The sequence below is a fragment of the Elaeis guineensis genome, chromosome 8 (assembly GCF_000442705.2).
Source record: "Elaeis guineensis isolate ETL-2024a chromosome 8, EG11, whole genome shotgun sequence".
In the NCBI taxonomy this organism is placed as follows: domain Eukaryota; kingdom Viridiplantae; phylum Streptophyta; class Magnoliopsida; order Arecales; family Arecaceae; genus Elaeis; species Elaeis guineensis.
Window position 1 is genome coordinate 19,607,612 of NC_026000.2, and position 60,948 is coordinate 19,668,559.

Below are 60,948 nucleotides of genomic sequence, written 5' to 3' on the forward strand. Positions count from 1 at the left end.
GAATTTCAAGCACAACAATGTTTTGAAGAGCAATGTATGTAACAGTTAGTGGAACTAAGAGAGGTGTAGAAGGTTTTCCAAACTCAGTACTGGACAATATCAAGCAGTGCCGAACACTTAAAGATAATTGTGACTTCCAGTAACCAAGAGGCCAACTTGCCCTATAATCCCGTGAATGTACGGAAAAAAGATTTAAAGAAAGCATTCCTGTAAAATTTGCCGTCTCAACAAAATAATAATAATAAAAAAAGAAACATTTCTGGATTGAGCATCTAACCCTAACCTACAAAAGGAACTCGGAAAAAAGGATTGTTCCCTACAATAATCCTTATATGCGTATTAATCAGAACACTAAAGGACGTTTCTAATAGCGAAATATAACTACCAGCAACAATTCGCAGCTAATTACGGACAATAATTCAAGAATCCGAGGTCGAAGACAAATTATACCAGGGAAAAAACACACAAATGTCATAGCTCCAAACAATCAGGAAAACACAAGAACGAACAGGAAGCCAGAGCTTTAAGTCACAGTGGCGTTTTAAACCTACGAAAACCCTACGACCAATTCACGAAACACTTAATCTTCGAGTCAAAAAAATCAAAAACCAGAAAGCTCCAATTTTTTATTCCCAACAAAACCCTAAATCCTAAACTCTCAATTCAGTAATTTCACCAAGGAAATAAGAAACCCCAAAGAAATTTAGAAAATCGTCCAGAAAGAACCGTATTTGCTCAAAATCCTAGAAACCCCAAAGCGGGGAAGAAAGCGACTACCTTTGCTATCAGGGCAACCAGGGGCGTCTGGTTCCATAGTCCATAGCCATGGCGGAGGGTGACCACCATCGGCGAGGAGGTTGTAGGCCAAGGACTGGCCGTAGGAATCGATCTGTTGCCTGAGCTGGCCCTCGATCCAGTTCTTCTTCTCGAAGATCTGCATGAAGAGGTGCTCCATTGTCGACATTCCACCCTAATCCGGATCGATCTACGGCGACGGAGGTAGATCTGGAACCCTCGCGCTACGAAACCCTAAGGACGTGAATCTAGGTTTTTCTCTTCGCTCTCCAGAGAGAGAGAGAGAGAGAGAGAGAGAGAGAGGGAGAGAGATCGGCTAACGGTTGGGGGAAAACATTTGAAAGTTTTAAACCGTTGGGGCCGAGACTACGGTACGGTGTACCGTCAGACGCCGTCACAAGGTCTATGTGCCAACCCGCGGAAGGGGTATCGGGCAGCAAGATTAGACCGGGCCAAGCACCGGTCCAACCGGAGCGGTTCAGATAAACTGGACGGAGTCGCATCTTGATGGGCAAGTGGTGCCCTTCCCGTTTGCTAATTTCTATGGCTTAAGGTCGATTGGGGACAAGTCTGCGCAGTTTAATTATATTGGATGATAATTGAAGTAGATCAAATATTTTGGTAATTCAATGCATTGGATGCCATCCATGTCTAAGGTCTCTTTGATTGATGCAGCAAGATTGGACTGAATTTCATATTGACTTTGTGAATTGGATTATCTATTTAAACATGGCTCATATTAACCTAATACCTTCTCTAATTTTATTGGAAGAAAATAAAGATCTCCATGAATTTTTTTTTCTTCTAAGAGAACAACATACATACAATTTGAAATTTAGATAAAAAGTTGAATAGGCCGTAGAAAATGAAGCTTGAGCTAATTAACAAGCTTGATGTCTACAAGAATATCCAACAAGCCCTTAAATTGATGAGCTGAGTGATAATCCAATAAAATTTTACACGTATAATTTATATAAATATGTATCATCTATCGATAAAAATTATGTACCCATTAATATATACACTTTTTATGTTCAAATTTTGAATGTTGACATATTAATATATCAACTAATGGATTTGAATACAGAATATCAAAATAGAAAACCAAAAAAAATCATTGTCATATTGTCTCCTCTTCGATAAAACTAATTAATTATTTAAAATTATAGCCATAGATATGGTACGTACTAATTGAAGCTAAAGCTTGTGCACATTTAAAAAAGGTTTTTATTTTTTGTTTTTTTATTGTTGGGGGTGGGGTGGGGGGTGAGATGTTGATGTTTATCCGGTTATAGTTCCAAATCTAAATCAGATGCAATAAAAAAAAAATCATACTCATTCCTGAAGAAAGAAGAATGTAGTGACGTGATTTAAATTGGAGATCATGTTGGAAGCCATAGTGCCTATAAAAAGGTCAATCAGAGTTTTATTAAATTTTTGCCTAATCTTGCTGGAAATTTATGCAGACACTATAATAAAATAGATTATTAACGATAAAATTTTTTTATCGCTAATAATCGATTTTTATCACTAATAATATTAGCAATGAAATTTTGATCGCTAATATTTCATCGTAAATAATCCCGTTGTTGATAATATTTTACGATGAAATTTTTTTTTTGATGTTAATAAAAGATGTTTGTGATGAATATTTTTCATCGTTAAAAAAAATTGATTAAAAAATTTAATCTAAAAAAAATATTTACGATAAAAAATTTTCGTCGCTATTATTTGCTAAAGTTTTAGTGACAAAAATTTCTATCGCAAAAAATTGTTTTTGCAACGAAAATAATTCGTCGCTATTAATTTAATAAAAAATTATTTAAAAAAATTAAATAATATTAGTAATGAAAAAAATTCATCGTAAATAAAATTATTTATAATGAATATTTTTTATCGCTGTTAATTATATATTTATTGATAAATTAAATTATGTTAGTAAAATATTTTTAGCGACGAATATTTCGTCGAAAATAATTCCGTCGCTAATAATTTAGTCATATTTTTTTAAAAAATTTATGAATATATATTTTAAATTTATATGTATAATATTTTTTATAAATTAAAAAAATAAAAATAAAAAATTTAAGTAATAAATTAATAAATAAATTTTATTATATTAAATTAAAATTACAAGATGTTTGAAATAAAAAAAAAAGTACATCAGTAAGCCGTCAAATATCGGTATTTGAAGAACGAGCTGGGGACGAGGAGCGCTCAACGGAGCTCGGATCGGTGATGGAGCTCGGATCGACCTGCTGCTGTCTCATCAGCTGTATCGTCTGCTCCATATGTGCCATCCACTCCATCATCTGGATCTGAACGTGCTGATAGTCATCGACACGTGCAGCCAACTCCTGAGCTCGCTGTCGATCCTCGACAGTCTGTCTCTGCACCTCCATTAGTCGAGCCTCGCATGCAGAATGAATGTCTGTCCTAGATGTGCGTGAGGATGAAGGAGCAGTGATCCCATATCCTAGACCCCTAACATAACAGAGTCTCGTATCGAGCACCCGATCACAGATCTCATCATCTGTGGATGCGGTCGAGCCCTCAGTGGTAGGCTGTGATCTAATCTCTGTCATACGATCCTGAAAATTAAAATTATAGTTATTTTAATTTTATAATAAAAATTAGATTGCGAATGAAAAATAATTGAAAAAACTTACAAAAAACTCCTGGCTCCCCGTCGTCCACTCCTCTGACCGTCGCTAGTGGATCCGCTGGTAGATATCGATCTTACAGGAAGCTCGCCACTCTCAGCATCTCTCTGTAATTTGAGAATTAATTAAAAAAATTTAAATAACTAGAGAATTATATGCTAATTAGAAATTAAAAATTACCTACCATGTGTTCCATATGACAAGCAAACGATCTCGAACCTCCACAATACGGTATGGTCTGTCTCGCCCGGTTCGCCGCATTCTGGACACATCATCTCTGTAAAATTACCAGTAAAATTAGTAGATAAAAAATTTAATTTAAGAATAAATGATTAAGTCATTAAATTATAAAAAAAAATTTAGATGTGTAACCTGATTTGCCGAATCCTCGTACTGTCGGCATATAGTAGTCCAATTATTTATGGTGATGCTGTCATAGGGCTGCTGCTGTGCTGCCTCCTCTCTATGATCCTGCACCACCTGATACCAATGCTGATGCATGTGATGGCGATAGTCCTTGAAATGCAATGATAACTGAATGTCGATGGCTCACCTCACACGATCCTTCTCAAAATCAGCGATATCAAATATACCCTGTCAATAATAAATATTAAAAAAATACTATATAAATTAAATATTCACAATATAATTTATTTTACCTGTAAGTGGATGTAGAGATCTCTCTCTGAGCCGGTAGAATATGACGCCAATCGAAGAGCGTCACGGGGGCATAACTGCGGCATATGATGCCCAGCTCAGTTTGCCATGGGTCACACCATCCCCTAATGGATCTGGTGTAGCTGATCGGTATCTTGATCTGAAGACGCTGTCCCAAATGCTCCATCTCCAACATTCCAGAGCGAGGTTCTTTGATGGATCTCGCCCTCGCCTCACCACCGATGAGGACTCACCTGAAACAACAATAAATAAATCATTAGTATGATCCAAATAAAAGAATCAAAATTCATTATATATAAAGTGTAATAGTTAATACCACTAGAACTCGCCTCACTGGGACCTGTCGGTGCAGGACCCTCTGACAGTGAAGCCGGTGTGGCAACAGAGATCGATGGAGGTGCCTCAACCTCTAAGGCATCTGCAGGGAGCTGTGAACGTGAACGTTGTCGTCTGTCTCCTGATGCCATATCTGCAGAAATTGAGATATAAATAAATATAATATTAAATAATAATAATAAAAATTAAATAATATTCTAATGAATATAATTATATTGCATGCTATTATTGGAAGATAAAATTAAATGAAGAAAATAGATCTACTCATTAATATTTGTTTCTTCCTCGATATGTAGATCCTCGTCCGAATTACAGTAATCGATATACGTATCATCTTCTATCTCTCATTATTTATAAACTGATCGTCGTCCTCCGACTCATTAAGATTAAATATAAAATCAGCTTCAACTTCGTTGGACGGAAGATCAGTCCTATTCAAAGATGCTGTTACAAGTTCTTCATCAATCAAAAGCTCGGTTAATGTTTGTTCTTCTTGCTGAAAAGCTTCCTCTTCATATAAATCCAAATTTTCATCCATCTCTAATCAAGTTGGTATGTCATATATGTCTCTAGGTATTATTTTTTGTACAACATGCTAATTACCTCGATACTTTAGATCCTTCAAATATATTACTTATTTTGCTTGAGTTGCTAATATATACGGCTCATTTTGGTACTATATTCGTACAAGATTTACACTGATAAATTGTGAATCGATATGAATACCGATCTTTTTATATTAATATCCCACCATTCACACTGAAATAAAAATACAGAATTACTGGACCCATACTTCAGTTCTATGATATCTATCAGTACACCATAATAATCAATCTCTTCTTCTCCTTCATATCCTATTGTAGCAATTCCACTATTATGGGTCCGTTGTTGCATTTCAAGCTCCTTTGTGTGAAATCTCATTTCTCCAATGATACAGGATGTGTAGTGATTAACCCTTCGATCGGGATCACATACTAAATCATGCAACTCATCGATCGCACCCACTTCTTTATTGAAATACTTATATTTCATCTACATCATAAGATAAAAAATTATGTTGATTTAAATAATATTATTTATAAGTAAATAAATAACGTATCACTAATGCAACTTATAAGATCACCAAACTATTTTGTAAATTTCCTCCTATATCGATCATCGACATCTGTATTATTTCTCTACATAGTATACTCTTGTACTCACTGCAAGAAATTATGATTTTTAATTTTATATCGACATAATTTTTTTTTAAAAAATTAAATAGTATGGTAAGATAATACTTACTCAATAAAATCTTCAATTTCTTCATAATTATTTAGAACGTAAAAATATGCTTTGGATAGCTCGTTCACGTCCATAAATTCATATCTCCTTGCACCAATAGGTCGAACCGTTTGTTTAAATATAGACAACATCGGTTCATTGTCACCCCATTTATGGTCTGCATTACGATCTGCACGATTGAATCTTATTTCGATATCATCAAGATACATCGAGCAGAACGTGACATACTCAGTAGCTACATATGTTTCTGTTATAGACCCTTCAGGCCTTGCTTTATTGCGTACATATTTTTTTAAAACGTACAAGAATTCGCAAATAAAAGTAAATTTAAATTTTAAAAATATATTTATATTTTATAATTGATATGATAAAGTACGTATAATTTTTTTACCTTTTAATAGGATACATCCATCGATAATGTACCGGTCTGGCCAAAAAAACTTTCTTTGGAAGATAAACAGCCAGATGCACCATAACATCAAAAAATAATGGTGAAATTTTTTTTTCTAACTTATAAAGAATGAGTACAATATCCTTCTCTAATCTCTCAAATAAGTTAATCTTCAATTTTCGATAATACAGTTCTCGAAAGAATACTTCCAGCTTAATCATTGCAGTTTGACCATCACCACCCAAATAACCACACATGATCACAGAAAGTAAACATTGCATCATCACATGGGAGTAATGACTTTTTATGTTAGAGATATTTCCATCGTTGTTCCCAATACACCGCGATACATTTGAAGCATATGCATAAAAAAACTTTATAGTTTTGAACCATCCATAGAAATTCTTCTTTTCTTTTCCAAACAGTGAATAACATGCGGGTGACATAAAAAATCTTTCACCTCAACAAACTAAATGCAACTCCAATCGGATTTCCATTTTCTGCAAATCAAGACGAGCTTTTATATCATTTTTTATTTTTTTTAAAATATTTAATACAGTACTGATGATATTATCACAAATATTCTTTTCAATATGTATTACATTCAGATTATGATGAAGTAGTAGCTGCTTCTAATACGATAGTTCGAAAAAGATGCTTCACTTCGTCTAATTTAGCTCAGCTTCAGTATGCTTCTATTTGTGAGTACCCGATATTTTTTCAAATTGGACGTTTCCAATGACTTCAAGTTGTTCTAAAATTTTTGCTCCACTTAACTCCTTAGGTGACGGACACCGATCGGACTTACCATCAAAATATTAATTATAATGGGTCCTCCAAGAATAATTAGCAGAAAAAAATCGTCGATGATCCATGAAACATATTTTCCATCCGTGCTTTAAATGTAAAGAGGATGCATCTCTATTGCATATTGGACATGCAAGATATCCTTTAGTGTTCCATCCAGATCAATTTTCATATATCGAAAAATTATTTATGATCCATAGAATCGAAGCATGCAACTTAAAATTACTTCAACTCACAGAATCATATATCTGTACCCTATTTTCTCATAACTCCTTCATATCATTAATTAAAGGTCATAGATATACATCAATTTCATTACCTGGTGCTTTCGGATCTGGAATCAACAGTGACATAAAAATAAATAGTTCTTTCATGCACTTCCAAGGTGACACATTATATACAATTAGCATCACAGGCCATATGCTATAAGAGGTACTCAGATTGTCAAAGAGATTAAATCCATCTGTGTTAGATCAAGCCGGATATTGTGCGGGTCACTCATAAAGTGCGGATGCTTTGCATCGAAGTCTTTCCACACTAAAGAGTCAGTCGAATGGCTGAGTATGTTCTCCTCCGGAACCCATTGCTCATAATGCCATCTCATTTCTTCAGCTGTCTTTATGGACGTATACAACCTTTAAAGTCTTGGAATCAATAGAAAATATCTCAAAATCTTTTGAGGTATCTTCTTTTCTTTTCTATTATCGATTTTGTACCTAGGCTCACCATATTTCGAATATTCAGTTGCTTGTTCGTTATCCTTATAAAATAATATGCAGTCATTTTTGCAGGCATGTATAGAAGTATAGTCAAGTCTCATTTTTTGCATGCATATTTTTACTTCAGAATATGATTTCGAAAGTCTCTCTCCATCGGACAGAGCTGCTTTAATCAATATTAAAATTTATTCAAATGACTTCTGACTCCAACAGTTCACGATTTTAATATGAAGCAATTTTATCAAAAATTTTAACTTAGAAAACTTTATACAATTTGGATAGAGTGGCTCTCGTGAATCCCTTACAAGCTTTGCAAATTGTTCAGAAGTCCCTTTTATCTCAAGTTGGATATTATGCTTATTATCAGAATTGCTTTCAGATACAACAGTATTCATACGTACATTTGAACAAGCACCTTGATATAAATCATCTAACAATTCTCCAATACCATTATGTTGGACAGGTCCGGCACCATTAGTACTATCATCTTCAGTATCGTCATTGTTGCACACCACTTCATTCGGATCACCCTCCCCATGCCATATCCAACAAATATACTTCTTATCCATACCATATTGTAGTAGATGCTCTTCAACAAGTGTTATGCGATGATATATCGAATTAACACATCTCTTGCATGGACACTTTATCCGACTAGCACTGTCAGCCTTATGCCGTGCAAAGTCAATGAAATCTCGAACTCTTTTTTGATATTCAGGCAAAAAAATACCTCTGGCATTCATCCAACTTTTGTTGATATTTATCTAACAACAAACACAAAATTATTAACAACCAAAATAAAATTTAGTGGTATTTTGGATCCTGATCTGAATTTTGGACTGAATCGCATTTTGAATTCCAGTTAAAATCTCGACCTGGATCCAGATCCGGATCACTTGATATAAAATGCATGATCCTATCCTTTTCAAATCATTACTATTAGGTGTGGTCCTATTCTTTTCAGAAAAGTAATAATCTCATTATTGTTATTAGTGGATATTTTATCTCATTTTCATAAAAATTTCGACAGCATCTCCCCATGGTTCTCCAAGTATACGATGTGGATATGGTGCCTACGCATCCTATCCACTATATATCCGAAGAATAATGGACAGATAACTACTGAATACCATATAATGAAATAAAATATCAACTATTAACAATAATAATATTATTATTTTTTTAAAAAATCTGAATACGGGACATTCAAGTTTCGATCTCGATGAAGATCGAAACTTGAACAGAAATTTACGGTTCAATATAATTTGAGTACCATCTTTGAACGTACATTCGAAGATAAATTTTTAATTTATCAAAAAAATTAACTTCATATTAAAATTTTTTCATTAAAAATTTCAATAATTTTTTTAAAAATAAAAATATTTTTTATTTATAATTTTAGCAGCATAAAATAATTTAATTATAACAAGTAACAGCAATGTACGTTGTGTTAGTGAAAAAATAATTAGTCAAATAATTAAATAATTTCAGTAATAACATTAAAAAATAATATGTAATAATTATAATAATTTCAGCATCATATTTTATCCTCATGAAGAACTGACCTGACCCGCCCCATCCCAACCCCACCTGCCCTAATCGGCCCGGTGCGGACCGGACCAAACTCGACCCGGCCCTACCCGCCCCGACTCCACTCGACCTGCCCTAGCCCGACTCGACCTGGCCCGATCCGCCCCATCCCGATCCGAAACGAAACCGACCCGGCTTGGACCTTACCATCCCCGACCCGCCCCATCCCGGCCTGACCAACCCCAGCCCAACCGAACCCAACCCGACTCCACCCGACCAGCCCCAGCCCGACCCAACCCTGACCTGACCCCTCCCCGCTCTGGCTCCACCGTCCCCGACCCAAACCCGACTCGACTCGGCTCCACCCGACCCATGCCAACTCGACCCGACCCAGCTCGACCTGCCCCATCCCAGCCCGAACCGGAATTGACCCGGCCCGGACCCTACCATCCTCGACCCGCCCCATCCTTGCCCGACCCGCCCCAGCCCGACCGACCCCATCCAGGCCCGACCCATCCCAACCTAGGCCCGACCCATTCGAACCCACGCGTGCCCGACCTGCAGGCCAAGCGTGCCCGGCCCACCATCCCTGGCACAGCCACACCCCAGCTCGCCATTGCCGGCTCCGGCTCTGGTTCCCCGACCCCTCCCTGGCCCATCGTCATCGGCCCAGCCCGCAGGCCCCGGCACAGCCGCGACCCGACCCCATCCCAGCTCACCATCGTCGGCTCTGGCTCCAGCTTGATGGCCCCAACCCTAGCCTCGAGCCCTCCCTGGCCCGTTGTCGCCGGCCCCGGCATGCCTCGACAGGCCCCGGCACGCAGGCCGCACGTGGCCGAGGCCCGCAGGCCGCATGTGGCTGTGGCCCGTTGTCCCGACCCAGGCTCGCCGTCCCCGACACGTTGGCCATGGCACGCCGGCCCGGTGCCGTTCCCCATCCCCGTCCCTGGCCCGAACCCATGCCCCCCCAAAAAAAAGGAGTTGACGTCACCGGCTCCGACCCCGACTCATCGTCGGCCCTACGTCGCCGTCCCCAGCCCGTCATCGCTGTCGCCGTCACGGCCCGCAGGCCCCACGTGGTTGCGGCCTGCCTGTTAGGATTTGACACCTCAAAATTCAATCTACATTGAGTCCACAGCGAGGTTCGCGGTGAAAAATGGAGTCCAACGAGACCAAGATCACCCGAAACGGAGCTCGGATGGAAAAGATACGAGCTTTTGAAGTCGGCATGAGATTCGAGGTGATGGAGAACCGCCGGCGACCAGCAGTGGGCAGCAGCGGCCGTAGGCGGCGGCGCGTGGGACGCACGACCCAGGCCCGCGCGGGATGCGCGACCCATGCGGGCTTGCGGCCCAGGCGGGCGCGCGGCCCAGCCGGGCGAGCGGCCCAGGCCCGCGCGCGGGAGCGGGCCGGCTTAGGCCCAGCGGCCTGCTGGCCCTTTACACCGGTCCACTGTGGATCGGCCGGTCCACTGTGGATCGGCCGGTCCACTGTGGATCGGGTGGTCCACGGCTGGGCCTGTGGACCGCATGGGCATTTCCCACACGTTTCGCGTGGTCTACGATACTATTTCATGGACCAGTCGCGATCGGAGGGCGTGGGTTGATCTGTTTCTTGATCCGATGGTTCAGACACTTGATTGGGTTGATTAAGGACTCCTAAACCTAATCTAATTAGGTTTAAACCTTTGTTTAACCCTTTAAAAGGGCCCTGTGACGAATAGTGAAGCGAGGGGGTTCGGTTTTTCGTGCCGTATGAGCCGTACGGAACCCAAGAGAAGATAGAGGCGGAAGCACTGAGAGAGAAGGAGTAGGAGGCTTCTGGACAGCGATCGTCAGGCACTTCAGGGGTTCAGGGGGTCTTCCAAGAGAAAGAGAGCTTTTGTGAGGAGAACTTCTAGTGAGAGAGAATTGGGTGTACAAGGATTGAGGGTGAGGTCTCCTCTTGTAATTTTTTTTTTTATAGTGAAGTTTGCATGCCCCGTGGAGGCGAGCCCTTTTGTGGCTGATCCACGTATTTTGATTATTTTTCTTTTATTTTGTTTCTTCTTTCTTCCTGCTGCATCACGTGGTACTGAAAAGATTTTGAGAGGTGGTATTCTGGCCAGACATCCACCCAACAAGTGGTATCAGAGCAAGATGGTACAAGGATGCAGATTGCAGTGGTGGTGAGCAAGACTGAAGATGGAGAAGACCGGAACAATCAAGATGGAGATCAACAAGTTCGATGGTAAGAGCAATTTCTCCTTGTGGCAGGCAAGGGTGAAGGATGTGCTCATCCAACAGGGGTTGATCGATGCTCTCTTGTGCGATGAGAAGCCGACCACTATGGAGGTGCGGGATTGGAAATGGCTACAGATGCAGGTGGTAAGTACCATCCGCATGTACCTGACGAATGAGGTGGTGATCCATGTGCTGAGCGAGACTTCCCCGACGGTGCTGTGGTCGAAGCTCGAGGAGTTGTACATGGCGAAGTCTCTCACCAACACTCTTTTCCTCTGGAGGCAGTTCTACCAATTGCGGATGATTGAGGGATGGAGCATGCAGGAGCATTTGAGTCACTTCCAGAAGATCCTCACCGACCTCCTCAGCGTTGGTGAGAATGTTGAGGAGAAGACCAGGGCGCTGGTTTTGCTGGCGTCGCTTCCTCCTTCGTACGAGTCCTTGGTGACTGCTCTTCTAGTGGGGAAAAGCACTATCAAGATGGACGAGATCACCGCGGTGATACTCCAGAACGAGGTTCTCAGGAGGGAGAACCCAGCTTCGAGCTCAGGTGGCGGTAGCTCAGCTTTGATGGCTTCTAGAGGAGCAGGAGGCGGTAGACGGAGCGATAGGAGATCGCAACGAGGGCGGTCTAAGTCCAGGAGGGACTTGAGCAAAACCAGGTGTTACCGGTGTGAGGAGTTGGGGCATCTAGCCAGAGATTGTCCTCAACTTAAAAATCGAACGGTGGCTGCCGTAGCGACGGCCAGCAGTGATTTAGATGGAGATATCTTGGAGATATCTGACGAGGTATCTACTTCTTTCCAGCAGTGGATATTAGATTCTGCATGCCCCTATCATGTATGTTGCAGAGAGTAGCAGTTTGACTCCCTGGAGAATAGTGAGGGCACTGTATATCTGCCGGATGGATCGAGCTGTGCGATCAGAGGCATTGGGACGGTCAGCTGGAGGACACATGACGGTGCAGTGAGAAGATTGGGGGAGGTCCGATACATATCCGATTTCAGACAGAATCTTATCTCACTTAGCAGACTGGATTCGAGAGGCTACAGGACGGTAGCTGGTGGAAGAATCTTGAGGGTGCTATGCGGCGATAGGATTGTGCTGGAGGAGAAGAAAGGGAGCAGAGGATATTATTACCTGTCAGGAAGCCCAGTGCGAGATGGAGCTTTGGGAGCCAGGTGGAGCCCAGAGCGAGGTGGAGCTCCAGGAGGCGGATCGGACACGAGACAGGAGACTCGAGAGGACGAGAGGCGACGTCGCAAGGTGAGATTCCTATTGCCGCAGGACGATACCCCGAGCAGGTCTCAGGTCAGGAGGAGCACAGCATATGACGGAGATGGGATCGAGCAGCTTGGCTCGACTCTCATGTTTGCCCATCCATGATCAGCAGGCGATTGTCCCAGGGCATGGGGGCGAGGAGATCCAGAAGCTCTCGGAGTTTGAAGGAGGCCGAATATCGAGTCGAGGTGGAGATTGTTAGGATTTGACACCTCAAGATTCAGTCCATATTGAGCCCACAGCGAGGTTCGTGGTGAAAAACGGAGTCCGACGAGATCAAGTCACCCAAAACGGAGCTCGGATGGAGGAGATACGAGCTTTTGAAGTCAGCACGAGATTCGAGGCGGTGGAGGACCGCCGGCGACCGGCAGCGGGCGACAGCGGTGCGGCCGCAGGCGGCGGCGCATGGGATGTGCGACCCAGGCCCGCGTGGGACGCGCGACCCACGCAGGCGGGCGGCCCAGGCGGGCGCGCGGCCTAGGCGGGCGCACGGCCCAGGCGCGCGTGCAGGCGCGAGCCGACCCAGGCCCAGCGGCCTGCTGGCCCTTTACATTGGTCCACCGTGGATCGGGCGGTCCACAACTGGGCCTGTGGACCGCGTGGGCATTTCTCACGCATTTCACGCAGTCCACGGTACTATTCCGTGGACCGGTCGCGATCGGAGGGCGTGGGTTGATCTATTTCTTGATCTGACGGTTCAGACACTTGATTGGGTTGATTAAGGACTCCTAAACCTAATCTAATTAGGTTTAAACCTCTGTTTAACCCTTTAAAAGGGCCCTGTGACGAATAGTGAAGCGAGGGGGTTCGGTTTTTCGCACCGTACGAGCCGTACGGAACCCAAGAGAAGAGAGAGGCGGAAGCGCTGAGAGAGAAGGAGCAGGAGGCTCCTGGACAGCAGTCGTCAGGCACTTCAGGGGTTCAGGGGGTCTTCCAAGAGAAAGAGAGCTTTTGTGAGGAAAACTTTTAGTGAGAGAGAATTGGGTATACAAGGGTTGAGGGTGAGGTCTCCTCTTATAAAATTTTTTTTTTCATAGTGAAGTTTGCATGCCCCATGGAGGCGAGCCCTTTTGTGGCTGATCCACGTATTTTGATTGTTTTTCTTTTGTTTTGTTTCTTTTTTGTTTCTGCTACATCGCGTGGTACTAAAAAGATCTTGAGAGGTGGTGTCCTGGCCAGACATCCACCTAACACCGCCATCCCGGCCTAGGCCCGCTGTCTCTGGCACGCCGGCCTCGGCACGTTCCCCATCCCCGTCCCCGGTCAAAATCCAGCCCCCCAAAAAATAAACAGAGATGAAGTCGACTCACCTCGACGGTGGCGGCGACGGCGGCGGCGGCGACGGTGGAGGAAACCGGAGGCACGCAGGAGCCAGGGGGAGGAAGCTCGCAGGAGGGGGAGGAAGCTAGACTATCGGGGGGAACAAGGAAGAAAAATGGGTTTCCGATGGGATTTAATGGGACACGGGGTATTAGCGACGTAATTTTTTATCGCTAATAATCAATTTTTATCGTAAATAATTCGAACAAAAAATATTTGCGATGAAAAATTAATTTCTGTCGCTAATAATTTTCGTTAAAAAAATTTTTAGCTGAAAAAATTCAGCCCCGAAAAAATATTATTGACGATGAAAATTTTTGAAATTTTTTTTCATCGCTAATAATTAATAAAAAATAATATTTTTATTTAAAAAAAAATCTCCTGACCAAGTCTTGTTCCTCGTATTATTTTCTTCCATTCATTTTTCATTCATCTCTTAGCCACAATAATGCAATAATATATGTATATATGTGTGTGTATATATATATATAGCTGATGTAGTAAATATATCAACTTTCCAGAATATTTTAGTAATGAAATAGATGAACTATAGTAAGAACAAAAACTTACAATAATTCTGCCGCTTCTCATCGACGTCATCTCGATGAAGGATGTGTGATGCAGTGCAAGCATCCACTCCTCAAGAGCCTATACCACCACCTATTATAGAGGACCTCTAATGATTCAACGACCTGATTCGATAGGTCCAAGCATTGATCAACATCGTCCAGCATTTACAACAAACCACAGAGCAATGACAACCCTCGCAACATACTCCTCAAACTGTGCCCTCTCCGTATAGCCAGCAAAACTGCTTCCAGAGAATCCTCCTGGAGGTGCGCGTCGTTTTACCCTGATCGATCGATAATCACCGTCCTATCAGGGTCCAAGCATGAAGAATAATGTCAATATTTTCCAGTCTCCTCCAATGGAGATTCGACCTTGGGCTACTGTCTGTGCCTCACAAAATCTCGTCGGGAGGAGGACCTCGAGCAAAAGATCCGAAAGATCGAACATCATTTGGGCGAGATTCAAATGGATAGCCAAAGGAATGATGATATCCTTAGCTTCAATTTCCAACCATCTTTCTCTTGATCTATCTTCCAAGAATTGATTTTGGATTGATTTAAGATGCCATAGATAGAGTCATATAAAGATTGAGGATCACAGATATCTTAATATTCTACATAATTTTTTTGTGCACATATTATTTTTTAAAAACTATCTAATATTTATTTTTATAAATATAAAAAAATTTACTATAATATATCTAAACATCCCTCAATAAAATTTTTTTTATCATAAATAATCTATAATTTATGAATTTTTAAATTTTTTTATTTTTTTAAATATTAGCGATGGAAATTTTTCATCATAAATAGTGATTATTTATGATGGAAATATATTTTTCATCGTAAATACATGTTATTTAAGATGAAAATAGAGTTTTCATCATAAATAATTTGTATTTTTAAATTTTTAAATTTTTTTATTTTTTCTCATTTATTAGCGAGAAAATTTTTTTATCATAAATAATAGAGTATTTATGATGAAAATTAAATTTTTATCGTCAATATTTCATTATTGACGATGATAAATTTTTATCATAAATAATTTATAATTTTTAAATTTTTTATTTTTTTCATATATTAGCGACGAAAATATTACGTCATAAATACTGGAGTATTTATGATAGAAAATTTATTTTCATCGCAAATATACAAGTATTTGTGATGTAACATTGTCGTCGTAAATAATCTATAATTTTTAAATTTTTAAAATTTTTTATTTTTTTACACATATTAGCGATAAAAAATTTTTATCATAAATAAAATATATTTGTGATGAAAATTTTATTTTCATCATCAACAATAATCATTTACGATATATTATTTTCGTTGTCAATAATCTGTAATTTTTAAAAAAATTTTATTTTCTTTCAAATATTAGCGACGAAAATTTTTCATCATAAATACTTATGTATTTGTGATAGAAAAAATTTTTTCGTCGAGAATATGCCTGTATTTGTGACGTAATATATTCGTCGCAAATAATCTATAATTTTTAAATTTTTAAATTTTTTATTTTTTTCACATATTAGCGATAATTTTTTTTTTGTAAATAATATTAATTTGTGACGAAAATTTAGTTTTCGTCGCCAATATGCTATTATTTACGACGTAATATTTTTGTCATAAATAATCTTTAATTATTAAATTTTTAAAATTTTTATTTTTTTTTCAAATATTAGTGACGAAAGGTTTTCATTGTTAATAACATGTATTTACGATGAAAATTTAATTTTCATTGTAAATACTTTCATTATTTACGATGAAACTAGTTTCATCGCTAATATTTAAAATTAAAAATTAAAATAAATATTTTATTATTTACGATGATTAATTTTATCATAAATAATTTATATTTACGATGAAATTTTATTTTCATCGCAAATATAAAGATATTTGCGATAAAAAATTAGTTCCATCGTAAATAAATAATTATTAACGATGAATTTTGATTTTCATCGTAAATATCATTATTTACGATAAAATATATTTTCATCACAAATAAATTTATCGTAAAATATGGCATTTCTTGTAGTGAGACTTGGGATCAAATCAAATCTAAGTCCCAAAGCATTTTTCATTAAGAAAAAGCAAGAAAGGCAGGTACAAACTTTGCCTTGTATTTCAAATGGTTAATTTAGATGGGGTCACGTTAGGACTAAAACCTATGGAAGAATGCCGCTAGTTAACGATAAAGAAGGGTCGTGCCAAAAAAAAGATAAAGATAGGAAAAAAAACAAGAAGAATGAATTCTATAAAAGTTAGTTGTTTAAAAGAAAATTAAATTATGGAAAATCTTGCCACTGAAAACTTGCACCGCTCTTTGAATGCAAAGTAAAATTCCCTTCATATAGATATAAAAAATTGAACGATGTCATCCATTATAGCAATATACTGTTCAGAAAAAAAATCACTAGAGCATGAGTTCTAAAATTTGAACCGTACCAATCGGTGGAACAGGTTATGTTAAAATTTGGTTCTTTTTGACTCCAATGGACTAGATTGAATATAGGACTGCTTCTTTTAGACCAGAAAGTTTGAAGAGAAATGGCATTGTAAGGGTGAGAGGATTTGCCAAGTCATAATTTAGGAAAACTGAGGACCCAAAACTGAAGTAGATAGTGGGCGACAAGATATACCTAATTATTAAGTAAGTAGGTATATTTAAATCCTTAAATCTGTCTTCACCCTAAAAAATCATGAAATGAAAGAAAATGCGACAAAGTATATTTAATATGAAAAGAATAACTTGAAACAATCACCATCACCCTTGCAATTGAATTTTCTGAGGCTGTGATTGGGGTTGTTTTTAGAAGCAATTCTCAAAAACTAGGTATAAATCAGATTTGCTTCCAAAAACAACCCCAACCACACCCTCAGAAAATTTAATAGCAAGGGTGATGGTTTCAAGCTATTATTTTCATATTAAATATGCTTAGTGGCATTTTGTTTCATTTCGCCATTTTCTAGGGTGAAGATAGATTTAAGGATGCCACTTTTTCTTATAAGAATATTTGTCTTCATGGGCTACCCATGCAATCTCTCTCTCTCTCTCTCTCTCTCTGAGAAAAACATCTGACCAATATATTATGGATGTTTACATTATTCATTTGTCATAACTACTGAATCCTAATGAAGTAGATGAATCTACTAAAAATGATCAAACCTTTCCAATTAAAAATTTGTTATAGAGGATAAATATCATCAAAAAATTATTTGAAATGAATAATTAAGTGTTAGATTTAAAAGTGGAGAGTTAATGCATCTTGGTGACATTTTTTTACAGTACACTGGCACACAAGCTTGCAAACACATATGCAAGCATGAATGAATTAGTGCACAATTAGTGATGCATATTGGATAGAGACTCAAAGAATTATAGATTATGCTTATCGTAATAAAAGAGCACCACTCCGGTAAGCGAAAAATCAAGTGTGCTTGTTTTTGATTTATGCAATTATGTAATTTGCAATTCTATTATGTATAGCATCTTTAAGCACAAAACAAAAAAGTCAAGGAGGTGAGGAATTTAGAACTAGCAATGCCTGATGACTAATTAACTGTATTTTGTTCCACCTCAATCCACCAGGCCATAAGTATTGACCCATGCCTATAAAAATATATGTATATAAAGATTTTGAAAGTTGTAGAGACAAATTTGTATAAAAGAATGGAAAAAAGAAGAGGAAATCCTAAACTTGGACTTAGAGGGGTTCACCATGGAGCATAGTTTGGAATCACTGCTTTTGGATGAATGGCATCAGCTTCTTTTAACCTTTTAACCTTTGTCTCTAATGTACACACACATTTTCTAAAGTTAGGGAGCAAAGAGCCAACTAAATTCAATTTAAGAGAAAAAGGAAGTAATAGAAGAGGCCTGAAGCCTTACAACAAGGTTTCCGAATCTCTAGTTTTCTCTTGAAAAGGATCAAATTGTGGTCGATTGATTCTTTGATCTTACTAACAAAGCTTGGTTTAAAATCCAACAACTCGATTCAACTCAAAAGTTAGCAAAGTCAAGAAACTCAAAGACACAATCAAATATCCAATGGGTCTTATACATCATGACTAATTAATTAATTATAAAGATCAAAAAAATATAATATTGTCATGTAAACTACTAATTTCGATAGCATGCATATGATACATATAGATTCTCATACATGGATATACATCTAAACAAAGAAGGGATAGAAGAGGTCCTAAGCCTTGAAATAAGAACAAGTAATGTCTGATGAATTCTTCAATCTTTCCAATAAACCAATTCAAAAATCGGACTCAACTCAAAAGTCACCTGAGTAAGCTAAAAGATTCGGAAGGTATTTGATTCGCAATCAGAATCGAAATTGGAATAAGAATTAGAAGGGATTGAAATCACAGTCGGAATGACCAAATCTTCCAAAGCATTTTGATTTGTAATCGAAATCAGAATAAAAATTTGATTTTTTAGAGAAGAATAGGGATTAAGTTTTAGATAGATTGAACTATTTCCATTCTATTCGGTCGGAATCGGAATCGGAATGAGACTTCTCCCAATCAAACGGTTGGAATGGGAGTCATCTATTCTCATTCCAATTCCAGACTCCAACTCTCCCTAACCAAACACCCTCTCAATTGATTACATTATGTATCTCATAAATTAAGGCTAGATAATAAACCAAAAAGATCAAAGTGATATATACAGTTATATAACTACTAATTTCAATAGCATGCACATAATGCATACCTATACTCGTACATAGATATACATTTAACGGCGAACTATCTTATAATTATTGATATATTTATAGCATTATTCATTATGTTTTAATTATTTAAAGTCCCACATAATATATATGTATATGTGTGTGTGTATATTTATATAACCCTTATATAATGTTAGATAAAGTGTGGAAGCTTTTCTTAACCCAACTTAGATTTAAATTAACTTGATAAAGCCCGTTATCAATTTACTGGAAACTACTTCATATAGTTTATAGAAGTATAGAGTAGACAAGAACCAAAACTCAAAGCAAGCACATGGATTCTTTTTCTTCTTGGAATCTTTTTCTTCTCATTCTTTTCTAGTATAATAGCATACTTCTCAACTATCTCTTCAAACTATAAATCAACTATGTCCAATAAGATGGGAGGAAAGTTATATATACATGTTGTGTGCCTATGTAAATCTTAGATTGCAAAGTGTTAATAGAATAAATGAATTAAGAAAGGGCATCTTCCTTGTTTTCAAAATAAGCAAAGCTTAAGTAAGATGCAAATCAATAATATCAAATAATGACGATGAACTATGTTTAACCAAATAATTATTATTCGGTTATGCTACCTTGTAATCTATAGGAAGATTTTTCTAGGCTGACGTACGCACCCTTTTTGAAAAGTTAGGGATTGAGTTTTTTTTTTTTCATTTTTTTTAAAAAGGGAGTGTGGTGTTTTTTTTTTTTTTTTTTTCTCGGGTGGGGTTGGGGTCGGGGAGGGGGGTATGTGTTGAATCTTAAGATTGTTTAAATCCTTCCTTACATCCGAAGAGCAACTATTCTCTCACCTTCCTCTTGCTTGTTTCGTTTTTTAAACAATACATTCCACCTTACTAGCTCTAAAATAATTAAGAAAAATAAAAAAATTTATTAAATTTTACGAGGAAAACAATTATCAGATCTACTTGAAAAATATTGATTAAAAGGATTTTAACCATCCATCAAATACTTCCTCCCCCTGAATAAATTACGTGCATTACACGTACTAGATACTAGTGTTATTCAACTAGTGTCAAAACAAACATTGTGCATGTGATCAGAACCTAGATAGGTGACATCTTCAATTACTTCAAAGGTTGAGGAGTACAAATTTGTTGCATCAAATTGCTTCTATTGTAGAATCGCTTTCACATGATCAATGGTACGCCAGTATGACAGATAACTTAGAGGATCAAAATTGGGGCTCAAAATGTTTTGCTTGAAGAGCTGGATGGATCCGTTGCGCTTGGATAGCGAGAGATGGCGTTTTGGTTGGGGGGAGGTGGGTGCGGAGAATCTTGATACCAAACATGATTTAGTGTACCATCATTAAATATTTGATTAAAAAATCATGGCTGTTGCATTATGAGTGAATCCAGTAAAAAGAGAACAAAAGTTTGTCAAGTGATATCGCACGTTGGGAACCCACAATAGATCTGCTAGAGGAATAGGTTGTTGAAGTTACAGCCTGAGCGTTGCTATATGTGTAAAGTAATAATATTTGATGAGAGAGAAGTTCTAAAGATCAGTTCATGCGCAATGTGTTTTTCTTCAACATGGCATTAGCCGTTCTCGTTTGAACACTTAAATTTTATTTTTTTGCCATGAAACTATGATAAGTAGTATATTTTTATATTTATTGAAGGTATTTTTGATAATTTATGGTGCTAACATTTTCTTAAAAACACTAATTTCATGAATTTATTGAATTTCTTAAAAAATAAGTGATTTTGAAAAAAAAAATGAAATTAGATATATTTATAAAAAAATAGATATTAATTTAATTGAGCAATTTAAGTACCAAAATGAAGAAAAATTTTTGAAGAATTTAATGCATATTTTTTTCAATTTTTCAGATGAAAATCGGAGCGAAAACGGAGCTAAAATACCTTAAAAAATAAAAAATATTACCTTCGGTGCATGGTGGACCGGTCGGTCGGTCCACAGAGCTAGGATGCGGTCCACAGAAATAGTTACGTGGTCCACAGGTGCGCCTCACAGCAAGAGAAAGATCCTGGGTGCGATCCAACGGCTGAGATTCAATCCGACCCAGATCCGATGGTTCAGACTCATTGCCGATTGTGTTAAGGACTCTTTTGTGCGATCCGACGGTCAGAACTTCATCAGAACCCAGATCTAACGGCTGACATTCGATCCAATTTTAATAAGGATTAAAACTATGATTTTGATCAGATCTGAGCTGTTCAAGCTCCATCTGACGGTCAGAAATATTTCTAAGGAGATTAATACGATTTCTAAGGGTTTTAGGACTCCTTTTCTTACCAAAAAATTATGAAAAATTCATCTATAAATATGAGGTCCGGGAATAAACTTTGAGAGCAGAAAAATTGAGTAGAAAGTATAGAAAAAAAATTTAAAAAAAAATAAAATAGCTTTAAGGACCCAAAGAAAAGAAGGAGAAAAACCGGTTCGTTCTACGGAGTACAACGGAAGACGGAGAAGTCATCAACCATCTTTCCGACGAGGCTTGGCTGATCAACTTCAGATCCTTATTACAGTTTTATTTTTATTTTATTTTATTATTTCTTTTAAATTCTTTGTACTTGAATTTCAATTTCAATTAATGCAAAATTTATTTTCCTGCACTTTAAATTCCTGTCTTTTATTTTTTGCACGTAGATGCTAGGATCTAATTAGTAGATCTTAGTACCAATTTATTTTTATATTTTTTAAATTTTTATTATTTATTTTTATTGCAAGTAGATACTAGGATCTAGTTAGTAGATCTTAGTACCCGATTTATTTTTCGTACTTTTAATTTTTGTTTTCCTACTTAAATTACTTTCTCCAAAATTTTATTTTTTTTGTAAAATCAAAGATTTCAAATCAAAATCCTGCTTTCTCTGTGGATTCGATCCGACTCACTACTTTTTATATATTTTTAATTTTTATTGAAGTCGAAATTTGATTGATAATCATGGTGTCCTAACGACAGCATCTTGATCTTATCAATTTTTGGCACCGTTGCCGGGGAAGGCAACAATTTTAATGTTTAATTTCTTTAATTTTCTTATAAATTTAACTTACTAACTTTTTTATTTTTTTATCTTTATGCAAAAAAAATTCAAAAAATTTAAAAAAAGAAATAGAAAGCTTTCAATTTTGCTTGGTGAGATCAATCCTAACCCTAGCTTTAACTATTTTTTTTAGTATTAATTATTATTATTTTTAATTAACCTAAAATTCATCCACATAAACTTAATAAAAATTGCATGACAAGAGTAGAAACTTAATTTTTAGGAGCATTCATTATTATAGATTTATTTTTGGTGATCGCTGAAGACAAGGTAAGCTTTCAAATTTTATTAGTTTCATGCATCTAATTTAGTTGCATAGAACCCCTTGTTTGAAATTGGTTATGCATATTCATCTCAAATCAATTTAAGAGCAACACCCATAACAAGATAAGGTAGAGATTTTATCACCTTTTCTTAGTCCAAAAACAACCAACCAGCATCCCGCATTAGCCCAAATCTAACTAAAATCAAGTAGACATTGGCCCCTAGGATCAATTGAGTTCAGTTTGAATATTTTGTTGAAGTCAAGTGCAAAGTAAGTTTGGACTCACTCCTGAAACTGGTGTCTAAGGTTAGAGGTTATAAAAGCTCAGCCTAAGTGGATTTGTGGTTATTTAATTGGTTCCGTTAGCTTACCTGGCCAATTCAATTGGTGTCTAAGGCAAGCAACGGGGGGACCCCCACGATCTCACCTCTTACCTGGCTAGTTGAAGGAAGTGAGAACAAACCCAATTTGTATCTAGACTAAGCCACTCTACATCAAACTGTTAGGTCTAAGAAACCCATAGGTGTCTAGGTTTAATTGTTTGCTAACTTGATTGCAATTAACACTTAACCACAACTAATTCTTCTCACCTTACGTATCTAGGTCTAGAGCTCTTTCTTTCTTTCCTCTCCTTTTTCTATTTTCCTGCAAAAAAAAAAAACTTGAATCATATATTAGGGTTTTCACTGGTATATGCAAGGTAGAAGATCTCTCTATCCTGACCTAGTTAAACCCAATCCTGAGATTGAACGGTTGATTCATATTAAATTCGAAAATCAGATGGCTAGAGATCCTAGAGAATCACCTAGGCAGATGAAGGAATATTTTATTCCTTCCACTTATAACCCATCGACTTGTATCCACTTTCCTGATATCCCTGCAAGCCACTATGAGATCAAGTCGATCACAATCCAGATGCTTCTGTCTTTCTATGGGAATACTAATGAAGATCCTTACAAGCATCTGGATGAGTTCGTAGAAATTTGTTCCACGGTGAAAATTCAAAATTTTACTGATGATGCACTTAGATTGACCTTATTCTCCTTCTCACTTAAAGACAAAGCCAAGTACTGGCTTGGCATAATAGGGAGACCAATCCAAACTTGGGCTGAAATGCAGCACGAGTTTCTTAAGAAATTTTATCCCATAGGTCGAACCAACACCATGAGGCGAGCCATCACTGGATTTGCTCAGCTTCCAGGAGAACAAATTCACGAATCATGGGAGAGACTTAAGGAACTTCTTAGAAAATGCCCACACCATGATCTATCTAAGTGGCAAATTGTTCAAGCTTTTTATGAGGGTTTAGGTGACCAATACAGACAGATGGTAGATGCATCTTGTGGGGGCGCATTCATGAGTAAAAGTGAGGATGAAGCCTACACTTTATTTGAAACTTTGAGTGAAAATTCAATCAATCATGCTTCATTATCCTCCTACGAAAGATCAATTCCTCATCAAAAGCGGACAGAAATTTTTGAGATCAAGCAAACAGACTCTAGTCCTAAGGCCGATCTGAACCTAATAGCCCAAAGATTAGATAAAGTCGACCTTCTTGCCCAGAAATTTGATCAGTTCCTAGCATTAGGTCAAAAATCTCCTATACAATACACACCACCATCTAATTATCAGGAGATTTATTCTATCTGTGCTAGTCCGGTCCATCATATGAGCGAATGTTTCACGGCTGTACAGTTTTCACCTTTCATTCAAGAACAAGTTCAAGCTGCTCAAGGTTACTCCAAATCTGTCAATGATCCATTCTCTAACACATATAATTCGGGCTGGAGGAACCACCCTAATTTTTTTTGGAGATCCCAACAGACTCAGGCTCAGACCCAAATTTTTTCTGTACAGAACTTTCAGAATGGGCTCCAATACCAAAATTATGCCTATAATAGTGGTCAGCCTAGTCAGTCTATCCAGCCATCCTATTACAATCAGCTGTCATACCCACCTCCTCAACAGACTAATCTAGCCGATGATAGATTTAGCCAACTTCAACAAATGATCATGATCCAACAGCAATCTCTCGCTAAGCTAGAAGCACAAATAGATCAATTAACTGAATCTACCATGAGGAGAAAACTAGGTCAATTGCCAAATGAACCAATACCGAATTTTGAAAATGACCCACCCATCCACCAACTACCTGGACCAAGTCATCAATCTAATGTCCCACCTAAGAATCTCCAATTTGAAAGTGACAATGCAATTTCTGAGCTTAAAAGTGATAGGATTCTTAATGACCTATACCAAGACCAGATGAGTGAGGCTAGTACTGATGCAAGCCAAAAAGAGAATTTAGAAGAGGAGATTAGTACTCAGACTAATCCAATAGAAGAATCTGAGCTTAGTACTGATGCTGATCTAAGTAAAGAAAAGAAGAGAGTGGATGAGTTACCCAAGATATATCCATCAAGAGTCTCATTTTCTTCAGCTTTAGAAGCTAGTTCTTCCACTTTAGAATTACTATCTCCTTCAGAATTAAAATTATCTTTGATCACACTTGAGAATACATGTTTAAAATCAAAAGATATCCTTTCAGTACCTATTTTTTCAAACTTAGTTCCTAACCCAAAAACTCAATTCATGAGCATTTTAGAAGAACAAATAGAAGAAATTCTCGATAAACAAGGGTCTGTGAATGGGTTTGTGAACTATCTTTCTAAAATTAAGAACGGAGATGTGAACTACTTTCTGAAGATTGACAATAAAATACTGAAATTTATCATAAGCCATCTTCATAATATTGGCAATCCAAAACCATGAAAATTTATCAATCCAATATTCGACACGGGATAGGTGAGAGAAATAGCATGGTCTGGCTGAAGACAGTAAACTTAGCACTTTCTAGGAGGCAATCCAGTTTTTTTTAATTTTTAAATTTTCAATTTTTGCTTTTGCCTTTGCTTTCTTTTGCATTTTGTTTAGGATAATCGAGTCTTGCTTTGTGTCTTTTGTAGAGATCTGAAAATAATCTTGACTAAGTTAAGGAGAGAATCAGTTTTAAAAAGACTTATGGATTAGGTGATATCTCTCTTTTTCTTTCTCTTTACATGCACTGTTCATATTTCCTACTCCATTGAGGACAATGTTGATTAAGTTGGAGGGAGAGAATAAAATTTTTTAAGTCCTCAAATAAGTATTTAGTATTTAAGCATCTGATTACACTTAAGAATCGAGTTAAACCAATCATTTTTTTAAAAAAAAATGATGTACAGATCAGAGAGTTTGTGAGATATTGAGGGATCAAATATTAAGAAAACTCAATAAAGAGTTAACTTTAGAATTTAAATAGTTTTCTTTGAGTATTTCTAAATTTTTCTATCAATATCAAAGAAGAGTTTACTTTCTATGGATTTGTGTAGAGTAACTATATGTTTCTTCATATATTTAAAATTTTTTTTTTTCAAGTACTTCATGCTGAATAACTGGGCCTCTTTGCCTAAGTAAGCATTGAGTTTCACGTCAAAAGGTATGAAGGATAAAGAAGTTTTGTTGTAAAGCTAGTTTAACTCGTAGCCTGTTTGATTCGAGCAAGTAGGTTCGAGGGGTATTTTATACCTAGTGCCCTAAAGTCATCTGGTTTGGGAGTCATTGACTGAAAACTCACTACATGGATCAAATAGAAAGTTTAAGGGATTAGACACTCAATAGCGGTATAACGTTAAAAAAAAATAATCAATAAATGAAGGACATAAGTAACAATATACTTGTCCATATGAAGGTTAATGATTTGGAGATAAAGGTAGGGATAATTTGGAAAAGTTCAGAAAAAGTTTAGTATTCTTAGTTTAACTCTCATATTGACTAATATTAATACCCCAATAACATACCTCATTTACACTCTACGGAACATCAGTGGCCTTTTTAAAAAATTATTTGGTGAAATTTGAGATTTTAAGTTTAAAGATACTTAATTCTAAATTCTTTCTTTACTCGAGGACGAGCAAAGTTCAAGTTGGAGAGTGTGATAAGTGGTATATTTTTACATTTATTGAAGATATTTTTGGTAATTTATGGTGCTAACATCTTCTTAAAAATACTAATTTCATGAATTTATTGAATTTTCTTAAAAAATAAGTAATTTTGAAAAAAAAATGAAATTAGATATATTTATAAAAAAATAGATGTTAATTTAATTGAGTAATTTAAGCACCAAAATGAATTTTTTTTTGAAGAATTTAATGCATATTTTTTTCCAATTTTTCAGATGAAAATCGGAGCGAAAACGGAGCTAAAATATCTTAAAAAATAAAAAATATTACCTCCGGTGCACGGTGGACCGGTCGGTCGATCCACAGAGCCAGGGCGCGGTCCACAGGAATAGTTACGCGGTCCACAGGCGTGGCTTACAGCAAGAGAAAGATCCTGAGCGCGATCCAACGGCTGAGATTCAATCCGACCCAGATCCGACGGTTCAGACTCATTGCCGGCTGTGTTCAGGACTCTTTTGCACTATCCGACGGTCAGAACTTCATCAGAACTCAGATTCAATGACTGACATTCGATTCGACTTTGATAAGAATTAAAACTATGATTTTTTATCAGATCTGAGCTGTTCAAGCTCCATCTGACGGTCAGAAATATTTCTAAGGAGATTAATAAGATTTCTAAGGGTTTTAGGACTCCTTTTCCCATCAAAAAATTATGAAAAATTCATCTATAAATAGGGGGTCCGGGAATAAGCTTTGAGAGCAGAAAAATTGAGTAGAAAGTATAGAAAAAAAATTAGAAAAAAAATAAAATAGCTTTAGAGACCCAAGGAAAAGAAGAAGAAAAGTCGGTTCACTCTACGGAGTACGACGGAAGACGGAGAGGTCATCAACCATCTTCCCGATGAGGCTTGACTGATCAACTTCAGATCCTTGTTACAGTTTTATTTTTATTTTATTTTATTATTTCTTTTAAATTTTTTATACTTAAATTTTAATTTCAATTAATGCAAAATTTATTTTTCTGCACTTTAAATTCCTGTCTTTTATTTTTTTGCACGTAGATGCTAGGATCTAATTAGTAGATCTTAGTATCAATTTATTTTTATGCTTTTTAAATTTCTGTTATTTATGTTTATTGCAAGTAGATGCTAGGATCTAGTTAGTAGATCTTAGTACCCGATTTATTTTTCGTACTTTTAATTTTTGTTTTCCGACTTAAATTGCTTTCTCCAAAATTTTATTTTTTTTTATAAAATCAAAATTTTCAAATCAAAATCCTGCTTTCTCTGTGGATTCGACCCGACTTACTACTTTCTATATATTTTTAATTTTTATTGAAGTCGGAATTTGATTGATAATCACGGTGTCCTAACGACAGCATCTTGATCCTATCAAACTGTATGATACATTAATTGTTTCGTTTGAACACTTAAATTTTATCTTTTTGCCATGAAACTGTATGACACATTAATTGTTTTTACTAGATTTATTTGATAAATTGGTCCCATTGTTCTATACAAGAGAAGCACGTATAGAGGTGGTCCTACTCAACCCTCAAACAAGCAACAATAATATTCCTAAAGGTGCACTTGGTTAGCTATTAAAAAATATATTTTTTATTTTTTAATTTTTAAAAAATAAAAATCAAAAAATAATATTTGATAACATCATTTAAAGCAAAAGGTAAAAATTTAAAAAATCAAAATAATTACTTTATATGCAAAGCAAAATTTTTTTACTTTTTAAAACTTATTTTTTTATTTTTTTTTGCTTCCCCACGTCTAAAACGTCAAAAACAATTCGAACCCTGAGTGATTCATCCCTTTCATATATTTTTTTAGCACTATGGACCTTTTATGGGGTCAAGCCTTTAGAATAGAGATGCTGACCAAGAGAGTAACAACTATTGGCTGTTCATCTTTTTTCATATTAGTTTAGCAATCTCCCTTCCACATGTAATAGGCCTGTAGGTTGGACCAAAGCCATTTCCAACATAAATACCGCAGCAGATATAGAAAACCATAAACAGAGATACGTAAACAAAGACCAAGAAACGCACGAGATATCGCTCCTTGTCACAGTTCATGCTACAAGTGCTGAAGTTGCTCTTCTTCTATTAGCAAATTTTTAACAAGACAGTCTCCACTCATCACGGTACCATGAAAGGAGAAGGCCACACCCACAAAACGATGTCTGTCTCCTACAAGTTCCACTCCCCATCCCTTCCAACAAATTCTAGCCATCAAACCTCACTCTAACCCCAACTAAACCACTCTCGAAGCTCATCCACCTTCTCTTATATTTGTGATCAATTCCACATAACAAAGAAGACCCTCTTCTTTGCTCTCCCATCAGTTAACACTGCCATATATCCTACATACTAGCATTGTTTGCTGCGACATACCTACTGCTGGATGATTTCTACTGAAAGAAGTCAGGCATTGGTGGAGCCCCGGAGTTGCTACTCCCAGAACCATCCCCACCCCAATACATCTCGAGGAAGTAGCCTGCTCTCGGGTCTTCGCCAAAGAGATGGTTGACGCGAGGAGGAGGCACTATCGGGGGCATGACGAGGTTCGATGGAGGCGGCGCTTGTGGCGGCGGCGAGCGCATTGAGAGTGGTTGGGCACCAACGTCTGTCGCGCGGCCAGTGTCGCTGATCTGGGGGTGGCGGCGCTGCTTGATGATCGGGAAATGTTCGCCGCGGAGGCCGGCACGTTGGTCGCCTTCCAGCTCGCGGTAGCGCTGAAGGTACCGGCTTAGTGGGGCGACGTAGTCATCGAAGCCCAACTTTCCCATTGCCCAGATCACGTCTTCGGCGGTGATGGTCTTCCGATGCTCCCGCTGGCAGCGCTCGTTGGCCTCGCCGGTGATGAAGCTGATGAACTCCGACACGCACTCCTGGATCGTCTCTTTGGCGTCGTCGGAGATCTTCGCGTGCAGCGGCAGGACCTTGCGCATGATGCGGATGACGTTGGCGATCGGCATGAAACGGTCTTGCTCCCGGAGGTTGCCGACTTGGGGTTGGGTAGTGGAGGAGGTGGCGGTTGCCCGGGCGGTGCTGCCGGGAAGGACCGGGTTCCCGGCGGTTGGACCGGACTGGTCGGCGTCGACTCCTCCTGCTGGACCGGCCTGGCTCGAGTTGACTCCGCTGGCGAATGGTCTGGCCATCCCTGTACGCCACAACGGTTTGGTCAGTGCAAGAGAATTAATTCGTGGAAAGCAGGAGCACACGTGGCAGACGCTCGGATGCCCGCTCCCAAAGCCACCAAGCGCTAAAAAAATGGCGCTGGAGAGAGGCGGGCATATTTTACCCAAAAAAAGGTTTGCATACTTGCATGATGACGCGTGTCCAGTTAATGGGATGCCACGTCTGAAGGTGTCGTGCTTCGTCGATGGATATCGCGAAGCGGATTGGCTGGCAAGCAGTGAACAGCACTTTTTTCGCCGGGAAGGGAATGGGAGCGTTGTTGACCAAAGAATGTTAGAGAAGACCGAGGAAAGGAAAAAAAAAACCACCTAAGTTTTTATTTGAAATAGGCAATTTGAGTTAAAGCATTTTAGGAAACCGTTCGGCGGCTGCGACGGCCTGGGCGGGCTCACGTGCTGGAAAAGAGAAGAAGAGTATATATTTACCGAAAATGGAATAAATATATATCCATTATTTTGGAAAAAAAAGGGAAATTTCTCATGGGGCGCGGCGTGCATGGCACATGCAAACCATCTCAGCCAGTCAAGGCTTTTTACCCAAGTGACCGTGTCTACCAACAGGTGCTCTCGGAATACTTTGAACTAGAAGGTCGCCTCTAGAAGGAAGACTAGCCAGAAATTTTTCTAGTATGATCTTAGATGGCTAAATCTACCATTGATTTGAAGCTGATCTTTCACTAGGATCTAGTTACTTTTTTGTTTTTATTTTTCTTGAGAAAAAGGAGATCTTATCACCCACCCCAGCCACATGAGTGCTTGTCGTCATTGCAGGTTGAGAAGACAAATCTATGCGATATCAGCCAAGATAACTGGAAATTAACCTCTGATAGCAATCATCATCTTTACCAAACCACAAAAAGATCATTTAGATTAATAAATTAAAATCTTCGATCTTTTATCTATTCAAATGTATTCTCCAATTGTTGCTAGAATCTGCATGCACTTGCTCCCGTTATTAAACTGAACCATTGCTCTCGTAAGGTAAAGCATGAGCTACAAGAGCTTATCCACATCAATGGCATTGTAGCATTATTATATTTATTATTCTCCTTTTAGGAAAGGAATTAATTTAGGAGGAAATAACTTCTCATTATTCTCCCTACTGTACTTTGACACAGAGGTGGACCACACTATTAGATGAGCCTCCTTGGCGCAGTCTAGACATATATTCCAAGTGTGCATGTGAAAAGCATGAAATATTTGAAGGAATAAGAAACTCCTTAAATAGGACTAGCATTTTTTTCCACCGAAAGAGACTTATTGGATGATAGGTAAATCCTTTTAAAATCTTCGCCAATGGAAAATGATGAAAAGCAATAACTTTTTTATGAACATTTAAAACCTATCAATTCTGGATTGTACATATATTATAGAATTCATAACTACTCTTTTCGTAACATAGCCAAAGAGTTGTCCATGTGCTATGTACATGCAACTATGTATGTATGTATGTATGTGTGTGTGTGTGTGTGTGTGTGTAAGTGTGTATACAGCAATATTTCTCAAGATAAAATAAGCATAGTAAATAGAAAACATAGGAGTGCAAGATAGGTAAGGAAACTCAAAGAACACAATATATGCTCCAGATTATAAACACACCCACATAGAAAATAAGGAAAAAATTGCAGCATAATATGTATAACTATGACAGTGAGACGAGAGCAGAAGCCTAACAAATAGGTGAATGGCCTATATGTATATTTAGAACTTAAAAGAAACAAATGTTGATCTAGATCCATAGAATCATTAGTGGACACATTATGGATGTAGCCTTGGATAGAAGGCTAAAGAGAAGGTGGTGGTGGATAAGGATTTGGGGAGGGAGGGGGGAGGTGAGAGAGATAAAACTTTGTGAAGATGAATGTAGGTTAGGGAATGGAAGAACGGAAATAACATTTACCGGGCAAGCGGTAGATGAGGGTCTTTGATGAGAGAGAGAGTATTTCTTTTTTCGTAAAAAGAGAGAGAAAGCTATTAACTGGGACTCTGTAAAAAAGAGGGAAGATTATGGAGCAGGAGAACGGAAATATCATTTGCTAGACAAGCAATGGATGTGGGCTTTAATGGACGACTGCGGATGAGAGAGAGAGAGAGAGTAAAAAATAGCGTAGTTTAGGGAACCGAATACTGGAAATGGCTTAAGTGGACATGCGATGTGTGTGGGCTTTATGTTGAAAAAGAGAGAAGAAAGTGGAAGCCTTTAGAGAAGAAAACAAAGACATCAATAAGACTCATGCATGATTAATACTTATACATGTGGGCATATTCTACATTACCAGAGCTCGTTCTTGGTAGCCGTGGGAAGGCTGGGATGCCATTACTAGCTCCTGCCATTGCTCTCTCTCTCTCTCTTCTCTCGCTGCCACCGAGGGGGTGCATATGGTGAACTCCGTGAGGTTGAGGCTCCTATATATAATGCTGGTAGGTAGTTCATGTGGCATGCTCAGGAGGAAAAGCCATAGAAACGACACGAGAAAAAAGTTCCATGATACCGTGGGATAATTATCTAGCATCCCTAGGCATGAATGGGTAAAAGAATCAGACATCGGACGGTCCATATCATCCCAAGGAGGTTATCTCGATCGACTCCTTATGCTTAATTAGGATGCGCGCAGTGCGTGGCAATGGATGAGAGCAAACAAAACGTTTTCACTTTTGCTGGATAAACAAGACCGGAGACGGATTTCACATTTACAAACCGGAGCGTTACGTTGGAATTAGCTGGTTTCACAAGCAAAACTATTTTCTGTGGTTTGTGCATTAAATTATACTGAGGTATACATGTGGAGCATCCGTACTTCTGTTAGCACCTGACAAAATTGGTTACGAACTTTAACATCAGCTGTATTCAATTAAGCTACCTGCCAAGAGAACAAAAGTCAGTGAGGCTTACAAAACTGAAACCATACTCATGAACACGTAATATTGCACAACAAGAATGATGTCTCAAAAAAGAGACGTTGCAAAGACAAAGTTTTGTTTGAGTTCAATTTTTTCTTTTTTCCTAATTTTTTTTCCTAGTTTTAAATTCATCTTATATATATATGATTTTTTTGAGGGAATTTTATTTTTGGAATGGAGCACTATGTGCTGTCTGATCCATGAATGTCAAGAATACACATTTGGATTAGTTTTCGAAAGGATAAAAAGGGCTAATCATCTTCATCTAATCATGAGTTGAAATGATGTCACGTAAACAATGCATACCAATTTCACTTCTGCCTTTACCTTACTAGTTATATACACAGTTCTTTGAGAGATGCGATTTTTTTTTCGCTGCGAGAGATGTAGTTGATGGCGGAAAACATGAAAGAAAATAGTGACAATTAGGGTTTTTCATCAACTGACGCACAGAAGAAATTGATTATTAAATGTCACATAAAATGACACATAGATGTACCCAATTTTCATTAAGGTCAAGAGGCTCATGTTTTTCTTGATCATGTATTGCAATAGTTGTTTAAAGTCCAAATTGATCTAATGAGTTGTGTGTTTAAGAAATAATTTGTTTTTTCTTTGAAAACATGTGGATTTAATGCTTGCTATTGGGAATATATTTTGGATGTTAGAGTATTTGCCAAATAACAGTGAGTGGAGAGAATAACTTTTAATTGCTTAATTCAAAGCTATTAGATCACTAACTGATCTTGTGTGTGTATGTGTGTATACTAGTTTTGAGCCCGCATGTTGCGCACAGATTCTAGATCATATAATGAATTATTTTTTTAAAAAAATTATATATAAATAGTAAAATAATGTCCATCCAAATTTCTGATGTCTATTCATATTCTCAACTACATATATGAATGGATTTTTATTGCAAGAAGATAATAATATCAGGCTTTAAGAATATCATTTAAGTTATATAAGTGAACTTTAATAACATCATACTTTAATTCAATGTTTGAAGAATTAATTAAGAATTATTAGGTAAGAGAGTCTAGACATGTGGCATATTGTAGATTGATTTTGATCCAAATGGCATTCATAGGTGATAATATGTTGCTTACGAAGACAACTTAAATGGCTAATCTATCTTTTCTCAGTTTTTATTTTCATATATATATATATATATCTTAGATTAATGGATGGAGCTATGAGAAAATGTATCCTGTTAAGCAAGAGAAATTCTGCTTGAAGATATGCTTGCAAAAAAAAAAAAGACGCAGCCTAAGCTTTGGGATGTATATATAATTTATACTTTTCATAAATTTTATTTTCACATTTCAAAAAATTTTATGCTCCATTTTCTAATATTGATTTTATAAAACTCTTTAAATTCACACAAAGTCTAAGGTTGTGTTGGTTGTAATCCTGGAATTTAAAAGATTTTGATAGAAGATCTTACCAAAACAAAACTAAATCTGGTTAAAGTTTTTGCTTGTCGTTATAAATATAAAACATTCAAGAATATTCTCCTTGTTGTTGATCCTCTCTTTGGCCTTTGCGACCCTAAAATATAGCACAGATATATGGAAGCTTTCCTATATTAGATAGTGATTGTTTCGATCCCTACTGGCACATAACTGCATTGCATACATTTAAATATAGCATATGAATCCCAACATTCGATACACCTGTGTGTCTTGAATTGAATGCTTCTTGGTATATATTTATAAGAGTCGGTGCAGCCACATATTCTTTCACATCGAGTATGCATTGCTGGGATGGGGGGGGGACTTATATAGACCAAAGAATCCAAATAATATTTTTATGCTAGTTTTTTTAGGTGAAGCTTTAAATTATTACAAATAGTATCAAAACAGATCTGACCCATGATCTGTATAGACCAAGGAACATTATGCAGATAGGTTTTTATGAAGCTGACAATGAGTAAATCATGATATCTAGGATCAAATTTGATAAGGTTTAAATTCTTTGTTTGATGAGTATTTTGAGGCTTAAATGAGGAAGCATATAGGAGTGTATGAGGATGTGTTTAAGCATATTGGTTGTGCAATGAAGAGATCTTGAGTACTTATACAAGATTAAAAAATCAAAATAATTAATAATTTAGGCTAGCCTTTCTATGTGAGGAACTAGATTGTTAATTAGAGTGAATCATATAGACTAGGGCTCTTTTAGGCATTGGTCATATTATTTATGATTAGATTTTGACCGTTAACCTGCTAGTGAGGATGCCAAAGTTTAAGTAGGAAGAGTAATATGTGAGAAACTATGTGGGCATGTGCTCAGTCTCATATCGATTATGTGGTATTAAAGATCTTTGATACATATTTATGGCCAAGGAATCTAATTAATAATGCCTTTTAACTAGCCATTTAGTTTGAGGTCCCGAATTGTCACAAAATTATCATTATAGATATTTAAATTTCAATTACATCACTAATAGGTTGCCCTCCTAAAATTATCAGAGCTTTCCTCTCTTTACTTTTCAATACCCTCGATAAAGGCACCCCCCAATCATCTTTTCTAGCTCCAATGATTGATGCAAATATCCTCTTAGCCTCCTCCTCTTCTCTCCTCTCTACTCTCTCTTTCTTTGTACTTCTGTCTTAACCTTTCTCTATCTCCCTACCATAGTTTCTTTTGCCATTATGTCCTGCATTCTCCAAAATCCTAAAAAGTTTAACCCTCTCTTGCCACTCCCCCCACCATCATTCTCCATATAGTTCCTTCTTCATCACCTTGACTTTCGTGATGTCCAAATCTTTCCTTTCTCTCTCTAATCCTTATCTCGATCTTAGTCGAACTCTCCATCTTGATCTTGCCAAATGTCTTTTTCGCCTTGAGACACTCTTTCCATCCTCGTCCTCTCCTCTATGAGATCTCTCTATTTCTCATATGCCCAACTGGAAGTTTAGAATGTTAAAAATATAATGATTTTATTGAACGAAAATATTATAAAGAAATATTCTGGCTTTACTATACTTAGCATAACCTATTCCCTTTTGCAGTAATATACAAAATATGTACATTTTGAAAGAAGCAAAATTAATAAACAATATATGGATGAGCTACTGTTCTAAATGTTAAGTATTTGAAAATACATTAATGCTTCATTACAAAAGAATACTATGAAATGTGTACATGTCTTACCCAAAAAAAAAAGGTGTACATGAAATTCTTTTTTATTTCCATAACCAATTAATAAAAATGCAAATACATTTTTAGTTAAGTAATAATTAACTTTTTTAGATATTATATATGACAAGATATTAATTAATCTGATTTCAAATTAGGTTACCTCTAAATATTATTGGAATCTTTATGTTTTCAATTTATGATTTTTATTTCGTTATGATTCAAAATTTTAAACTGATTTGATATTTTCTATTGATTTTATTATGGGGATATCTTGAAGAGATGCATTTTTGGTTAATAATAATTACTAGTTAGAGATAAGAAGATTGTGAGAATTTTTTACTATTTTTATTCCCTACTTTCAGTATTATACTTTATATTACTCTTCTTAAACCCATAAAGAATTGAATAAGATAATAAAAGTAATAGAAAATAATATGATGTGGCATATTAAAATTTAACATGGTTCTCCCAAGATGCACGTTGTGTCCACCATATAATAAATAGAGTACAAGGCTTTTATATCAAAAGAAATTGTGCTAGAGAAATACTAGAAAATCAATATATGAATAAATCTAGTTGCACAATATCTAACACAAATAAGCATGACAATGAGAGACTGCAAGCTATTGAGATTGGAATAAAACTTAGCGAAAAATTAATTTTTTTCTCTTTTATCTCTCCTCTTTCATATCTCTTTTTCTACTTCTATGAGGACTGAGGTGAAAGTGTGTTTAGTCTCATATCTACTATATAGTAGATAGATTTTAGGTACTTTAATAATGCTAAAGAATCCAAATGATATATTTTTTGTTGGTCTTTTTGGATGGGATCATAGATTATTATAAATATTATCACAGCAGATCGAGATCATATGGACTAAAGAATACTACAGCATAAGATCATTTGAATTAACTACAAATTGATCATAAAGTTTGTGATAAGATTGATAGTATTTATGATTAGATTTGGATAAATTTAGATTTTTAGCCTAACAAAAATGCCAGTACTTAAATAGGGATATAGGTGAGGACTCATATCGGTGTCTGTTTAGTCTCATATCAGTCATGTAATTGATAGATTTTAAATACTTGTACAAGATTAAAAAATTCAAATAATATTTTTTTAGCCAGCCTTTTCAGTTGAGGTCCTCAATTACTATAGCTTTTTTTGCTCTCCTCTTTAGTTTTCTCTTCTTTTCATTGCTCACAATTTGGTTGCATATCTTTTCTTGTTCTCTACTCCACCTCTTCATAAGAGTAGAAGGGATTGGCTCTCTTAACATGGGGTCAAGTTAGAAATGAAGTGGTAGTGGTATACGCTACTTCTATGCCAATGACATAGAGTCCCATCCCAACATCTCTCTATGTATAGCCAAAGGCTTTGAGTCTAGCACATGAAGCTAGACTTCAAATCCTCTCATGAATTCATCTTAATACTAGCAAATAACCCTTGCTATGCAGCAGATTATACTAAAATAATGATAAAAAAATAATAAAAAATAATATTTTTCTTTTGGAATATATAATTTTTTTTCTCTAGAAAATTATCTTAGTCCTAATTCTCCTCTCTGAAAATATATTCATTCAATACAAAATAATTGGTACTTAACAATGGTGCAACAAACAGTTACATGCATCAAGTATAAGATAATGAGTATCATTCCTATCTAGAACTTTAACTATGAATTTATTTATTTTTTTATAAATTAAAGGCTATAAAAATAGTAATATATTCTTAAAATATAATAAAGAGTTAATAATAAAAAAATGATAATGAGATTCATAGTCTTACTTGCATAGTACAGTCGATGACTTCACTATGATATAGTTTATATCCATCTTGACCCTCAACATGGAATACTATAAATAGAATTGTAATTTTTTTTGAAAAAAATAAATTTCAGCCTAGCTATGAATACCAGATAATCATTAATAAATATGCCCACATAAGAAAATTTTTATGATTTTATTAACTGTTAAGTGAAATATTGGAGAACTAAGCTTGCTATATTTGTTGAATAATAATCTGAAATTATGAATTGTAGTGATAGATATTTTTGAATGGCATTGAATTAGAGGAAGAGCAAGTGAATTGAAATAAATGATACCTTAGGTAGTGATTAACATACCTCTGAGGAAGATGTTTGCCAACTGTGTCTTTCTTTTGAGTATCATGCAAAGGATTGGATAGCATCATGACGAACTATAAATCATCATGTCATAAATAATGAATTAATCGTCAAAGCTTAAATATATAAGTCAGGATAATGCATGCATTATATATTAACTTGGTACATCCAACAGCATAACTAAGTAATTAAAATTTAAATCAAATTATAACCAATAACACAAACGTCAGTCATGCCATAGTATTTCAAAAGACAACAATCCATTATTTCTTCGCACTATTTCAAGACTGGATAAGTGTTGATGGCCAACACATTTAGAGGAAAAAAAACTAAAAGTTATCTATTTATCATTGAAAGGGCATATGATAGGAATAGCAATGGGCCGGGGCGGGGATTGGGACCCCTCCCCCGGTTCCCAATCCAATGGGCATTTTATGTCCCCATCCCCAGTTGGGGATCAAAAAATTTTCCCATCCCTGGCCCAGTGGGGATTTAAAATCCCCATCCTCGGCCCGTTTCCTTGCCCGGCCTATTTACCTGGCCCAATGGCCCGGTTTGTATGAATTTTTGTCTTAAAAACAAATACAAAAATAGATTTAAGTATAAAGTATTCAACGGCAACAAACATAGATTTAAATATCCAACATATATATAACATTGATTGGGTCGATCATTTGGTAATCTATGCCAATAACAAATGCAAAAATCCAATAAAAATTGAATCCTGTACTTAGAACATTAAAGCAAATAGATATAACATCGCAGCCCCAAAATGCACATCTCTTTCACAAAGATCAAATATCTTTCACAAAGATTAATCATGTTATCAAGATCAAATACTCATCAGAATCTAACAGAGGAAAAAAAGCAAAAAAAAAGTCAAAAAAATGTAAATAATGCAGCACAAATCAAAGAAAAGAAGAAGAAGAAGAAGAAGGAGAAGAAGAAGACTTGCCTGTAATTGGGAATACTCAAAAATGTGGCATGTGTGAGATTTGGTCTTCCTGAGCGAGGAGTGTGTGAGATTTGAAGTGTCTAGAGAAAGTACAAATAATTTTTCTAGGATTAGACCTACCCATTTTTAGTATTTATATCTTATATTATATATATAATAAAATAAAAAAATCGAACAGGCTGGGGATGAGTCGGATGGGTTGAGGATGGGCCGAGGAAAGCATCATCTCCATCCCCGGCCCAAGCCTAATCGGAGATTTTTTCCCCCTCATCCCCGGCCCATCCCCATTAAAAATGGGGAATCCCTGGCCCAATTGGGCCGAGACAGAGCTGGCCCCCACTTGGTAGGCTTGTTTGCCATCCCTAGCATAAGGTTTATTTTTAATTAGGTGTAAAGATACAATATTCAAAGAGAAAAAATTGTAACTGAAAATACTATAGGATTTTGATATTATTTTTAAGAAAGATCTACAAAGTAGAGATATTCAGATAGTGTCAAAGCAACCTCAACTTGAGTGGGGATTCGGATTAAGAGATTTAAGATTCTTAAAATTGCTTTCAAATGTTGCATGCTTACTAGAATATATAATCATATGATACTATTATTAGTTCCATCTTCAAAGAACATAGAAGCTAATGTATAATTATTAGAAAAGAAAAAAAGATAAGAATGAAACACTAGGAGAATTAATCAATGTCAAGATCTACTAAATGATATTGAAAAACAAACCACAACCTCATATTATTAGACATAACCGCTGTCTTCAATTTATTTTATTTAAAGAAAGAAAAAAATAAATATAAAAACTTCTAAAATATGTATAAAACTTGAGCGTGAGAGGATTTGAGCTCTAAATCTTTGAATGGCCTAATTAACCACAACCTTATTCAATAAAGTAATTGATAATATATTCATACCTTTTAAACTTTTATATACAATTACTAATGCAAACCAAAAAAGAGGAAGTATCGGGAGAAAACATAGGAAAAATCAGCAAAAACAAAGGAAAGGCAAAAAAAAAAAGTTAAAAGGTAAGTCCTTTTCCAACATAAATTGATCTTTTTTTTTTTTCTTTTTGCTTCAATTTCTTTTCATTTCTTCTATTTTTTTGGAGATCTATTGGAAGGAGAGATTGGAGGGGTTTCTTTGGTTCTGAATGGGGTTCTTTCCCATTCTGCCGCTTCAAGCCTCCCACCCGACTGAGACACCTGAGAACCAAAGGAAAAAAAAATAGAGGACTACAAAAGGAAAACATATAAAAAATCGACGAAAACAAAAGAAAGGCAAAAAAAAAGGTAAGTTCTTTTCTCATATAGATTCATCATTTTTTTCTTTTTGCTTCTTTTTTTTTTTTTTTTTTTTGGAGATCTGCTAGAAGGAGAGCATTCAAGGGAAATCAGAGGGGTTTCTCCAATTCCAATTGGGGTTTTTTCTCAAGATTGACAACTACCAACACAAACCTCTCACCATCATCTAAACTTCCCTATTCAGCTGCTCCAAGCCTCCCATCCAATCGAAACACCTGAGAACAGAAAAAGAAAAATAGAAGAAGCACCGGGGTAAACATAAGAAAATTAGCAAAAACAAAGGAAAGGTGAAAAAAATAAAAGGTTGGACCTTTTCATACATAGATTGATCTTTTTTTTTTCTTTTTTTTTGGAGATCCATGGGAAGGAGAGCACTGGGAGATCGGAGGGGTTTCTCCGGTTTCGATTGGTCCCTTAATTTTTTTTTAATTTTTCTTTTTCAAAGATCTATGGGAAAGAAAGCACCTGAGGGAGATTGGAGGGGAAGGCCGATGCCAGTGACGATAGGGAGGAAGGTGATAGTGGAGATCGATGGGAGGTGGCAGCGAGGATAGCAAGAAAGAGATCGGCATCTCTTTTTTGAAGATATGTGAGAAGAAAAGCACATAAGGGAGATTGGAGCAGGAAGGCCGATATCGATGACGATGGAGAGAAAGACGATGGCGGAGATCGACGGGACATGGTGGCAAGGAGAGCAGGGAGGAGGTGGGTGTTTGTGATGACTTGGGAAGGTTCAACATGTTGAGACAGCTTTGAAGAATGATGCTGGTGATGATGGGGAGGAACATGATGGCAGAAACCGAGACTAACAGAAGATAGCAGTGAATAGAATGGAGAGGAAGTGGGTGTTCGCGAGGGCTCGAAAATGCTCGACACACTGAGAGAGCTCTAGAGGGCTCGAGAAGGTTCGAAGAAGGAAGAAATAACTTGCAAGAAAAAAAATCCTCTATAGAGAGTCCAGAGCTTAACATTTGTTGAGCGGAAAAGCCACTGGCTTCCCCTTTAATGTATTGTATAGATTGTTTAATAATAATAAAAAACATCTTGCTGGTCCTATATTTCTGTAATTTTAGATAGGGAGAGAATAATGTGCAACCTTAGATTCTAGAATCCCAAGATCTCTTGCCATGCGTTAGTAATTCTCATGGGTAGCAGGTATTTGATTTTCTTTAAAAAATCAAACTTTCCCTTAAGGAGTAATGAACTCTATAAAAAAAATTTACAATGGGACAACATATCCATCTTATTCAAAAGCAAAGATGCAAAAGGACCTAAATGTAAAATTCTAAGCAGAAGTACCCCATAAAAGGAATTGGCTAACATCACAACTCTTTTTAAGTTGTCGGTTTTGCTTGCTTCCCCCACGTCACTGGCTCCTTAATTTTAGATTAAAATATTAGACATGTTAAATTTTTTAAACATAAATTCTCTTAAAGACTTGTTCTAGCTAGAAATAGATCAGGATTAAAATCCTAGATAATTATTAAAAAAATTTAGTGTGTGTATATATAGATATATCTAACCAACTAGGATACTTTGGATGAAGATCAAGATAACCTAAAGTACGTTATAGGTTCAACCCCAGAAAACAGCCAACCCCATCACTAGCTGAATGCTAATATGGCAGATACCGACTCCAACTCATCGAAAGTCGATCCGGACATTGGATAACACCACTCGGAGGGTTATAATATCTTATACATTCAACTGATCTCAGATCCAAATCGAGGGTGTATTCCGATGTCCTACCGACCTCAAGCCACCAATCATCTCAATGGCAGGATTAGATCATCAGAATCTCTCAAGACTCATTTGGTTGATGAGAAGTAGAAGGAGGAAGAAGCACTTTCTGAGAAGTGGAAAGGAGGCCTCTTATTTGGTTGGAGTTTTAAGAGGAGAGAGAGTAAATTTTTTTTTTCATAAGAAATCACTTTCTACATTTCATGGAAAGTGAAAACCCATAGGGGAGATGAATTTTGGCACTTCCCATGGAATAAAAAGTGGTACTACTTTTTTTTTTCAAAATATTTCTTTAGATCCATGGCTAAGATTTTATAATATATCAATGGATGGTTAGGATAAAATACTGAATAGTAATATAATATAATATTAATATTATTTTAATATTTATATGAATATAATATTAATATTATAATATTTATTATATTTCAATATTATCTTAATATTTATAATAATATAATTTTTTATTAATATTAATATTATATTATATTTATATATATTAATAATAAAAATTATATTAAAATATTAATATTATATTAATATATATTAGTATTATATTAATATAATAAATTATTATAATCTAATATTATATTTATACTCATATAAATATAATATTAATAATTATATAAAGTTTATAAGTAAAAAAAAGATATGGTCTTATATCTACTAAGGGTATAATAAATATTTTATATAATTTTTTTAAAAAAATAGATGCTTAACCAAACATAAGCTACTATGTAATAAGTCATTTTTTTATGATCAACCAAACATGTTAAAATCCTATTTTTATGACTAATAACCATGATTTATAGATTAGTGGATGGATTTTCTATTCTAATGGCCTACTTGATAAAGGCCAACAACCTATAATATTAGAACTTAACGGCCTATCGAATTTAGGTATAATAATTTACTGCTCATCTATTATAAAGAGATAATCAGGAGATCCTAAGATAAATGAGCAAAACACATCTATAGAGAATAGTACCCACATACTCTTTCTATTTTCTCTCTTCTTTCTTTCCTATTCTAAAGCTCCAACTAATTTAAGCATCGAAGAGTCCCCATAGGAGCACCTTTGGTACATATGGACTTCCATTATAGATTTTTTGGTGGGAATCATCTCTTCAATCGTATCCAAGCTTCACATCGATGGGCAACCAACATAAATTCGGAGCCTTGCAGTAACAGAATGATATTAGAGGAAAGGTACTTACAACCACTTTTTATATGAAGGAGGAAGAAAATGGTGAAAATATGGATGCAAGATACTTTCGCTACTTCCTATCACCATTCATCCCGATGGAGCTAGTAGAACTCAAAATCTCTGATCGTAGAGCCAACTCCATCCACCATAGCAGTGGATCACTAACAATTCAACATTCTGATCCACCAAATCAGGGGCTTACCACTGCCATCCAACAACTTCAGCAAGCAGCGGAGAGCTAGAATCAGCAAGAGCCAGCTCATTAGGCCATCCCATCACAGTGCAGCCACCGATCCCACCTCAGGAGCCTGGAGAGGCCTTCATGATGTTCTCACCATTTCGAGTTGGCCATCTGCTGGTCCCTCTCATCTCAATGAAGCTCTGAGAGAGTGGATTGGTGCTGAGCCTCCAAGTCCTTGGGAGAAGACTCGATTTCAGGATACTCTTAGTGCTCAGAGAGATCTCGACATAAGGACAATCTTAAGTAGAAGGTCAGGAAGATTGAGTAGAGGTTTGAGTTGTACTAGAAAGGAGATTAGAAGTCTAATGACTCCTTCAGTTTCAAGGCACACCTGCCTTTCTCTCGAAGAATACTGAAGGAACTGATTTTACTTTGGTTTAAGATGCTGTCGGTGAAACCTTTTGATGGATCCTCAGATTCAATTCATTGGACCACCTTTAGGGCTATCGAGCCCTCATGATGCTTTAGAGGGCGTCAGATGCCCTCTTCTACCTTGCTTTCCCAGCCACGCTCAAGAAGTCAATGCGAGTGTGGTACTTTGGTCTTCAGCCAGGGACCATTAACTTCTTTGAGTAGCTTGACAGGCAATTTGTTACATAGTTCAGAAGCAATCACCCTCGACCGATGAACTCCGATAGCCTCTTCTCCATTCAGCAAAAAGAGGGAGAGTAGCTGCATGACTACGTAGCCTGCTTCAATGCGGCAAAGCTGGAAGTTCGCAACCTCAATGAGGTTGCTATGTAGGCTCTAAAGAGGGGATTTTGAAGCAATCGCCTACTCCTCTCTTTTGATAAGAACTTCCTGAGGGACTATGCTGACCTCCTCATCCATGCTCGAAGTACATGCAGATTGAGGAAGCAGCAATGATCCACCAATAGGATAAGAAAAATAAGAAAGAAAAAAATAAAAGCACTCCTAGAAGGAGCCCCAGGGGCCCCAAAGTAAGGTCGAGTACTTTTGCTAACCAAAGAACTCAAGGTCGAGGAGCCCACCTTGTCGGTTTAACACCTACACCTCCTTATCCCTACATCGTTCCCAAATCCTCATGAAGATTTAGGGAGAGAAATACCTTTATTGGCTAGAGCTGATGAAGGTACCATCGATGAGGTAGAATATGAATAAGTACTATTGATTCCACTGTGGCATCAACCGTGACACCAATGAGTGCCACCAATTGAAGGATGAGATTGAAGTCTTGATTTGAAGGAGGTATTCTGAAAAGTACATCCAAGAATAAGAGGTTCGAATGATCGAATAGCCACCTGACACAAACCCCAGGAGGAGGATGACAGCAACTGCCTGATAGCTGGCGTCATCAACATGATCTCAGGGTTTGTCGGAGATAGGGGATAGAGGATCGAGTTGAGAACTCATCATCAAAGAGGCAGTGGATGGGTGATGTAATTTGTTATTCTGATGAGGATATTTGAGGAGTTCAAACTTCTCATGATGATGTCATTGTCATTTTTATGATGATAGTAAACTATGATGCAAAATAAATCCTCATTGATAATGAAAACTCGATCAATATCTTGCTTTATGATGCTTTCCAAAAGATGAAACTATCGATCGATAGGTTGAGAAGGATAATTCTCCTCTCATTGGGTTCCTAAGGGACTCCATCTTGATTGAGGGAGAGGTGACCCTACCTATCATTGTAGGACAAGAGCCTTAATAGATTACCACGCAGTTGGATTTCCTAGTGCTCTAGATTCTATCCACCTATAATGCCATAATTGGTTGGTCCAGGCTCAATATGCTTCGGACAATAGTATTCACATATCATCTCTTGGTAAAGTTTCCAACAAAGAATGGAGTCGGTGAGATCCGAGGCGATCAGATAGTTGCCCACCAGTGTTTCATGGTTTCATTTAAGGAAAAAAAGCCCATGAAATCTCTACCAATCAAGAACCTTGACCACCTAGAAGAGTTTAAAGAAGCTTAAGGTGAACCTACCGAGTGGTTGGAGTCTGTGCTGCTCCAAGAGCGCCAACCAAGATGATCCAAATCAGGACCATGCCATCAGCCGAGTTGCGAGCCTATTTGCTACAGTTTCTTGCAGGCAAATACCAATATATATGTTCATTTAATCGGCATCCACTATGCTAAGTATTCCTCCTAAAATCATTATTCATATGTTTAGTACTGACTATGGACATCATCTAATCTAGCAAAAAAAGAGTAGCTTCACGTTAGATCAATAGCAGACGATAGAAGTGGAAGTGAAAAATCTTCTGGTGGTGAGCTTCATTTGAGAAGCCCATTATCTCAACTGGCTGGTGAATATGGTGATTGTAAAGAAGGCTAATGGCAAGTGGAGAATGTGCATTGATTACACCAATCTCAACAAAGCTTATACCAAAAATGATTTTTTTCTACCATGGATTGTCTAGCGCATGGATGCCTCCTTGGGACACAAGCTATTAAGTTTCATGGATTCTTGCTCTGAGTATAACCATATCCGAATGATACTCGAGAACTAGGAAAAGACGACATTCATCACTAATAAAGAATTATACTTTTATAAAGTAATACTATTTGGATTAAGAAAGTAGATGTAACGTATCAGTGTCTCATCAACAACGTGTTCAAAAATCAGCTTGGCCATAATATGAAAGTGCACGCGGATGATATGCTGATAAAGAGCACTGAAGCAGATAGGCACTTCGGCTTAAGAGCGAGATAATCTAAACCATGTCATAGGTTTGGCCCTAGGAGATGGCCAACCCCATCACCAGTTGAATGTTGATATGGTAAATATTGACTCCAGCTCATCGAAAGCCATACATCGAATGACACCGTTCTGAGCATCATAACCTCCTATGCATTCAACCAACATCAGATCCAAATCGAGGTTGTATTCGGGTGTCTTACTGACCTCAAGCCATCAGCCATCTTAATGGCGGGTTAGGTCATCAGAATCTCTCAATGATTTTTGAAACATGGACAACTGGTATCTATGACTAACAACCATAATTTATAAGTTAGTGGATGAATTTTTTATCCTAATGGCCTATCCGATTAATGCCAACAACCTATAATATTATGATCCAACGGTCCACCAAATTTAGGCATAACAGCTTACAACTCTATCTATATATAAAGAGGTCACTACTACAATAAAAGTCTATGACAACGCTTACTACTGCAACGATTTGAAAACCACTGCCATAGCTTATATAGCAGCGGTTATAAGAAACCATTGTCATAGGTGAGATCTATAGCAGTGGTTATTTATAACTGCTGCTATATAAGCTATGGTAGTAGTTTTTGAACTACTGCAGTAGTAAGCACTGTCATAAATTCTTATTATAATAGTGATCTCTTTATATATAGATAGAGTTGTAGGCTGTTATGCCTAAATTTGATGGACCGTTAGGTCATAATATTATAAGTTGTTAGGCGTTAATCGGATAGGCCGTTAGGATAGAAAATCCATCCAAACAGATCGAATATAGCAGTAGTTATATATAACTATTACCATAGATTAGAGATATGATAGCGATTATATATAACCACTGTCATAGGTTCGACCTGTGGCAGCAGTTATGCGTAACTGTTGCCATAGATTTGAGATGTGGCAATGGTTAATTAATCGCTACTATATGTTGGACCTATGACAGTAGTTACTCATAACCGCGGCCATAGGTTAGATCTATGACAGCGGTTATGTATATATATATATATATTTTACTAGAGAAAGCAATAGCTTTGGCTCTTAAATCTAATTTTTTTGTAATATAGAATTTCTTCATCCTCATCTACCGCCAGAAGTTAATTTTTACTATATCTCTAAACTTGCATTGTTTAAGAGCTTGATTAAGGTCTTATTTGAGATTACTATTAGTAGTAGAGTTTTTGACGCTTTTACAAGTAGAACTTTCAAGAAGTAGAGCTTTTGATAGTAGAATTTTTCAAAAGAATTATTTGTTGTTTGGTAACTATATATTTTAAATACTATAAAACTTTAATATATATTTAGTAATCAAAATAAAAAAATATACTTGATATAATAAAATGATAAAAACTATATTAGATAGTATTCTAGAGTAGAGAATAATATCATATAATATTATATATTATTAAATATTAAAATAGTACTATATTATATATGTTATATAATATTGAAGACTATAGCATAATAATGTAATATGATATGACATGATATGATGTAATATAGTAAGTATTATTAATAGTACCTTATTATTTCAATTTACCATAACATAATATAATATTATATTATAAATAATATATTATATGTTTACATAATAATATAATAAAATAATATAATTATATTTTTAATATATAATATTATTATAATATAATTAATATGATATAAGATAATATAATCATATAATAGGATATAATATAACATATTATATTATTATATCATTAATATAATAGTATAATATAATATTCTATTATATTATGATTACAATAATATATTTATTATAGTAATATAACTATTATTATAATAATATAATATTATGATTTTAATAATATGTTCTATTATGGTTATTATATTATAATAGATGAATATATTATATTATAATTATGTATTTTATAATAATATAATATGTTATACTATTATAATATAATAAAACTATAATATAATATATAATTAATTGATTGTAATATTATATTATATTTATAATATAATAATATATGATGATATGATATGAAATGATATAAGATGTAATTATGAGATTTATTAGTTGGTATTTTTAGTTATTTGAAAATTTTTTATTAAAACTAAAATAGCCTTCCAATATTGGGTAAAAAGTACTTTTGGGGAGATGCTTCAAAATGAAGCTTTTATAAGTACATCTTTTCAACTTTTTAGCAAAACCAAAAATAAATTTCTATTTTTTTTATTAAATACCACTATATCATCTAAAAATACTTTTGAAGCCCTCTAAAAGTTTCATCAAAGACTACCTAATTGATCGGCTTTCATACATTTTTATTAGTGGCTTCACATTATTAGAAGATATTTTCAAGAGAGAATTTTTGAGAAGAGACTAGCTAAATTCTGAGATGAAACTGGATATCCATCACTAGAAGTAATAGAACTTCTTCTACTATTGTTCATTTTAGCTACTAGAGGCACATCATATACACACCACTAAGATTTTCAATATAAACTCATTTTATCCATCAAATAGCATGATGATTGATAACTAAAGAATTTATAGTAAGAACTAAAGATAACAAGCATTATTTTCCATAATAACCATGCCTAAAGGTGCATTTAACACAATTATAATCCAACTATAAACTTTTTCTCGAAGAAACAAAATAATGTATCCAAAAGTTTGAAAATATTTTATCTTTGGTTTTAAATATATCAGTACTTTATATAAGGGGCTATTTTTATCTATAGCTAGTATGTTACATGTGCAATGCATATGAGGAGATAAATAAATAGCTCTGACTTCTTTGAGTGAAAATAAATATCAATTTCTATATAAAAAATAAATATCAATAAAAGAGGTATTTTTGAGAAAAATAGATTGAAATTGGTAATGGCTACTTAATTTCTCGTTCTCCCATTAGTTCCCAAAGATATGGAGAGTCATAATATTTTATTAAAATATCTAATTTCTTGCTGCAATTCTTCTAATCTAATATGAAAACAAATTTTTTATACTAATATTTTTTATTATAGTTTTTCTTGTTACTTTTTTCTAATATTATGATCCTTCTAGTTGTCAAAGAGTTCAATTATTGTCCACTAAAAGGCAATCATCCTCTAGCATACATGTTACTCTAGGTATTTGAGCCTTATTTATTTTAGTTTAATATCAAATTTAGAGATGTAGCAAGTATGTGTTTCTTTATCTGTACCATCGGGCTCATACATGAGTTCAACTCTTGATTCTAGCTTGCATGCCAATTGAAAAAAAAAAAAATCCTATAATTCACCTATTTCTCCCTCCTCTCTCTCTTTTTTTGTTTCATTGTCCATTCCACCCCACACCTTGTCCCTCTTTTTCCTTCTCATTCTCTAATTATTTCTCTCTTGATACCCGTATTCTCCTCCCCTTTTCAATCCATCCTCTACCTTCCTCTCTTATCCCACGACCAACATCTTTGTATTCCTTGATTTGACAGTCCCTTTTTCGATATTCATTATCTTCTTCATATTATTTTCAATGCCCTCCCCTTGCCCTACAACCTAAGTATATCTTATTATATAAAAAATAATTAAATATATTGCAAGGATTCATGATTTTACATTCACTATCATTTTACTACAGAAGTACCAGCCATGTTAATTAAAAAGGATCAGACATCTTAAGATATCTTGAATGAAGTGTTTAAAATATTTAAAATAAAAATTTTAAAATATGACTTAGATCTTATGGTATGTAGTTATAGTAGACACAAGTCACCTTTTACATCCACTACAAAATTCAACAATGATGGTTAAAAAATACAAATGTAAACTATTGGATGCGAGACTCAATGTACTCTTGATACTATAAATTACCCTTTTCTTTGAGAATACCCATGAATTAAGTTCTTTGAAATATATATTCATAATGGCACAATATGTTAGTTTGATTGTAAGGATACTTGGCATTCAAAGAAGGAGAATCCAAAACATTAGATCTCTTATATATATGAGTAGTATTTTAGACTTTATAAGTCATATAGCATGATTTGTTCATTTTCTAGCTCGCAATATTGAATTTACAATGGTCATATAATTTCTTCTTTATACTCTAAGTATTATAATTGCATCTATCTATTATAATTTTGTTAGAACTATTTGAGGAATTCTCTAATTAAGATTAATGTTGCAAACTGTATTATGATTTTTCTTTCAGTTCATTAATGTTACTTGGCATTTTCATGCGTGATTCGTTGTAACTTGCACTAGTTCATATAAATAACATATGTTTGATATTGCCTTTTTTTTCAATTTCAAGTTACACAAATGGATTTGTTCAAAGTCTTAAAAGAGAAATATGAAGAACATTTTGAATCATTTTTTTGAAATAAAGTATCTCATGTGGCAGGTGACATTTTCTTAGAAAATTTAGGCATAATAGATATCAAACTTAGAGATGTTATACAGAGAGAAGTTGATATCATCATCAATGCAGCAGCAGACACAAATTTTTATGAAAGGTATAATATAAATAAAAGTAGCAGGATGTCTTGGAATAATATAGATTAATCTAAGTCATTAAATGTTGTTCCTTTCATATCCAAGTCATTTTCTTGTATAATACTTTGGCTAACTACTATAAGACAAGATAAGACATATATACCATAAAAAAAATACACTATAGGTTAGTTAATATGTAGTTTTTCAATAAATTTCTATCAAACTTTTTCCCACTTATAGCATTCTTTATTGCCACTTATTCTTATGCTTGAAATATGTTCTCTTATTTTTCTCTCAACATGACCACCATTAATATTGTAATATGAATAATTTTTTAATCCATTTTTCATGATTAATGCTAGGTATGATGTTGCATTGGCCATCAACACAATAGGAGTCAAGAATATCTTAGCATTTGCAATGAAATGTCTAAAACTTGAGGTACTTCTCCATGTTTCAAATGGTAAGTTAGATGTTAAGATTACTTCATTTGTTCAATAAAAACTATATGGTTAGGAGATATACCCTAATACAACTTTATTTTATACAGTACTTAAATCTATTGAATTAATGGATATATTAAACTTTGTCTAATAAAATGTATCCACACTTGCTTCTTTATAAAGATATGTTTGTCAGAAAATGAATGAGACATTATTGCCATATGCAAACAGAACATGGTGGATTAAAGAATGATAATCATATTAGCGATAGTAAACTTTCCTCCTTACAGTAATATTTTTCAAAAAAAAAATGCACATTGTTTGCTTTTTAAGATGAGATGTGGACTTTGATAAAGAGCAAATGCTATATGGTTCAACCTTACTACCATAATTTTTCTTGTCAACATATAATGCTAGGGGTTTGGTGCAACATAAAGCACTAATTTTCTTGTTCTATATTATATATTAATTATGAAGCAAGAATTTTGGTCAAGTTAGACCTTTTACGATCTTTCTTTCATAAGAAATGAAGGAACATGAAAGTCAAATGCCGTACAAAATTACACACACACATATAGTTGGACTTGGGTACACTCAAATATATCAAATTTATATTGGACAATGGGACAAAAATAAAATAGGAATATTGTTACTATTTAGAAAATCAATAAAAATAATCATGTCAAGATATTCTTTCTGCAAAGAAAAATAAAATATAAAAGAAAAATAACTTATAATTAATTTAATTTAGTTGATATTATTAAATTATATATTTATCCATAATCTTGATAAAGATTTACTTAACATGTTTCAATACTCACGATTTTTAATATTGTTTTCTTATTTTGTAGCTTTTGTCATAAAGAAACTGCAAGGAATTATACTGGAGGGATAGGTTCAAGCCCCCAATGGATTCTTCAATTTTAACATCGACAATGAGATTAATTCACTAGAAAAGAAATTAAAGGAACTAGAAATGAATGGAGCATCGAAGGACACTATCAAGGGTTTTATGAAAGCAACAGACTTAAAAAGGTGTGACATAATTAAATTTTTCATAGATGTTAACCATCTTTCACATAAACAACACCTTAGCATTTCGACCATGTATGCGATCGATGGTTAGAAAATCAATAACATCTCATACTATCTGGGCAAAATATTTTATATTTTTTCACCTGAATGATTTATAGGACACGTGGGATTGACATGGGAGAGGTTTGCTTGAAAGGGTAGCATAAATTGTCTCAAAACAAGTGAAAATTTAAAGTTTTTAGACTTTGGAATCGACTAACTACACATAACCTGCACTCACAAATTCCATCTATGGCAAATTAATGAAGACTCTCTGTGTGGTAAACTAGAGCAAATTTGTTTGGGTGGCCAAATACATACACTTTCACAAAAGCAATGGGAGAGAGGCTGCTCTATGAGATGAGCAGGGGCCTTCCCATTATCATTTTGCGCCCAATCATAATTACAAGCACTCATAAAGAACCATTTCCTGGTTGATACAAGGAGTGAGGTAAGCCTGATGAAATTTGAAGATGAGAACTAGACTATATATCGATCTCATGGTATTTGATTATAGTTTCTAGCATTAATGGTTGCAGAACAGTTGACGTACTTGCCATTAGCTATGGCACGGGATGAATAAGCTGCTATCCTGCAAGTCCCTTGACAACTTTGGATATGGTGAGTAGTTTTGTATCATTATACTTGAATTTTTTTTTGGCATCTCTTTCACAGATGTGGTTATGTTCATATAAATGTGTTGGATGGATGTCTGATCAAGATACCACCTCCCAAAATCTTTTCAGTACCACACGATGCAGCAGGAAGAAAGAAGAAACAAAACAAAAAGAAAACAATCAAAATACGTGGATCAGCCACAAAAGGGCTCGCCTCCACGGGACATGCAAACTTCACTATGAAAAAAAATTTTACAAGAGGAGACCTCACCCTCAACCCTTGTACACCCAATTCTCTCTCACCTAAAGTTTCCTTCACAAAAGCTCTCTCTCTCTTGGAGACCCCCCTAAACCCCTGAAGAGCCTGGTGATCACTGTCCAGGAGCCTCCTGCTCCTTCTCTCACAGCGCTCTCGCCTCTCTCTCTCTTCTCGGATTCGTACGGCGCTAGAAAACCAACCCCCTCTTTTCTCTATTCGTCACAGTACCCTTTTAAAGGGTTAAACAGAGTTTAAAACCTAATTAGATTAGGTTTAAGAGTCCTAAACAAGCCAAATCAACGTCCCAGACCATCAGATCAAGACCGGGAGCCCTCTGGGCCCTTAGATCGCGCTTCAGTCCACGGAATAGTGCCGTGGACCGCGAGAAACGTGTGGGAAACGCCCACGCGGTCCACAGGCCCCACCGTGGACCGGGGCAAAAGGGCCGCGGGCCTGGGTCGCGCGTCCTGCGCGGGCCTGGGTCGCGCGTCCTGCGCGGGCCTGGGTCGCACCTCCCGCACGGGCCTGGGTCGCGCATCCCGCGCAGGCCTGGGTCGCGCATCCCGCGCGCCGCCGCCGCCCGCCGCCGGTCGCCGGCGGTCCTCCACCGCCTCGATTCTCGTGCCGACTTCAAAAGCTCGTATCTCCTCCATCCGAGCTCTGTTTCAGGTGATCTTGATCTCGTTGGACTCCGTTTTTCGCCACGAACCTCACTGTGGGCTCAATGTGGACTGAATCTTGAGGCATCAAATCCTAACAATCTCCACCTCGAGTCGATATTCAGCCTCCTCCAAACTCCGAGAGCTTCTGGATCTCCTCGCCCCCATGCCTTGGGGCAATCGTCTGCTGATCATGGATGGGCAAATATGGGAGTCGAGCCAAGCTGCTCGATCCCATCTCCATCGTATGCTGTGCTCCTCCTGACCTGAGACCTGCTTGGGGCATCATCCTGCGGCAATAGGAATCTCACCTTGCGACATCGCCTCTCGTCCTCCCGAGTCTCCTGTCTTGTGTCCGATCCGCCTCTTGGAGCTCCACCTTGCTCTGGGCTCCACCTGGCTCCTGAAGCTCCACCTCGCACTGGGCTCCCTGCCAGGTAATAATGTCCTCTGCTCCCCTTCTTCCCCTCCAGCACAATCCTATCGCCGCGTAGCACTCTCAGGATTCCTCCACCAGCTACCGTCCTGTAGCCTCTCGAATCCAGTCTGCTAAGTGAGATAAGATTCCGCCTGAAATCGGGTATGTATCGGATCTCCCCCAATCTCCTCACTGCACCATCATGTGTCCTCCAGCTGACCGTCCTAATGCCTCTGATCGCACAGCTCGATCCATCCGGCAGATATACAGTGCCCTCACTGTTCTCCAGGGAGTCAAACTGCTCCTCTCTGCAACATACATGATAGGGGCATGCAGAATCTAATATCCACTGCTGGAAAGAAGTAGATACCTCATCAGATATCTCCAGGACATCTCCATCTGAATCGCTACCGGCCGTCGCTACAGCAGCCACTGTCCAATTTTTCAGTTGAGGGCAATCTCTGGCTAGATGCCCCAACTCCTCACACCGATAACACCTGGTTTTGCTCAAGTCCCTTCTGGACTTGGATCGCCCTCGTTGCGATCTCCTGTCGCTTCGTCTACCGCCTCCTGCTCCTCCAGAAGCCACCAAAGCTGAGCTACCGCCACCTGAGCTCGAAGCTGGGTTCTCCCTCCTGAGAACCTCGTTCTGGAGTATCGCCGCGGTGACCTCGTCCATCTTGATAGTGCTCTTCCCCACTAGAAGAGCAGTCACCAAGGACTCGTACGAAGGGAGAAGCGACGCCAGTAAAACCAGCGCCCTGGTCTTCTCCTCAACATTCTCACCAATGCTGAGAAGGTCGGTGAGGATCTTCTGGAAGTGGCTCAGATGCTCCTGCACGCTCTGTCCCTCAGTCATCCGCAGTTGGTAAAATTGCCTCCAGAGGAAAAGAGTGTTGGTGAGAGACTTCGCCATGTACAACTCCTCGAGCTTCGACCACAGCACCGTCGAGAAAGTCTTGCTCAGCATATGGATCACCACCTCATCTGTCAGATACATACGGATGGTACTCACCGCCTGCATCTGTAGTCGTTTCCAATCCCGCACCTCCATGATGGTCGGCTTCTCATCGCACAAGAGAGCATCGATCAACCCCTGTTGGATGAGCACGTCCTTCACCCTTGCCTGCCACAAGAAGAAATTGCTCTTACCATCGAACTTGTTGATCTCCATCTTGATTGTTCCTGTTTTCTCCATCTTCAGTCTTGCTCACCACCACTGCAATCTGCGTCCTTGTATCGTCTTGCTCTGATACCACTTGTTGGGTGGATGTCTGGCCAGGACACCACCTCCCAAGATCCTTTCAGTACCACGCGATGCAGCAGGAAGAAAGAAGAAACAAAACAAAAAGAAAACAATCAAAATACGTGGATCAGCCACAAAAGGGCTCGTCTCCACGGGGCATGCAAACTTCACTATGAAAAAAAAAATTTTACAAGAGGAGACCTCACCCTCAACCCTTGTACACCCAATTCTCTCTCACCTGAAGTTTCCTTCACAAAAGCTCTCTCTCTCTTGGAGACCCCCCTGAACCCCTGAAGAGCCTGGCGACTGCTGTCCAGGAGCCTCCTGCTCCTTCTCTCACAGCGCTCTCGCCTCTCTCTCTTCTCGGATTCGTACGGCGCTAGAAAACCAACCCCCTCTTTTCTCGGATCAAGATCGGGAGCCCTCTGGGCCCTTAGATCACGCTTCGATCCACAGAATAGTGCCGTGGACCGCGAGAAACGCGTAGGAAATGCCCACGCGGTCCACAGGCCCTGTCGTGGACCGCCCGATCCACAGTGGACAAGGGCAAAGGGGCCGCGGGCTTGGGTCGCACGTCCCGCGCTGGCCTGGGTCGCGCGTCCCGCGCGCCGCTGCTTGCGGCCGCGCGGCTGCCGCCCGCCGCCGGTCGCCGGCGGTCCTCCGTCGCCTCGATTCTCGTATCGACTTCAAAAGCTCGTATCTTCTCCATCCGAGCTCCGTTTCAGATGATCTTGGTCTCGTTGGACTCCATTTTTCATCGCGAACCTCGCTGTGGGCTCAATGTGGACTGAATCTCGAGGCATCAAATCCTAACAAAATGGAATTAGTTCATTCCTGCTTCATATATGTAGTCTATTTTTAAGAAAAAAACTGCCCCCAAGTGAGATTCATTGTTAGCTTATGGGCAAGCTACTACCCTATGCATACAATTAGGTGTAGATATATAGGTCAAAAATCGACCTTAATCCAACCCATGCCTAGATGGTCAAGACCTCAAAAGCTCGTACCAATAAGTCACGTTGGGAGCCCAGGTCGAGATCTATACCTCAACAAGCAAGGATATGGCTCAAAAAGAATTGAAATAGAGCTGGGTTGGCTCGAATAAACTAGATTAGATCCAACTTTATCAGAAAAAAAAAACTAGAATATATCCAAAAGAGGAGAAAAAAAGGTATGTCATTAATATTTTTTTTTTTTTTTTTTTTGGATGTAATAGTGGGAAACTACTATTAACAATCAGTTCCCAATCTTTAAGATACATGTTGACCGATTGGCAGTAAAGATGATCAGATCCAAACTGGATTGCACTCAAATATAGCCTAGTGCATCTCTCTCTCTCTTCCTGCCCGCACCCTCCCCACACACACACACATGCACATGGGGGGCTGCGATTAGGTTCGAGGTGAGCCAGGGCTGAGATTTAGCTCAACACCAGCCCTATCTTACTTAAGATCCATTTGAGAATTTTAACTCAAGACTAATTAATTTTGTAAAACCTTAATCCAATCCTAAATAACTGTAGGATTATGCAGGTTGGATTTAAATTAAAAAAATTATAGAAATACTCTCTCATCTTTAGTCCAATTTTACTTACACCCCTGTACTTTAAAAAATATCAAACTGATCCTTTTAGTTATCAATATATTTCAATGTGATTCAACCGTCTATTTTCTTAATAAAATAATATCATATGACCATTATATGATACCATTATTTTATAAAATGATAAAAATATCTTTTTCTCTACCTTCTCCCTCCTCTCTCCAATCCGATCGATCCTCTCCTCTTTATCGTCGATGATCCTCTTTCTTCCTCCTCCTTCATTCTCTCCTTCCTCCTTATCCATGTCTCCTCCTCTATGACGGCTTTCTCCACATCCGTCTATTCCTCCACTGCCTTTCCTTCCTTCTCCTCCTCTTCCTCTTCCTCCTTCCTCCTCTTTGATTGATCCCCTCTTCCTCTGTTACTGGCATTCATCTTTCTCCCTCCTCCTTTCTCCTTTTTTTCTTCATTCATTTTTTCTCCTCCATGGTGGCTCTCTCCACCTCCATCCATTCCTTCATCGATCACCTCCCCTTCTTCCTCTTCTTCCTCCTTCTTCTTCCTCCTCCCACCTCTCTGACTGATCCCCTCCTCCATCGCGGCATCCCTTTATTTTCCTCCTTCCCTTTTTTCTCACTCATTTCTCCTCTTCCATGAGAGCTCCCTCTGCCTCCACCATTCCTCCATCTCCTCCTCCTCCCTATTCCCTCTTTCCTCATCCTCCTCTTTCCTTCTTTCTTCCTCCTTCTCGATTGATTCTCTCCTCCTCCCTTCCTTCTCCTCCTTCTCCAAGCTATCCATAAGCCATCCCCCTCCATGTGGCCCCCTCCTTCTCATCTTCTTCCTCCCTTCCCCTGCTCATCCTCTTCCTCCCTCCTCCCTCCTCCCTCCTCTCTGATTGATCTCTTCTTTCTTCCTTCCTCTTTCTTCTCTTCCTTCAAGCCATCCATAAGCCATCTCTCTCCACAGCGGCTCTCTCCTCCTCTTCCTCCATCTCATTCTCTTCCTTTTTTAAGCCCACTTATGAGCGAGGGGCATTTCTATTTATTGAGAGAAAAAGATAATATCGTTTATTAGTAAGTGAATGACTGGACCATATTAGAATATATCGATAACTAGAAGGACTAGTTTGATACTTTTTAGTATAAAAGATATAAACCAAATTGAGCTAAAGTTGAAGGGGTATTTCTGTAATTTTTTTTAAAATTAAGCACAACTTGAGTTGTATCTCTAATTTTGACTTAAAGCACTATAGCTCTATTTTAAAAAATTGTAAGTATATTCTGACAGGCTTCATTGCATACTTATAAGTAGGGATGGTAATGGATCGGATTTTAGTCAGGTCGACTGATACCCATACCCATCCCGCTAGAAAAAAAATCATAGCCATGCCCACCCCATATCCATCTTAGATCAGGCTCCAACAACGGATCAGGTATACCTAAATTGATCTCCTTCTCTAACCTCCATTCTCGATCTCCACTGCTGCCCCATCCTCAAACCCTACAAAATATCATGCTTCCACGAGATTAAGCTCTCAAAACCTCAAGAGACTAACTCACACTGCTACAACTTGCATAAAATCCCATATTCTCAAGAAAAAACCCCAACTAGAACCTAAAAACCCCTCCGATCTCTGATAGGTGTCCTCCTTCCCCAACCATGACCAACTCACTCTACCACAACTTGCACAAAATCCCATATGCTTGAGAAAAAACCTCAATCAGAACTTAAAAAACCATCTAATCTCCCCCAGGTGCTCTTCTTCCCCATCCAGGACCAACTCACATCTCTACAAATCACACAAAATTCTAAGAAAAAAAACCTCAATCAGAACCTAAGAAAGCCCTTCGATCTCTCTCAGTTACTCTTTTTCCTCATAGATCTCCTTCCAAAAAAAAAAAGTGAAAAGAGAAAAGAATGATCAATCCATGTAGGAAAAGGTCTTACCTTTCAATTTGTTTCCGTCTTTCCCTTGTTTTCTTTGATTTTTTCTATGTTTTTCCTAGGTTTTTTTTGTCCTCAAGAGTCTCAATCAGGTGGGAGGCTTGGAGTGGCTGAATAGGAAAAGCTTAGATGATGGCTAGGATTTTGTCAAAATTTTAGCTGTCGGGCCGCTATCGCTAGGGGGTGGAGATCCGCCGAGTCACTGCTAGTGGTGGAGGGCTAGGGGGAGGAGAGTGGAGACCCACCGGCCGTCTGGCCGTCATAGCACCTTAGATGATAGACTGATAGAGTGGTTGGGTGGATGGGGAGGTGTGGGCAGGTTTTATGTAAATGATAGAGAGATTTTTAAATTATTTAAATAAGAGAGATGTTACCGAGATGGGTTTAGAATATAGCATATCATTATCCGTATTCAATCTGAATCCATTTCAGATATTTTTTATAAAATTTATATCCATCCCGTCTCTTAATAGGATTGGATAAAATCTATCCCATTTGAATGGGATGGATCGGATATCCATTAGATCAGAAAAAATTATCATCTCTATTTATATGACATTGTGTATGCTTGGTGATATTTGTGTAGGTCCCAGCGGAAATGGTGGTGAATTCTATGCTTGTAACCACGGCCGTTCAGTCTGGGTGTAACTCTATGAGTATATAACACGTAGGTTCATCTGCGAGAAATCCATTGAAGATCAGTAGGCTCCCTGATATTTTTTATAGGTATTTCTTAGTTAACCCATGCATCGAGAAAGATGGAAGTCCCATCAAGATTCGAAAAGGCTCCCTCATCTCCTTTGGTATCTTCCGTATATATATGGCCATTCGCTACAGGCTGCCACTACAGATAGTATTTTCTCTCTATCTCTCGTGCACACATAGGAATTCTCTTTAAAAATATAAATATTAATTGGTCATGTTGTGGGCAGACTGTAGGAGACCCCTCTTAATAGTCTCATATCGGGCAAACTCTGAAGTGTCATGTGCTTAAGTGGGATACGAACACATCTTCCCTCACGAGGCGCCTTTTCTCTCTCCGGAAAGCGAAAAGACAAAACCGTGAGGCCATCTGCGTGACGTTGGGCTGGGGCGGAATAACCCCCGGTGGGACCCAGGGGCCTCAGGGACAACCCCCGGTGGGGACCACGGGGCACACTCCCCGTCCGGATCTAGCCGGAGCGGACAATACTTCGTGGGGTGCGAGATGGTTAACTCCGACGACCATTGACACGTGAACACATCAGTGGCGCGTCAGGTAGGGGCACCCGCCTCCTACCTACAGCACATGCCTCTCCAGAGTGGGGGGCTATGTTGTGGGCAGGCCGTGGAGGGACCCCCCTTAATAGTCCCACATCGGGCAAACTCTGAAGTGTCATGTGTTTAAGTGGGATACGAGCACACCTTCCCTCACGAAGTGTCTTTTCCCTCTCCGGAGGACGAAAGGACAAAATCATGAGGCCGTCTGCGTGACATCGGGCTGGAGCGGAATAACCTCCGGTGGAGCCCAGAGGCCTCAGGGACAACCTCCGGTGGGGCCCACGGGGCACGTTTCTCGTTCGGATCTAGTTAGAGTGGATAATACTTCATCAGATACGAGATGGTTGACTCCGACGATCCTTAACATGTGAGCACATCGGGTCGTTAAGGAGTCTTTGCTGGCCTCCGCCCATCGAATGACTAGGCATTTGCGGCTACGATGAGATTTTTTTTTAATGCTAGTGAAGTCAGAGCCAGTTCAGGCTGGTGAAAGCTACATGCGTCCTCCATTGATTCTCAGAAATTGTATACTGACTATAAAAATAATAAAAATATTTTAAAATTTTTAAATTTAGATGGAAGCTAGATTTTGAATTCTGCATCCATTTTATCTACAATTGCATCATCAAATCTTTCCATATTAGAAGTTATGGCCCTTCTAGATGCATCAAAAAAAATTTTTTCGAAATTTATCTAGACCTATCCAAAGTGGCAAGATTCGTCCATAGCAAATCAAATGTTCCCCATCAATATATATATTAACAATATATTCTGTTTAATTAATGCAACCTCGACCTAGTTCGTTCTCTTTTCCAGGCCAAGCCCGCATAATCCTGGCCTACGGCTCCAATCCAGACCATAAATAACCAAATATACGCCCAACACAAATAAGGTTACAGTTCAATTGATCCAAATTTCGGCATGAACAGGTCTCAGCAGATGGTCTCACGACACTCTC

At 37.2% G+C, this 60,948-nt stretch overlaps 2 protein-coding genes and 1 pseudogene across 3 annotated transcripts in view; 1 reads left to right on the plus strand and 2 right to left on the minus strand.

The window, feature by feature from the left end:
* Positions 1 to 1,098, minus strand: part of LOC105049960 (uncharacterized) — an 11,486-nt gene extending 10,388 nt beyond the window's left edge. Inside the window, exon 1 of the mRNA XM_010929782.4 lies at positions 778 to 1,098. Coding sequence (XP_010928084.2) covers positions 778 to 964 — 187 coding nt within the window. The 5' untranslated portion in view covers positions 965 to 1,098. The remainder of the gene's footprint in view (positions 1 to 777) is intronic.
* A 27,486-nt stretch (positions 1,099 to 28,584) lies between these two features.
* LOC105049961 (nuclear transcription factor Y subunit B-10) lies at positions 28,585 to 32,150 on the minus strand. Of its 2 annotated transcripts, none has more exons than XM_010929783.2 (2): positions 32,059 to 32,150; positions 28,585 to 29,745 (listed from the first exon to the last, which is right to left on the minus strand). In XM_010929783.2, exons 1-2 carry the CDS (start codon positions 32,114 to 32,116, stop codon positions 28,994 to 28,996), a joined length of 810 nt encoding a protein of 269 aa, XP_010928085.1. In that variant the 5' UTR covers positions 32,117 to 32,150; the 3' UTR covers positions 28,585 to 28,993. The 2 variants fall into 2 exon arrangements, with proteins under 2 accessions (XP_010928085.1, XP_010928086.1); XM_010929784.3 differs by lacking the exon at positions 32,059 to 32,150 and adding an exon at positions 29,907 to 31,975.
* A 6,185-nt stretch (positions 32,151 to 38,335) lies between these two features.
* Positions 38,336 to 52,480, plus strand: LOC109506171 (fatty acyl-CoA reductase 3-like; annotated as a pseudogene).
* Positions 52,481 to 60,948: the final 8,468 nt, after the last annotated feature.

Bases quoted from the DNA above. Each gene is read 5' to 3' on its own strand.
- LOC105049961 (XM_010929783.2), bottom strand. From the start codon at position 32,116: ATGGCAGGAGCTAGTAATGGCATCCCAGCCTTCCCACGGCTACCAAGA. The intron at 29,746-32,058 runs GTAATGTAGAAT...TGTGGCGTACAG, and splicing joins GCTACCAAGAACGAGCTCTG to GGATGGCCAGACCATTCGCC.